The sequence below is a fragment of the Gossypium arboreum genome, chromosome 4 (assembly GCF_025698485.1).
Source record: "Gossypium arboreum isolate Shixiya-1 chromosome 4, ASM2569848v2, whole genome shotgun sequence".
In the NCBI taxonomy this organism is placed as follows: domain Eukaryota; kingdom Viridiplantae; phylum Streptophyta; class Magnoliopsida; order Malvales; family Malvaceae; genus Gossypium; species Gossypium arboreum.
The window spans coordinates 94834325-94906413 of record NC_069073.1 but is presented as its reverse complement, the minus strand read 5'-3'; the positions used below and the strand labels follow the sequence as shown (position 1 = coordinate 94906413).

General features: G+C 36.0%; 1 non-coding gene across 1 annotated transcript; it reads right to left on the bottom strand.

Moving 5' to 3' along the window:
* Positions 1 to 54141: 54141 nt before the first annotated feature.
* On the bottom strand, positions 54142 to 54245 carry LOC128292559 (small nucleolar RNA R71). The gene has a single exon (XR_008282544.1). It is a non-coding gene; the product is annotated as a small nucleolar RNA R71 (small nucleolar RNA).
* Between the last annotated feature and the right edge of the window lie 17844 nt (positions 54246 to 72089).

Sequence of the window (72089 nt, the reverse complement as noted above, 5' to 3'; positions counted from 1 at the left end):
TCACTATTTAATACGATTCCTACAATTTTGGTGATTTTTCACATTCACGTCACTGCAGCTGGCAGCATCTGTTTTAAGGTAGGTCTTATCTATTTTGTAGTCTCCATCAACCAACTAGTCTTGCCATACATAGGTTCACATATGATCATTTTAACCATACCAATGGCTGATCATGTGACCAACACTCCCATTTCAATCCATAATCACATCATGACACCATATATATACATTCAAACCACAAATAGTCTAAGTTCATGCTTCCTTTTACGAGCCATTTTCGCATGGCAGTATACATATACATCGCCACATTTTTAAACCAACAAGGGGTAGTCCTATACATGCCATTTCAAAGTTCAACCAAAATTTATACCAAAATAGAGGCGTTGATAGTGTGGATGACTTGACTTTATTGATCCCGAATCCGATTGCTATCGAGCGAAATCTATAAAACAGAGAGCCAAAGCAACGGGTAAGCATTTTATGCTTAGTAAGTCTCAAGGAATATAATCAGCTTTAATTAAAGCAATACATTCACATAACCAAATGCATCATTTCATTAATGCACATTCACATAATCATACTTACTTCACCATCCCAACTCTTATGTTCATACACAAATAACGGCTTCATTAAGGCCGATAACTCGTTCCATCATAGGAGCGGATATTCATACGCTCTTACTCCTAGCGCAAAAGCACACACCGCACTTACCTTGTCATTGGGAAATTTCACAAGTGCATTAGCTGAAATTTTCCAGCAAGCTTATAATTTTCAAATCACATACCTTCGGAGTTTAACCGGATGTCGCTACTCGTTCAATCGCCTTCGGGACATAGCCCGGTTATGGTAACCCGCACCAAGGCCTACGGGACTTAACTCGGATATCACGATTTGCACAAATGCCTTCGGGTCTTAGCCCGGATTTAACAACTTGCACGAATGCCTTCGGGTCTTAGCCCGGATACAGCTACTAGCACAATTGCCTTCGGGTCTTAACCCGGTTATAATTTCCAGCATAATTGTCTTCGGGGCTTAGCCTGGATATCATTCAATTTCTCATGCACACATACATCAATAATCATTGGACATACATATTTCATTTTCGTTACTAAGGCTCAAACACAATTTTAATCACTAGCATAATCGCCTTCGGGACTTAGCCCGGGTATTATTCGAATACTCATACACACATAAATCAATAATCAATACATCCATATTTCATTCCACATAATTCAAGTAAGGTCACTTCTTGAGGACTTACCTCGGATGTTGTCGAACGGCTTTTACGGCTATTCGATCACTTTTTCCTTCCTCTTGTCCAATTGTGGCCCTCTTAGCTCTTGAGCTAATTCAAACAAATTCAATTTATTAAAACCTCATTGTGCTAGCTTATGGCGAATATGACAAGGAGTTTAAATGGTCATATGGCCACTCTTTAGCTTGAATACACAATGGTCATGCACATTTTATACTACATCAAGCAATTCAATACAATTTATTCGAGCATCAAGGAAAAGCTAAGGCCTTCAATAGGCTACCCAAGGCGAATATTCATGTACATGTTGAGGCCAATTATGCACTTAATACCTCACAAAACAGCATGCATTTTACTAGTTAATGCTTTGCATATTGTAGCTCAAAACTTATAATATAGCATCAAGCACTCATATGTGTGCTAGGCGAATGTGCTTGCAATTTCACAATCATTCTTCAACATCTTCTTCTTTAAACAACCATATTCATCACTTAGTTCATAACCAAAACATCATGTGCAAACATATATATACATATATGAGCATGGCGAATTTCAAGGTGTCCATTGCCATCCAAAACACAAATTTTAACTAACATGCAAGAAGCATGAACCATGCTCATGAATGCATCATGGCGAATATGACAATCATGCCCTTTTCAACTTCAATCATGATTAAACAAAAAGAAAACTCAAAATCTTACTCAAAAGTAGACAATCCATCATTGCATGCATCATCATCAAGCTTCACACTTAGCATGCAATGGCTTTATCACCATAACAACTTTGGCCAAATACCATTTCCATGGCATAACAAAGATTTGAGCCATGGCTAACATGCACATCAAGTTAGCAACCAAAACATGCATGAAACTCCTAACACAACCTCATACATACCTTAATCTTGATGCCAATTTAGCCAAATCACCTTCTAGATCTCTTCTAAACCAAGCATGAAGCAAAAATCCTCTTTCTTCCTCCTTATGATTTTCGGCCAAAAGATGAGAAAGGATGAACACAACAAATTTTTTCTTCCTTCTTTCTCAACTCACGGCAAGGGGGGATTACCACACTCACACACATTTTTTTTCATTCTTTTCTTACCCATGCCTATTTGTTTATTATTTCTCCCTAATGCCCAACAAAACATGTTTCATGACATGTTTAGCCCATATCTCTTTGTCATGGCCGGCCATCACTTGTACAAAGGGAATTTGACATGCAAGTCCATTATTTTGCATGCATGCTTTAATTAGTCATCACACATTTCCCCATCATACTTTCAAAGTTCACTACTAGGTCCTTTCTAGTGAAATTCACCTTTATAACACTAAATCAATCATCAAAAAATGTCATACATGAATACACACATATTATAGGCATCGAAATAAATTTTAAATTATTTTTATGCCTCGGTTTTGTGGTCCCGAGACCACCTTCCGACTAGGGTCAATTTTGGGCTGTCACAGATATACTTGTATACATTTGGAACACAAGCTTATAACTAGACTTTCATCATACAACCCTTGCCAATTATGATGCCAAATAAGAGAATCATGTGGCTTGTGAATGCTCAAAGGGATTTTTGTGATTCTAGGGACACCGACTGGTGATAAGCTATCTATATTAAGAATATAATTTACTTTTAAATGCTCCATCCTTGATAAAGGCTCATATTTGACATAGAAATTGCTATTATCTGGTAACCATGGGTACCCAGATACTGAAATATCTGCTCCATCTCCCAATATCCATCAAAGATCTGTAGAGAAATAATTCTAGGCTACAAAGATACTTTTCCAAATAAAAGACAAATTGTGTCCTTGTAACACCCCTAACCCGTATCCATCATCGGAATAGGGTTACAAAGCATTACCAAAGTTTACAGAATAATTAAGGATATTTCACATCATTTATTATCCATGCCCTATACTAATCATATTGTCCCTTGAAAGGGCCCTCGAGGCTCAAACTAAACATTAGAATAAAATCGGGACTTAATCAGGATTTTAGAAAAATTTTTCATGAAATTTCAAAATGTTTCCTAGATGTAGGGCTCACACTGTAACATCCCTAACCCATATTCAACGTCGGAATAAGGTTACGATGTATTACTAGAAATCACACACAATTCACATACATTCATATATTCATAACCAAAATCTATTCATATCAATCACATTGTCCCTTGTAAGGTCCTACAAGACCTTAAAACATGCTTAGAAGTGGTTTGGACTAAATCAATAACATTCAAAAACTTTGGGAAACATAGAAAATTTTCAAACATATAAGGGCCACACGCCCGTGTGAACAGGCCATGTGCCTCACACTACTACCAGACACACCCTGTCACAGACCGTGTGAAAACAGGGCATACATACTGACTTGCACCACACAGTCGAGGACACAACACGGCTGAGGACGCGCCCATGTGCCGTGGCCGTGGGAAAATTAGGGAGGTTACTGACTTGGGTCACATGGCTGACCACACGCTCATGTGCCAGCCCATGTACCACACGGCCAATAGACACACCCGTGTGTCTAGGCCGTGCCAAACCTATAGGGTATACTGACTTTAATTCGAAGGGTACCCCAGGGGACACACGACCGTGTAACATGACTGTGTATCACACACGGCTGAGACACACACCCGTGTCTCTACCTGTGTAGACAAAAATAGGCCATTTGCAAAGCCAACTTGCCACCCTAACCACAAGCATACATAGCAACCAAATAGCACCATTTCAATACATCTTTAAGTGACCAAAAACCTACTAATTCATACACATATCATGCCATCTATTCAAAACCATTTCCACTACTCAATTCCACAACCAAAACATACCATTTCACTATACCAAAAACATCAACCATACATAACTACTAAATGCATTTATCCATCAACTTATTACCTATTTCATATTTCAACATATACCATATGGTCATCTCAATCAAACCACAATATGATAGCTTTCAAGCCTAAGCACATCAATTAACATCTAATCAAAATAACCAACACATAATCACACCAAATAAGCCAACATATAAGGTATTATATACATCATATAATTAACTTATCAAACACATAACTTAAGCCAACTTAAATGGCCAAATTCACTCCAACATTTACAAGCCAAATCACATGGTTAAAATCACAGCTCAAAACATATCAAGATGACTCTAGTCTATACATTCCATATACCATATATACAAAACTTCCGAAAATACCAATGAGTTGATCGATAGTGCGATAACTTTTCCCAACGATCCCAGAGTCCGAGCTAGCTTCGATGATCTATAAAAACATGGGAAGAACACACAAAGTAAGCTTTAAAAGCTTAGTAAGCCATACACAAATAAATCATCTTATGAATCAATATCATTACCATCAATTAAGAAGATATGAATAAGCATAATTAAATACACATTCAAGATCACAAACCTTTTTTATTAATTAATTTATACTTCTCAAACATACCAATTCATCAATTACCTTCTCTTCTCAAAGATCATATGAATTTCGTACATACCTGAATCACTTAGCTCATTCAGATATTCTTTCTCGACTTAACTTTGCCCGCTGAACCGTTTGGAATTAATTGGGATACTCGAAAATCACATAAACTCATACAATGCCATATCACAGATATGGTCTTACATGTTATCACATATCGATGCCACTGTCCCAGACAGGGTCTTACACGAAATTGATTAACGATGCTAATATCCCAAACATGGTCTTACATGTAATCTCAATACAATGCCAATGTCCCAGACATGGTCTTACATGTAATCACATATCGATAACCTAATGTCATGACATCTGTATCCTATGCTATTCCTAAGGTTCGTATGGGGACTTTTAGATGTTGGAACTCTGTCAATTCTTTCTCATAAGTGCTCATTCAACATTTATAACAATTCAATGGCAAGTAAACACATATAATTCAATTTAAAAAAGCATTCATTTGTATATGAACTTACCTCGTAGTCGGAATAAATGAACGGGTCGACTATTCAATAACTTTTATTATCCACGATCTAAATCCGATTTCTTTCATTCTTGATTTATATACATTCAAAATTAACCCTTTTATTCGTTAACAGATTCAATTTCATCCTCAAACACATATTTGGGAATTTTTTCACTTTAGCCCCTAAAATTACACATTTATTCAATTTAGTCCCTATTTCATAAATACACCAAATTCACAAAATTTGACAAAACTCATGCTTAGTCGAATTCTCTATAGGTCTCTAGTAGCCCATATTTTTCATTTATTTCCCATATTTTTCATTTATTTCACAATTTAACCCCTCAATTTACACTTTTCACAATTTAATCTTATTTAAGCATTTTCACTAAAAAACACTTTACAAAACATAAATATCTATCTTCAAGCTTTAATAATTCATCATCAAACATTCAAAAACACATGAACTCATTAATAGAAAATTTTAAAATCACTAAAAAATTCAAAAATTAAGGTATGGGCTAGCTTGTACTCAAAGCAACGATAAAAAAAACATAGAAATCATTAAAAATCGAGCTCAAAACATACCTTAATCAAGCTATATGCTAGTCGAACCCTAAAACACCAAAAATGGCTTATTCTTCATCAATAATCGGTGGTGAAAGGTGATAATAAGGCTTGTTTTTGTTTTGTTTTATTAATATTAATCTTATTAACCAATTTTCCTTTTTAACCTTAATTAAAACATTTTAAAAACATTCATTTAATGGTCGTTTATGTCCATTAACATTATCAATGGGTTATTAACATCATAATGACCTCATAAATAATAAACCATAGTAAATAAACACTTTTAACTTATAGCATGCCACTTTTGCATTTTATGCAATTAAGTCCTTTTATCAAATTAAGCTATTAAACGATAAAATTAGCTCACGAAACTTTCACACATACATATTTACATGCTATAATCATAAAAAATAATATTAAAATTTTTACAACCTCGGATTTGTGGTTCTGAAACCACTATTTCAATTTAGCTAAAACCGAGTTGTTACACACACGCTTGTGTGGCCAAGGGACACGCCCATGTGACCCTATGACACGCTCGTACATCAAGCCGTGTCCTGCCCCGTGTAACTCTCTGACTTGCATCACATGGCCAAGTCACACACTCATGTGCTAGGCCGTGTTACCCATACGGTTGAGACACACACCCATGTCTCTGCCCGTGTACTTAATTCTGAGCATTCTGTTTAATATGCATGGGACACATGGCCAGACCACATGCCTATGTGCTAAGCCATGTGTCACACACGGTCAAGACACACGCTCATGTATCTACCCGTGTGGACAAAATAAATCCATTTCCTAGCTTTATTTTTCACCCCTTTTAGCCTTGCACCTATACCAAGACTTATACACAATTTATCACATTCACCAACCATATTTTCATACCAAAATTTGAGCCTTATACATGTCAATTTATACTCATATTTATCTAGATACCATGTTCACATTTGTGCATATTGTGTCAAATATGCTAATTTAATTCTTTCATACATATCTCATTGTGATTTCTATTAATCAATCATTTTCAAACATATACCATGATATAGTCTTTTATACATAAACACAAAAAACATGTTCATAACTAGCCATTCCAATAGCTAGTCATTAACAAATATTTACATGTTATTCCTTGTCCATTTTAACCTATACATGCCATTATACCGCAATTGTTTTACCTTATTTATCAAATTGAGTCAATGGATAGTGTGAATGATCTCCGTCGAGCTTCCAATCCAACGAGCTTATGATTTACTATAGAATAGGGAAAAATAAAACAAAGTAAGCATATAATGCATAGTAAGTTTGTATAACTTGGTAATTAACTTACCAACTATCCATATTAAAGATAAACATGTAAATTACAATCAACCATTCGATCCCAAGCCTAGCACATATTCTTATCACCTTTATTAGTAACTTATTTCACATAAACATCAAGAAACACATATATAAGTTCAACAATATTTGGATTCTCATACACATATGTTTTCCACATCATGTATTCATATAACATATATACAAATTATTTTCATATTTTTTGGGTACATTCTATAATAATTCATCTCAATTTCAAAGATATTTCATGTCGAACTTTGCTCATTATTCAACTAAAATATTGATAATCATACAAATAATACACTCTATTCTCATAGATGAATGTATTCATCAAACAAATTTCCATGTTCATATATCATAATTTCATGCTTCCATATTTCATAAAACATCATTTTCATGTACTTCATGCAGATACATATAAAAACCCATTTCTTTTCATGTCAGGATTTTACCCGCAAAATTATTGAAAATATCGATGGATACTCAAGTAATACACACAAAGTGTACAAATTAGCAAATCCGTCAATTCATATTCAAGAGTACACATTTGGGCACTTAACCAGGAAACACACTCTCGAGCCATATATCATATAACAGGATTACCAGTCCAGGCTAAATCCTTTCTGTAACATATGCTCAGAAGAGCTCAATTAGGATTACCAGTCCAGGCTAAATCCTAATTGTAACATATGCTCGAGAGGGATTATATCAGGATTACCCATCCGGGCTAAATCCTTGTAACAACCCAATTTTGGTGAAATCAGAACAATGGTCTCGGGGCCACAAATCCAAGCTGAAAAATAAAATTTTATTTTTATTTTATTATATGGTCCATATTATGATAGACATGTCATGTGAATATTTTGATAAGAAAATTCTATCAATTAAGTGTTTAATTAGGGAAGGACCAAATCACATAAAATGCAAAAGTTGAATTCTAGTAGCTATAGGGATTAAATAGCTATGGAATTCAAAACTTGAGGTCCCTATATGGTAATTAGACCATTAAAGAAAGTATGTAGATATTTTGGTATGACACATCCAAGAAAAAATAAAAAAGGCTAAGGACTAAATTGGAAAGATGAAAAGTTATTAAATGACAATTTAATTAAATGAAAAAGAAAACAATTTCATATCATCTTCCCTAAATATTTCCATGGAAACCCTAGGAGAGAGGAAGAAGACTTATCAAGCTTATTTGGGTAAGGAATCAAGCCCCATTTTTAGTAATTTTTATATTTTTGGAACCGGGATAGTATAATCTATCTATTTGAGGGATTAATTTGAGAAGTTATCAAAGTATGGAAAATGGGTCATGGATGTATATGCTGAAAATTAGAAATTTATGGTAGAAAATGAAAGGTTGTTGATAGATAAACAACTTTTACAAAGCAAAATTTGATGGAAACTTGATTTAAGGACTAAAATGAAAAAGTGATAAAACCCATAGAAAATTCTAAAATTTGTGAAATGTATGTGTTGTAAATTTTTTAATGGGATTTTGGTTTGGCTTGGAATAGGGAGTAAATTGTACAAATTTTATTTTCCCAGCTTAGGGACAAAATGGGAATTTATGGAAAAGTTAGGGGAAAAATGGTAATTTTTCCTAGAATGAAAATTAAGTCCACTTGAATGTGAAATATGGTAAATTGATGTTAAATTTACTCGTATAGATTCGGATAGACCAAATTTGAAGCTAGAACGAGGAAAGAGGAAAATGTCAGATTAGTAGATTTTACGTATACAAACATTATCGAGGTAAGTTCGTGTAACTAAATTGTGTTTATTCACATGCTTGCATTGATTGTGTTTATGTAAATTGTATAAATGTCATAAATATGTGAAATGATTACATATTCAATCAATCTCGATAAATAAAAATGTTTAAATCCCGGTTGAATAAAATGGAAAATCGATGGATATGTGATTTCCCGAAATTATGAGGTCTTGCGTTTGTTCGGATGGGATTTAGCTCAGACGAGTAATCCTATTGATCTCATGATAGAAAGGATTTAGCTTGGATGAGTATTCCTGATTAAGCTCCATAAAGTATATGTCACAAAAAGGATTTAGCCTAGACTGGTAATCCTGTTGTATATATGTATGGCTCGAGAGTGTACTCTCTGAAATAGTACCTTATGGGTACCATTGGGCATGATTTGATTAATCCTGATTCGTACACCTCGAGTGTATTACCTGCGTTTCCATTGATATTCCGAAGAAATTCAATGGGTGACAATTCTAGACATGAGAAGATATGAATGATAAAATGAGTTATTACACATACCGATCTGAAATACAAGAAAATGATGATACATGACAAATGATGTATGAAAACTTGAGATGACGATATTTGTACATGGAATTTATTTGATGAATATATGTTCATTCTTGATTACGGACTTATACACCTTGAGTGTACTAACCGTGACCTTGATATTCTGAGTAATATGAGTAAAGTTCTGATATGAAATGATCTGAACTCGAAATGAACTAGTATGAAATTATACTTGTAATAATGAGATGAATTATGCATGTTGAATGAATACATATTGTGGAAAACATATGTGCTTGGAAACTTGATTGTTGTTGAACGCATATATGTTTTGATGTCTTTATGGAATATATGACTAACAAGGGCAATAAAGATATGTGTAGGGCTTAAGGTCAAATTGATTGAATATGCCTTACATAGTTACCTCGAAATAGAATGAACGATAAGTTAAGTACCATGTTATATGAACTTACTAAGCATTTTATGCTTAATTAGTTTTATTTCCCTGTTTTAGAGTAAATCAGAAGCTCGTTGGATTGGAAGCTTGGCGGAGATCACTCACACTATCTATCGGCCCATGTTGGTACAATCTGGTAAAGCAATTATGGTTGTAATGGCATGTATAGGATATGTTAGCCATATTGGCATGTAAATGTAAATGATGCTTGTAATCTAGTCATTGGAATGGCTAGTAATGGTTTGTTTTGATATATTTGTAATGTCATACTATGATAGATACATATATGTTGAGTAGTTGATCAAACTATGTCTAACATATGGACTAAACTATGGCAAGATTATGAACACGTATGCATGAAATGGTATGCCATGTTGAATGATAAAATTTGTTTAATTTGAATGCTTTAATTGGTTGGAATGAGTTTGATATGTTTTAGTTCAGGAAAATGGTAAATTTGGGTGACAAATAAGGCCAGGAAATGGCTTTATTTTGATCACATAGGCAAACACACAGGCGTGTGTCTATACCGTGTGTGACACACGATTGAGTACATGGGCGTGTAGTTAGGCTGTGTGTCTCTTGCACCTAAATTTTGAGAAACAGAATGATCAGAATTGAGCACACGACAGAGACGCGGGCGTTTGTCTTAGCTGTGTGTACTACACGACCTAGAACATAGGCATGTGTCTTAGTCGTGTGAAACCTACACCTAATTTTGAACTGAATTAATTTACCACACGGCTTAACATACGGGTGTATGGCATGGTCATGTGTACAAGTTAGAGAGTTACATAGGGTCGAACACAGCCTGTAGCACGAGCGTGTCCCAGGGTCACACAGGCGTGTCCCTTGGACCACACGGACGTGTGAGCCCTGTAACTTGGAAAATTTTCAAAATTTCACAAAAAATTCTTAAAGTTAGCGATTAAGTCTCGACTCAATTCTAATGCTCGTATTAGGCCTCAAGGGTCCAATTAAGGGACGTTTTGAAGATTTCGGTTAATAAATAGTAATTTACATGAAATATCTAAAAGTGTTTCTATAACCCTGTTCTGGAGACAAACATGGGTTAAGAGTGTTACATTTAGTGGTATCAGAGCTACGGTTTAGTCGGTTCTCAAACTGGACGTGGCATAGGTGGAGTCTGGAACTACATGCCATTATATAACATGTGATTGTGTGATATCTCCCGACTCTGATGAAAATTATTTTGCAAATAAATAGAGATGCTTTCCAACCGAGCTAATTCTTATACTGCTTAAAGTGATACACACGCGCTTGAGTAAAAATGTTGCTTATGATTAAAGGGGACTTGTAAAGGTATGAAATAAATTTTTTATAGTGAACATGTTAATGATAAATGTTAAGCGATATGTGTGTATTTATGAAAGTAAATTTTGAGGCTTACGATCTTCACCCTATTACCAGTATAGGGTTATACAATAAAATTTACAAGATTTATATGGATTAAGCTCATGAATGTGGAACTAAAGAGTTCAAAGGCTGAATGATTAATGATGTAGTCAGAATGAGAATGGGTTAGTAAGTAAAGACGATATTAAAAGAGATATAAGATTTTTCTGAAGATTATTCTAAAAATGTGATGTCATTGTTAAGAAAGAAGTTATTCATGAGTAAACGACTTATCCAAATATGATATTTATAGAATGGATTAGCTGAAAATTCTTCCAAATTTACTCTTTCAGTGAACTGAATAATGTAAGATTATTGATGACTTCATTAGTCAGTGGAATGGTGATGAAATTGTAAAGATATTTGAGTCCAACTGTTATAATTGAGTATATTACAACAATCTTTTATGGGTACTTTATAAGTTCTATTATTCTCAGGGGCATATGAAATTGTGAATGTTCAGATGCAATATTTATCATATTGAAAGGTTGGCTAATTATAATAGATGGAATTACTGAAAGCCTGGTTGATTCATGAGCGGTATTGCTCTATTTTTCTTGGGTTTTCTAATTTATCATGATTGATATAAGATTTGATGATAAGGTTCATATGATATCATTTTCTACTTCTACTGATTGAAGCCTTGAATTGCGAATATGCAAATATTGTAAAATCCAGAAATAGAGCCTAGTCAAAATAGTGGTTTTGGGACCAAAAATATGACATCAAAATATTTATTTTATGATTATTATGAGGTCTAGAATATGAAAATATGCATGTGTTAAAGTTTCATGAAGAAATCCTTCGAGTAAAGTGTCCAATTGGAAATTAGGGACTAAATTGAATAAATTGCAAAACTTGGATTGTCAAAGTAATTTGTATGAAATTGCTTTAGATTATTAATTAGAGGTCCTTAGAGAGTAATTTACCCAATTTCTAAGTTTTTGGACAAAAATGGGCTTGTGTGGATGAAATTTTAAAGAGAGGGTTTAAGGGATTTTGTCATTTGTCATTTTAATGAAATAAAATGGGGAAAATAAGCCAAAAATCAGCTCATTTCTTTCATGTTGCTGTCGAAAATTTGGGTTTCTCCATAGCTAGGGTTTTCAAGCTTTTCCAGCTCAATAGTAAATGCTCCCAAGCCTCGTTTTTAATGTTCTTCATATTTTTGAAATTCCGGTAGCTTACTCTTTCTATTTCTACCCATATTTCATGCTACGGTTCATGTTTAGAAATTTACCCATACATGAGTTACTTGTATTTTGATGTTTTATGGAGGAATATGAAAGTTGGATGTGTGTTAAACATCTTTTCCTAGGTGATTTTCATGAAAAACCCCTAAATGGACCTTTTTGCAAAAGGTGTAAAGTATGAGGTAGAAATGTGAAATAATGGAAAAATGTGGGCTTCCATAAGAGGGGAAAGTGTTCGGATAGGCTTGGGTAAGGTAGAAATAGCATGCATTTCATTATACGAGCCTAGGGACTAAAATGTAAAAATGTGAAAGGTTAGAGGTAAAACGGTCATTTGGACCGGGGGTGAAATTTAGACTTGAAAAGGTATAATGTGAGGTGTTAATAATTTAATTTTATTGTTATATACCCCGAGGAACAAATTCTAGAGGTTGACCGAGGAAAATAAAAAGTTTCAGAATAACTGAAACACGATTCCGAGACGAATACCAGGTAAGTTCGGATAACTTAGTGTAAACTCATAGTATGCTTAATTGCATGATTTATGAATGTATGGTAATTGCATTCGATGATGGCATGAAAATCTATGAAATATATCCTTAATAATGACATGTCGTTAAATGTCCCGGTTGAGGTTGAAAAGGGAATCTGATGGATAGACCATGGCTTACATGACTTGAGATCCTGCATATGTTGCAGAAATAATTTAGCCCAGACAAGTAATTTGTTGATCTCAAATATAAAAAGGATCTAGCCCAGATGGGTGTTCCTTGAGTGATCGAGCCTCCCGAAGAATATGTGTGTATTCTAGATTTAGCCCGGACTGGTAATTCGATTAGGATCTGAATTTAGCCTGGACTGGTATTTTAGATCCGAGCTCGTTAAGGGTGTTTGTCGCTAGAAGGGATTTAGCCTAGACTGGTAATCCCGACATCACCTTATGAGTTTAAATACAAGGGATTTAGCCTGGACTAGTAATCCCGCCGTAAGATGTGAGGTTCGCGGGAGTTCGTACATGAGATGATCGCTCTTATGACTTGACGGTAAATGGATAATCCATTGAGATTTCCAAGAAACTTAACGGGATTAACATGAGATATAAAAATGAAAATATTGGATGATGAGCTCATCTAAGATAAATTACATGGTGTATTATTATTGTGACTAACTTGTTGATTGTGTACACTTGATAGGGAAACCATTTCATTCTTGTAAGTATATTTGCTAAATATGGTTGTATTTTATTACTTTGTAAGTTTAGTTTCCAGTTATTCGGGCTTACTAAGATGTAAATGCTTACCCATCTCTTTTCCCTGTCTTACAGAGCTCAAGGACTCGTAAAGATTGGAAGACGATTGGAGAATCAACACACTATCAATTAGTCCAGCTTTGGTATATAGATACTCTTATTTTGTTCAATGGCATGTATAGGGCTTTGGTTCATTTTGTGATATGTGTCATTTGAATTGCCCATATGAAAGCTTGTAAAATTTACATATCTTCTTGTATTTGGCCATGGAAATTGGCTTATTTTGAAGTAGGCTATGACCTACACATCTATGAATGTTTATGTTTACATAGAGTGGCTTGCCCATAATTGGCAATGAGTTACAATAATGAGCCAATCATAAAGGTGTTAATGAGGCGCGGAAAATCCTTAATACAAAAGAATTAACCTACAATGTATAAAACAGATGATATGAGGTTTACCAAGGATATATGTAAGTATATAATCTGGCCTTATTATGTATTAAGGTAACCTATAAGTGTGATGGGTTGATAGAGGGTGACCAAAAGCTTAGAAAATAGCCTAACAAGGTCCACACAGGTAGACACACGGGCATGTGTCTAGGTCGTGTGTGACACACGGATTGCCCCCAGGGGGTGTGGTATGGCCGTGCGTCCCCTGCACCTAAAATTTTAAGTCAGTGTCGAGCACGGGCTAGACACACAGACGCGTGTCTTGGTCGTGTACCCCTAAATGTATGCTGACGTCATAAACAGAGAGTTACAAGGGCTGAGGGCACGAGCGTGTCCCAAGTCATAAGGGCATGTGCGACCACACAGCCCCACCCATACGGCGTGTGACTCATTGAAGTAAGGAAATTTAACAAGTTGCCCAAAGTTTATCGAATGTTCTCGGTTTTGTCCTGAACCACCCCGATGTATGTTTTAGGTCTCGAAGGCCTGTATAAGGGACGATATGCATGTGTTTGAAAAGTTTTAATTTTGGGTGAAATTAGGTAAACTGATTTAGTGTGTTTGTGAATGTGTAAGCCCAGTAACACCTCGAACCCTGTCCCGGCGTCGGGTACGGGTGAGGGGTGTTACAAGTATATTGTCTTTATCACAGTTGTTTCTACTAAGTATGCGTGATATTACTCTTCTGAATTTTCTCTAAGATATCATTAGTCTCTTTATTATGTAAACAAGGGTTATTTGTAAAAGATATTATTTGATCAGAGGTAGTTACATTTATTACTATTATAAATATTGACTTGATCATGAGGTATGGTGATAGAGATCACAGATTATAAGAACTGTACTACTGCATTGGTCATTATTGGGGCCACTTTCGGTTTTCCCTCTTTTAAGTTGAGGTGCACTATTGATGTTGAAATGTTACTTTATCTATATAGTTGAAATGTCAGAAATATAATTGAAATAGCTACATTGATGACCTAGTTATTAAAGAAAAGAGGTAAGATTTGAATGGACCGATAAACATCAATAAATTTTTGACTAGTTAAAAGCTCTATAGATCAAAGTATTAATTTTGGTTCAGCCTAAATCGAGAAAGGAATTCGTTATTATAGTACCGCACTATTGAATAGGATTAGACTGTATTTTGATGTAGTAAGGCAAAGTAATAACCTGTATTTTTAGACAGTTAAAAACCACATGGAAAGAATTACCCAATACATGATCTAGAAGTGACGGCTATTGTTTTTGTGTTGAAATCTGATAACATTACTTGTTTGGTGAAAAATGTCATATATTTACCAATTATAAAAGTTTGAAGTATTTGATGTTGCTAATGTAACACCCCAAACCCGGCCCAGACGTTATGGCCGAATCTGATGTGCCACATTGAAGTTGAAAATCCATGTTTCGTTTTAGTGCTTTAAAAATTGACTTTTGTTAAGCTAACAAAGTGAATGGGAGCTGGGCACGAGGTAGGAATCCGTAACAGATGAGGTAAGCCATGAAGGCTACTTAAGTACCAAGCTCTTCTAATGGATCCAATCCTAGACATGCCCACAACCATTACCACACTTGGTTAAATCGAGTTGTAATTTATTTAAGTTGAAATCTTTGATAAATCGGATAATCGTATGCGTGGTGTTATTTTGAAAACAATTATCATTTTGAAAATACATCCTAAGTCTAGCCCATTTATTAACAAATGATTAAAGTTATTAAAAATAAAATAATCCTAGAAAAATAATTAAAATGGCCTTATTACAACCCAAAACCAAACAATAATATTAATAAGATAAAACTTAAAAGAAATAAATCACTACTTATTGAAATTAAAAGAAAGAAATGAGTGTGGCCATCTCCGAGTCCCTCACAGCTCCAAACCATCTAAGCTTAGGGATTACCTGACTTTGTTAGAAACGGGTGAGTTTACGAAAACTCATGTGTAATCCCAATAACAAACAAACAAAGTGAAAACACAAGATCAAGACAATCGGGCCAAAGCCCTATTCGGTCTCGACATATCTTGGGTCAAGCCTTTCGTTTAACGACTTGGGCAAGCCTTTTCATAAATCAAATCACTGGGCCGAAGCCTTTTCATAAATCATATCACTGGGCCTAAGCCTTTATTGTAAATGGTATGGCCCATAGGCCCATTTCAATAACACATGAAATATCAATGAATGTATGCAAGCCCATTTCAATACTACATGAAATACCAATGAATGTATGCTAGCCCATTTGGGGAGACTACTCAACCCACCATCTGCTACTCTCCACCCGTACCAACCAACACACCATGTGGGGAATAACTCAACCCACCCAACCAACACACCACCGGCAAGATAGTCTTTATCATATATCTGGAGGCCTAGCCTCTTTAATAATCGGGCAAAGCCCTTTTGAAAACCGGGCAAAGCCCTTTTAATAAATCGGGGCATAAGCCCTTTTCAATAAACTAGGGCATAAGCCCTTTTCGGTAAACTGGGGCATAAGCCCTTTTCAATAAACTGGGGCATAAGCCCTTTTGCACTTCCTCCATCCATATAAAAACCCAACCCAATGCATTTATGAATTCATTATGTGCATTTCATACATATCATGTGCATATCATACATATCATGTGCATATCATATCAATCATGTATATCATACCCCACGTATCAAATTTATAATTAAACCCTAGGGGTATAATGGTCATTTTTACCTAGGGGCAAAATAGTCATTTTCACATTATAAGGGTAATTTCGTAATTTTACCAAATATCAGGGTTTTCCATGTTCATCAACAATTATCAATATTTCCGAGTGTTTAAACAATGATCTTTAACCCACTTTATCAAACTCGAGCTTTTGGGCCCAAAACCTCTAATGGGCCCTACGAATGCCGATTTAGCCCATTAAGCCCACATAATCCAAATTTTACAGCAGTACTAACCGTGTTAACATGCAACTTTTCCAGATTCCATTTTCTATCAGTTTTACCCAAATGGGCCCAAAGCCCATTGGGCCCGATTCTAGCCCATTGAGACCCAACTTACCATCGTGCACAAAATTGAGTTATTGCCTATTCCATCAATCCAAACACTGATCATATCGTATTTATCGCATCTATACCCAAACGCAACATTACAAGTTCCTGAAATACCGATATTTTAGCATTTCGGCTTCTCAGCAAATATTAATCTAAGCTATTACGAGGTTAGTACACACATTATGGGTTGAAGTTGAAACGCTTCCATAATCAATCACCTACGATAACCACCACCGCACTCAAACTTAACTAATCCAATATCAATATATGTAAATCCTAAGCACATCAGTCATACGGACATAAGGGCATATTTGTCATTTTACCATACAAGGGTATTACGATCATTTTACCCTACAGGGGCTTTACGGTCTTTTTACCTATTAGGGGTATTGTAGTCACTTCATCCTACAAGGGTGTTTTGGTAAATCTACAAACCAAGGGTATTTCAGTAATTTTGTAAACTAATGGTATTTCTATAATTTTAGAAAGTCAAGGTATTTCTCTAATTTTGTAAATCGGGGTATTTTGGTAATTTTACAAATTGAGGTATTTCGGTAATTTCACAAACCAAAGGGTATTTTGGTAACTTTACAAACTAGGGGTATTTTGGTAATTTTACAAACCAGGGGTATTTTAGCAATTTTACAGACCAGGGTATTTTGGTAATTTTACTGATTGAGGGTATTTTGGTAATTTTGGAAACCAATGGTATTTTAGTAATTTTGTAAATCGAGGGTAAAACAGTAATTCTGCAAATCAAGGGTAAAATGGTAATTCTGTAAATCGAGGGTAAAATGGTAATTCTGTAAATCTAGGGTAAAACGGTAATTCTATAAATTGAGGGTAAAACGGTAATTTTGTAAATCGAGGGTAAAACGGTAATTCTGTAAATCGAGGGTAAAACGGTAATTCTATAAATCAAAGGTAAAACGGTAATTCTATAAATCGAGAGTTAAATGGTAATTCTATAAATCGAGAGTTAAATGGTAATTCTACAAATCGAGGGCATTTCAGTAATTTGGTAAACTAAAGTATTCTAAACAAGGATAACAATACGAATGGGCTTAAAGCCTATTCTCGGCCCAATGGGCCCACATGCTCGTGTGGCCCTTTTAGCCCAAATCTAGCCACAAATATGAGATTCACCTAGCCTAGTCCAATATTTACTACACAATCAAACAACTTATCCAATTGGGCCTGTAGGCTCATTGGGCCCACATGGCGCCTTTCGGCCCATCGCGGCCCGAAATAGCCATCTTATAGCTAGAGTAGTGAGAAATACACACCTGATAGGAGACTGGAGTTAATCCACGCTCTGAGCACTCTTAGCCGACGCCCAACCCAAACGAGCACGCCATATAGCGAAAGGGATCAACCAAGAGAGGTACCTTTACTCTCCTCATGGTTCTCTCTATTTAAAGCCAGCTTCACAACCACTCTTATGTTAGCTTCCCGATGTGGGATCCCTCCAACATCAGAGTTTAAATTCAACACCAACTCTTGCCGCCCCCTGTTAGCAAAATAAATGCTCCTTGCTTGCCATGGGATTCGAACCCATGCCTTCCCTCAGTTGCTCTACACGCTACTTGCCACTAAGCCACAAGGCTTTTTATGTCATATTTTATCCCCAATTAATTATAAGGTCTAAAGGCCAAAGTCAAGGTTCCCTAAAAAAATCAAAATAAATTGCAAGAGCCAAGGCTTGAACCCAGGCTCCCATACAACCTTAATGACGCCACAACCACTAGACTACAAGCTTCCTTGTGTCATTTATTTAACACAATAATTTAAAAGCCCTCATCCAAGCATCCGTGTTTTTTTTCTCTTAATACCAAAATTTTGCTAAAGCCCAAGTTTGAACCCAAGATTTCCCCAACACTTCTCAAAGCCATTAACCACTAAAGCAAACATTTAATTGTGTCATTTCATTGCACAATTAAATACCTATATAAAACCTCCTTACGGACCCGCACTCAAGGCCCAATACTTCTAGGCCCAAATTCGGGGTGTTACAGCTAAAAGATTTGAATCTGAGATATCGTATATGGTTTGAAATGTTGAAAGATTATGATTTGATAATTATATATCACTTGGAATGTAACACTCCTAACCCGTATCCATCGCCGGAGTAGGGTTACGAGGTATTACAGATCAATGCACATCATTTAGCATACATTTATCAAACACATAGCATTCATACTCAAATACCATTTAATCACAAACACATTGTCCCTTATAAGGGCCTACGAGGCCTTAAACATGCTTTAAAAGTGGTTCGGGACTAAACCGATAATATATGAAAATTTTGGAAACTTAGAAAAATTTCAACCATACAGGAGTCACACGCCCGTGTGAACTGGCCGTGAGCCTCACACGGCTCTAGACACGCTCCTGTCTTAGGCTGTGTGGAAACTGATTGCTTGATTTCGTGATAGGTTTTAAATATTTATAATTAATCATTCTTGAAACTAACTATTATCGCGATGTAGGCAAGTGTACCTATCGAATAGTAGTATAGTTTTATCAAGACCGGATTGTCGAACCCAAAGGAACTAAAAGTACTAGTAATGACTGTCTTTTTATTATCTAGCCTAAGAATAAAGAGGTTTTGTTTTAATTAATTAATTATCTAAACTAATAATTCACAAATAATGGAATTGGCGAATTACTTTTGGGAAAATCGATTGAATTGAGACAATACCTAAGGAAAAATCGATCTAGACTGTACTTGTTATTCTGGCTCCGAATCGAACGATTTATTCATTTAACTTGTTCCATAGAGATCCCTAAGTTATGTTATTATCCCTATTCAAGACTAATAACGTCTAATCCCTAGATAGAATAATTGAGACCTTTCTCTAATTAACACTCTAAGGTTGCATTAACTCGATCTATGGATCCCCTTATTAGGTTTCACCCTAATCCGGAAAAATCTTATCACCCTATGTCTAGGCGCGCAATCAACTGCGCTTAATTATGACAAATGTACTCTTAGACAGGGTTTATTCCTCCTCTGAATAAGAGCTTATCTTGAATCAGTATCCTGGGATATCAAAACAAGAATTAAGAACACATAATTAAGAACAAGTTAAATATTTATCATACAATTTAGAAAATAATAACAAGATTCGTCTTAGGTTTCATTCCCCTTAGGTATTTAGGGGATTTAGTTCATATCTAAATAAGAAAACATCTCAAAATAATAAAGAATACAAAACATAAAGAAAACCCAAAACTCCTAAAGGGGAAATTGAAGAGAGATCTTCAGTCTTGATAATGAATCCGGCTTCTGAAATGGATCAATCGGCTTTCTTGGAGTAATTCCTTACCCCCTATTCTCCGTCTCTTATTTCTTCCTCCTCTGCGGTGTATTTATAGGCTTTGGAATGCCTAAGAGCCCTCAAAATTAGCCTTTTCTGAATTGGACTCAACTTGGGCTCGACAGGGATTGTACCAATGCTTGGAAGGAGGGCCAAGGTTTATGAGCATTATACCCAAAAGGGCCATTGGAGAAGTTCTACGATTGCAAGCGGTAATGACCCACAGTCCCAAAGGACTATTACTTCAGTAATGACACCATTGTACAGTTTCCTAATAGCTCAACAGGATATGGTAAATTACTTGTTAGCCCAGGGTACTCGGTTACCAAATTTCACATATTACTTCGAAATCGTCAATGGGGAAAGACGTTTGAGTGATTCCAGCAAGTGTATCATAATACCCCTCTACCTGTTAGAGGCTAGCTTCCACCTTCCACTACACCCTTTCTTTTGCATTATATATATAGGCAAATTCTAATTGGCGGATACTTCATCAATAGCTTGCGTTGGTAAATTTTCCCTCTTTTTCAGAATACCCAAGGGTTTAAGAAAAACCCTTCCCTAGATCAACAGGTGTCGGATGCATATTTCAGGACCTGAACAGTTTATTGCATTTTGAAACCAAAACTTCTCTTAGACGTTTTGCTATTTAAATCGAGACATAAAGAAATGAATTCCTTTCATTAGAAATCAAATTTCCCAAAATTCCTTATCGCTTAAGTTTCTTTCTAAACCTTAAGTCTTCTTTCTCCCATTCCTTTCATCTTCCTCTAATTCCTTCACCGTCGTAATTCTTCCTTTGTGAGTATTTCCTTGGTTTTAGGTAATTCTTCTTTCTTCTTTACCTACATCTTACTTCCATTTCAGCATGTTCGAAATCATACCAATGTCTGAAGAGAGGGTCAAAGGTTACGGGCACTGTAGCCAAAGGGATGATAGGAGAAGTTCTACGATTGCAAGCGGTAATGACCAATAGTCCCAAGGGACTAGTACTTCAGTCATGACGCCACTGAATAGTTTCCTAACAAATCAGGAGGAAATGGTAATTACTTGGTAGCCCGGGGTATCCGATTACCAAATTTCATATTCAAAATCGTATGAGTGGTTCCAATGAGGGTCTCTTACCACCCGCCTACCTGTTAGAGGCTTGCTTCCACATTTGACTGCACCCTTTCTTCTAGTCTTTGAAGAATATATATTTGTGCAAAGGCAATTGATTGGTCTATCCTTGTGGACCATATGGGCATACTTCCTAGATTGTAGCATTCGAAATGATCCACCTATGTATGGCATCTTCCAACGCTTCTATCATTTGACGGTCAAAACTCATGGGCCCTTAATTAGGATGGTTTATTTCGACATTCACCAAGGTCGTTAACTTATACAAAAGATTTAGGCTTCCATCCTTTGCCTGAATCGCAACAAATTCATCTTGGTGAGGAGTAAGCTCCCCAATGGGTTCAATTTCCCCACTAAGTGGTTGATTTGAAAAGAATCCATCTATCTATAGTCCGAACCTTTGGATATAGAGATTACAGTGAAAGAAGTCCAAAGGTTGATTCCTTAACATAACCTAGAATTGAAGAAGCTCTTCACTGTCCAAAATATCTTTCATTACTGCTTAGAGAGAATCAGCCAAAATGGTTGGTGGGCAACTGATCTTTATCTTTGAATAAGTTCCAAGATGGTGAAGTTCACTAAAGAGGTGTAGCCATTTGGGGCCAACAACGAGTTAGCTTTGGCCCTTGTTGAAAAAAGGAGGAAGTCCCCGAATTTCTTTTATACAGTCTGCAATATACTTTCCCGCAGCTGGTCCACCTTCTCACTAAGATTCATAGGTGAGTCATTAGGTACAAATCTAGCTGAGAATGTCACAGATCCCTTTGTTGATACTGTAGGTCCTATTCATCCCTTACTCCCATCACCACTCTCCCAACTCAGAGTTATAGATGTAAAAGGGTTAATAGAATGTGGACAACAAGCCATGAAAGTTGTTCACTCTAGAGCATGTGTTGACAGTAGTATCCGCAAGAGGTTGAAACTTAAAAGAGGGTCATCTTACACCGGAGAGAGCAATATGACCATGTAACACCCCGTACCCGAGTCCGTTACCGGAATCGGACACAAGGTGCACACAGACTTAACTATTTTCACAGTCCATTTAGAAATTTCCAGACTAGCTGGTCATCACACACTGTCAGCCTTACAAATCATATCTTGAGTTTCAAAGCTCGAAAATTTGTTTTGTAATTTTTCCTGAAACTAGACTCATATGTCCATCTACATATTTTTTTCTAGAATTTTTGGTCAAGCAAATTAGTACAGTTTATTAGTTAAAGTCTCCCCTATTCCAGGGTTCAACTACACTGAACTTCGTGCGTTACGAATTGAATATCTCCTTGTACAGGGCTTTAATACTGATTCTGTTTGTTTCTATAGAAACTAGACTCATAGAGGAATCTATACATATATGGCATGACTCCTAATTATCTCTGGGTAATTTACAATGAATTTCCAAAGTTGGAATAGGGGATCCAGAAACCGTTCTGGCCCTGTTTCACGAGAACTTTAATATCTCTTAATATATAACTCATATGACCGTTTCGTTTCTTCCATATGAAAGTAGATTCATCAAAGTTCATTTACATAATTTATTCACTATTTAATACCATTCCTACTATTTTTAGTGATTTTCACATCCACATCACTGCTGCTGTCAGCATCGCCTTTAAGGTAGGCTTTACCTATTTCATGATTTCCATGATTCAATTGGCCCTTTTGCATACATAGCACAAAGTGTGATCATGATTAACCATTCCAATGGATAATCGTTTCAAAACAATTCCATACCTCATAATGATCAACATACAAATGATTATGGTACTATGCTAAAACGATATAAGCCATTTTCGCATGGCTATCCAAGTTTACACAAACGGAAAGGTACATGACCTTCAACAAAAGGGTAGTCCTATACATGCCATTTCAAAGTTCAACCAAAGTTGTACCAAAATGGGGGCTTTGATAGTGTGGAGACTTCGACTTCCAAAAATCCCGAGTCCGATAGTGACGAGCCAAAATCTATAAACAAAGAAACAGAAAACGGAATAAGCAATTTATGCTTAGTAAGTTTGAGCAAGAAATTCCAGCACAACAAAAGCATAGCATTCATAAAGCTAACGGATAATTTCATATGCACAAATTCTCAATATCCTACTCATTTCACATTCCAACCCCTATGTTCATACATAAGGGATCATCTTAGCCAAATACCGAAACTCATTACTCGATTGAGCGAATATTATTCAAGGAATCAACTAATTCAAGCACATACGAACATACCTCATTGCTGGAATTTTTCAAGCGTATTAACTGAAAATTTTACAGCAAGATCGCTCATTCTCGAATCACGTACCTTCGGAATTTAACCGGATATAACGACTCGCTCAAATGCCTTCGGGACGAAGCCCGATTATAGTGACTCACACGAATGCCTTCGGGACTTAACCTGGGTTTAGTAACTTGCACAAATGCCTTCGGGCTTAGCCCGGATTTATTAACTCGCACGAATGCCTTCGGATCCTAGTCCGGATATAGTCACTTAGCACAAAGCCTTCGGGACTTAGCCGGACATCATTCAATAACCGAGCACAATTATCAATAAATTATGACACATTCAGTATTTCATTTTCATTAGCAAAACTCAAACACAAGGCACTTTTCACACTTGCAATTTCGGCTCAATAGCCACACACAAAGAGCATGATTTTAATTTGCTTTAAACATGATCTAATCAATTCGAATTTAAGCTCTATTACTCAAGAACTTACCTAGGATGTCGTCGAACGATTTCAATGGCTATTCGACCACTTTTTCCTTCCCTTTGTCGGATCTAGTTCCCCTTTGCTCTTGAGCTTAATTTAACAAATAAATCGATTTAATCATTTGAGCATCGAAAGAGGAATACAAGGTACTTAGCCAATATATATACTCATTAGGCATCAAAGTCGCATGTGTACGAAATCATGAATCGAACTCAACACATTAGTTAATATTCCTCTTAGCCAATTTTCTAAGCCAAGAATAGGCATCAATATGCTTGCCTCTAACCGAATGCATGCACACCAATTTCCCCTCATGTGGCGAATATGCATGTCCATGTTGAGGCCAATTATACACTTAATACCACACAAAAACAGATACATTTTACTAACTAACGATTACATATTGTAGCTCAATACACATCTCTCGCCATACTTCATAACCAAACATCATCACAAGCAAATATACACCTTGAAATAGTATATATGTCATACCAATACATCATGTACAAACATATATACATATATATATGCTAGAGCCGAATCTCAAGTTGATTGTAACTAAACATGAACATAATTTCAAAACACAAATCTTACTTTCCATGCAATGAGCATAAATCACACTTTTGGATGTACCATGGCCAATACATCACAACACCATAATTTTGGTCATGATTAAACAAAGAACTTAATGTCTTACTCAAAATACTAAAAAGAAAGTCCAAGAGCCATCAATCCACCATCACATATATCATTAGCAAGCTTCATATTTAACATGCAATGGCATTAACACAAAATCCACCTTGGCCAAATACCATCCCCATGATATAACAAAGGTTTGAACCATGGGCTAACAAGAGCATCAAGCTATCAACTAAAACATGCATGAATCTCATGGCACAACCTCAAACATACCTTAATCTTGATGCAAGTATAGCCAAACCTCTTCCTAATCCTCTTCCAAACCAAGCATGAAGCAAAATTCCTCCTTCCCTCTAGTATTTTCGGTCAAGAGAGAATGAAAATGGATGAACAAATTTTTTCTTTTCTCTTCCTCAATACATGGCAATGGGGCATGCATGAGACCATTTTTTCTTTTTCCATTTCTTTATTACCCATGCTCATTAATTTATTTTTTCACCCATGATTCACCAACAAAACATGTCTATGACATGTTTTGCCCATATATCTTTGTCATGGCCGGCCATTACTTGTAAAAAGAGGGGTATTTGACATGCAAGGCCATTGTTTTGCATGCATGCTTTAATTAGTCATCACACATTCCCCATCATACTTTCAAAGTTTTCTACTAGGTCCTTTCTAGTGAAATTCACATTTATAACTCTAAATTAAAGCATCAAAAATGTCACACATGAGTTAACATATATTATAGGCATCAAAATAAATATCAAATTATTTTTATGCCTCGATTTTTATGGTCCTGAAACCACATTCCGACTAGGGTCGTTTTAAGGCTGTCACAACTCTCCCCCACTTAAGAAATTTTCGTCCCCGAAAATCTTACCGATAAATAGATTTGGGTATCGCTCTTTCATAGAGTTCTCGGGTTCCCAAGTAGCTTCTTCTATTCCGTGTTTGAGCCATAATACTTTCACTAGCGAAACCCTTTTGTTTCGCAACTCTTTTACTTCACGAGCTAGGGTACGAATCGGTTCTTCTTCATAACTCATATCGGCTTGAATTTCAACCTCTGATGGACTAATTACGTGCGATGGATCAGATCTATAGCGTCGAAGCATTGAAACATGGAAGACGTTGTGAATCTTTTCGAGTTCAGGGGGCAAAATCAAACGATACGCAACTGGGCCAACTCGTTCAGAGATTTCGTACGGCCCAATGAATCTTGGGCTCAACTTGCCCTTACGGCCGAATCTGAGTATCTTTTTCCAAGGCGAAACTTTAAGAAACACTTTATCTCCCACCTGATACTCAATGTCCTTTCGTTTCAAATCCACGCACGATTTCTGACGATCTGTGGCCGCCTTCAGACTTTCAGCATCTTTAATCAAATCCACTCCGAAAATTTTGTTTTCATCGAGCTCGGTCCAAAACAATGGTGTACGGCATTTACGCCCGTACAGAGCCTCGTAAGGCGCCATCTTAATACTTGATTGAAAACTATTGTTGTGCGAATTCAATCAAAGGTAGATACCGTTCCCATGAACCACTCGAATTCGAGGATGCAACATCTCAACATATCCTCAAGTATCTGAATTATCCGCCGGATTGACCATCGGTTTGAGGGTGAAAGGCGGTCTTGAAATGCAACTTGGTACCCAAAGCTTCTTGTAATTTCTTCCAAAATCGCGAGGTGAACCTCGGATCTCTATCCGACACAATGTAAATCGGTACCCGTGTAATCTCACAATCGAGAAACGTACAATTCAGCTAGTTTATCCAATGAAAATTAAATGCGCACAGGATAAAGTGAGCCGACTTAGTCGGTCTATCAACAACAACCCAAATCGCATCCTTCTTACTTGCGACAATGGCGGTCCGGACACAAAGTCCATTGTGACTCGATCCCATTTCCACTCGGGTATCGTAATCGGTGAAGTAATCTCAAGGCACTTGATGTTCCGCTTTCACTTGTTGACATATTAAACATCTCAAACAAAGTCGGAGATGTCTCGTTTCATACCACGCCACCAAAATCGACGTTTCAAATCGTTGTACATCTTCGTACTCCCCGGGTGGATTGCCATTCGGCTACAATGGACTTCGTTCAGAATTATCGAAATAAGTTCCGAATTCTTTGGAACACACAGACGGCTTCTGAACCTCAAACAATCGTCATCATCAATTTGAAACTCTGATTCCTTGTTCGGAACACACTCAGCCTGTTTTGCAACCAACTCATCGTCGACTTTCTGAGCTTCATGAATTTGATGAGTCAATAATGGTTTGGCCTTTAATTCGGCTACTAACACATTGCCGGGTAGAATAGACAAGTTTACATTCATTGCTTGTAAAGCAAACAGTGATTTTCGACTCAAGGCGTCCGCAACCACATTAGCCTTTCCCGGGTGATAATCAATGACAAGCTCATAATCTTTTAACAACTCGAGCCAACGTCTTTGTTGCAGATTTAAGTCTCTTTGAGTCATCAAATATTTGAGACTTTTGTGATCCGAATACACATGGCACTTCTCACCAAATAAGTAATGTCGCCATATCTTTAAAGGCGAATACGATGGCGACCAATTCGAGATCATGGGTCGGATAATTTTTCTCATGTGGCTTTAATTGTCTCGACGCATAGGCCACAACTCGACCTTCTTGCATCAAGATGCAACCTAACCCAAGTAGGGAGGCGTCACTATAGATGACAAACTCTTTGCCGATTCGGTTGTACTAGTAATCGAGCTTCCGTCAAATGAGTTTTCAATTGGTCGAAACTTTTCGACACTTTTCTATCCATTCAAACTTGACATCTTTCTCAAGCGGTTTCGTCATGGGTGTGGCTATCATCGAGAATCCTTTTACAAACCGTCGGTAGTAACCGCAAGTCCCAAAAAGCTCGAACCTCGATAATATTTCGGGAGGCTTCCAGTTAAGTATGGCTGAAATTTTACTCGTCGACTCGAATACCCGATCAGATACCACATGGCCCAAGAAGCTAACCTCGCTAACCGTAACTCACACTTGCTTGAACTTAGCATATAGTCGCTTATCCCGTAAAATTTGCAACACTAATCTCGGTGCTCGCATGTTCGGTCTCATCTCTTGAATAGACCAAGATGTCGTCAATGAACACAACTACGAACCGATCCAAATACGGTCTCAAGATCCGATTCATCAAATCCATAAATCTGCGGGGCATTAGTGAGCCCAAACGGCATCACTAAGAACTCGTAGTGACCATATCTTGTTACAAAGGCGCTTTTGGGTATATCCGATCTCGATTCATGAATCGATAATAGCCCGATCTCAAATCTATTTTTGAGAACACCGAGGCTCCTTCAGTTGATCGAACAAATCATCAATACGCATAACGGATATTTGTTCTTTATTGTAACCTTATTAAGCTGACGATAGTCGATGCACAACCTCATGGTTCCGTCTTTCTTTTTCACAAACAACACTGGTACACCCCAAGGTGAAAAACTCGGGCGAGCAAAACCTCTATCCACCAACTCTTGCAACTGAGCTTTCAACTCCTTTAATTCCGTTGGTGCCATATGATACGGAGCTATCGAAATCGGTGTGGTCCCAGGTACAACTCAATACCAAACCCCCGGTAATTCTTCGGGAAAAACATCCGGGTAATCACAAACCACCGGCACAGATTCGAGTTTTATTTCTAACTCCTTATCATCAAGTACATACGCAAGGTATGCTTCGCACCCCTTTCTTACATATTTTTGGGCCAACATTGATGATATTACAACTGGCAACCCCTTTAAGTCCATAGACTCAACTCAGATCATCTCGTTATTTGCGCACCTCAAATCAATAGTCTTGCTTTTGCAATTCACAATCGCATCATGCACGGTCAACCAATCCAACCCAAGAATAACATCAAATTCATCGAACGGAAAAAGCATCAAGTCCGCCGGAAAATAGGAACCTCGAATTACTAGGGGACATTTCTTACACACTTTGTCGACCAGCACGTAACGACCCAAGGGATTTGACACCCGAATTACGAACTTAGTAGACTCAATAGGTAAAGTCTTACTAGATGCTAAGGTTTCGCATATATAAGAATGAGTAGAACCAGGGTCAATCAAAGCAATCACATTAGTATCAAAGAGAGTGAAAGTACCGGTAATAACATCTGGAGAGGAAGCATCCTCGCGTGTGCGTATAGCATAAGCCCTAGCAGGAGCGCGAGCCTCGGATCTGGTCGTAACATCTCTAGATCCTCTCTGACCACCACTAGCATTACCCGTATTTCTAGACGGTCTACCTCGGCGATGGTAGCACCGGTTTCCCACTCGATCTACATTCTGCTCGCACAACCTCGGGCAATCTTTAATGAAGTGGTCAACTAATCCGCACTTGTAACAGAGCGGTCACGGAATCTACAACTTCCGAATGCCATTTGCCACAATACGGCACTCGTTCTCTCTCGACGATCATTTCCACCATCGGCGATCAAGTGACTCGTGTGGTCACAGGGGTCGATCGCGATCTCGTCTAGAAAAGCCTGAAGTGTCTCTAGACCGCCTAAGCCATCTCTAAATTTCTTTGATGATGTGGAAGGGCTTCCCAAGACCTCTTCTGAAACTCCCTTGCTCCCACTTCACTTTTCTTTTCTCCATATCGAGCTCCTCGGCTTTGCACGCCGCTCGACAAGAGCCACAAACTCTCGGATTTCCAAAATGCCAACATACAACTTTATATCATCATTCAGTCCATCTTGAGCGTTTACATCACACTTCAAGAAATGCATTCCGCTGCATCTGCATTGAGCCTCACAAATTTCGTTCATAGTCGGTGAACCGACATGGAACCTTGTTTAAGTTCGAGAAATTCCTTCCGTTTTTGATCCATAAATCTCTGACTGATATACTTTTTCCGAAACTCAGTTTGGAAAAACTCCCAAGTTACTTGCTCTTGGGGCACAACAGAAGTCAGAGTACACCACCAATAGTAGGCAGAATCATGTAGCAAGGAGATAGTACACTTTAGGCATTCATCGGGTGTACAAGATAGCTCATCGAGTACCCGGATAGTGTTGTCCAACCAAAATTCAGCTTGCTCGGCATCGTCGCTATCCGTAGCTTTAAATTCAGAGCCCCATGTTTTCGGATTCATCAACTGGGGCTTATTCGACCTTATTTGGTCGATTCATCGGAGGCATTATAGGTGCGGGGTCGTATGAGTCGGGAATGGAGGTTGTGGAACAGTAGTGTTAGTTCGAATGTATTGGTTGAACCAATCATTCATCACGCTATAAAAGCTTGCCTAGCCTCATCATTCGGATTGCTAGCAACAGGTTGAGAGTCCGCCGGCCGTCCCTTGTGCGGAGCAGCGCCACACTCTCCACATCATCAGCTATCGCTCGGTTGGGATCGGGATCCATTACTATAATTAAACACAAATTCAAACGTCAGAAATCACCACACTATCAATTAATCACATAATGGCATGTATAGCTAGAACCAAACGTATTACGGTAGTCCTAAAATCGACTAAACCGTAGCTCTGATACCAATAAAATTGTAACACCCCGTACCCGAGTCCGTTACCGGAATCGGACACAAGGTGCACATACAGACTTAACTGCTTTCACAATCCATTTAGAAATTTCAGACTAGTGGTCATGCGTCACTGCCGCCTTAAAAATCATATCTTGAGTTTCAAAGCTCGAAAATTTGTTTCGTAATTTTTCCTGAAACTCGACTCATATGTCCATCTACAGATTTTTTTCTAGATTTTTTGGTCAATCCAATTAGTACAGTTTATTAGTTAAAGTCTCCCCTATTCCAGGGTTTGACTACACTGACCTTCGTGCGTTATGAATTGAATATCTCCTTGTACAGGGCTTTAATACTGATGCCGTTTGTTTCTATAGAAACTAGACTCATGGAGGAATCTATACATATATGGCATGACTCCTAATTATCTCTGGTAATTTACAATGAATTTCCAAAGTCGGAATAGGGGATCCAGAAACCGTTCTGGCCCTGTTTCACGAGAACTTTATTATCTCTTAATATATAACTCATATGACCGTTTCGTTTCTTCCATATGAAAGTAGATTTATAAAAGTTCATTTACATAATTTATTCACTATTTAATACCATTCCTACTATTTTTAGTGATTTTTCACATCCACATCACTGCTGCTGTCAAGATCGCCTTTAAGGTAGGCTTTACCTATTTCATGATTTCCATGATTCAATTGGCCCTTTTGCATACATAGCACAAAGTGTGATCATGATTAACCATTCCAATGGCTAATCGTTTCAAAACAATTCCATACCTCATAATGATCAACATACAAACGATTATGGTACTATGCTAAAACGATATAAGCCATTTTCGCATGGCTATCCAAGTTTACACAAACCGAAAGGTACATGACCTTCAACAAAAGGGTAGTCCTATACATGCCATTTCAAAGTTCAACCAAAATTGTACCAAAATGGGGGCTTTGATAGTGTGGGAGACTTCGACTTCCAAAAATCCCGAGTCCGATAGCTAACGAGCCAAAATCTATAAACAAAGAAACAGAGAAAGCGGAATAAGCAATTTATGCTTAGTAAGTTTGAGCAAGAAATTCCAAGACAACAAAAGCATAGCATTCATAAAGCTAACGGATAATTTCATATGCACAAATTCTAAATATCCTACTCATTTCACATTCCAACCCCTATGTTCATACATAAGGGATCATCTTAGCCAAATACCGAAACTCATTACTCGATCGAGCGAATATTATTCAAGGAATCAACTAATTCAAGCACATACGAACATACCTCATTGCTGGAATTTTTCAAGCGTATTAACTGAAAATTTTACAGCAAGATCGCTCATTCTCGAATCACGTACCTTGAATTTAACCAGATATAACGACTCGCTCAAATGCCTTCGGACGAAGCTTCGGTTATAGTGACTCGCACGAATGCCTTCGGACTTAACCCGGGTTTAGTAACTTGCACAAATGCCTTGAGCTTAGCCCGGATTTATTAACTCGCATACGAATGCCTTGGATCCTAGTCCGGATATAGTCACTTAGCACAAAGCCTTCGGGACTTAGCCCGGACATCATTCGAATAACCGAGCACAATTATCAATAAATTATGACACATTCGTATTTCATTTTCATTAGCAAAACTCAAACACAAGGCACTTTTCACACTTGCAATTTCGGCTCAATAGCCACACACAAAGAGCATGATTTTAATTTGCTTTAAACATGATCTAATCAATTCAGAATTTAAGCTCTATTACTCAAGAACTTACCTAGGATGTCGTCGAACGATTTCAATGGCTATTCAACCACTTTTTCCTTCCCTTTGTCGGATCTAGTTCCCCTTTGCTCTTGAGCTTAATTTAACAAATAAATCGATTTAATCATTTGAGCATCAAAAGAGGAATACAAGGTACTTAGCCAATATATATACTCATTAGGCATCAAAGTCGCATGTGTACGAAATCATGAATCGAACTCAACACATTAGTTAATATTCCTCTTAGCGAATTTTCTAAGCCAAGAATAGGCATCAATATGCTTGCCTCTAACCGAATGCATGCACACCAATTTCCCCTCATGTGGCGAATATGCATGTCCATGTTGAGGCCAATTATACACTTAATACCACACAAAACAGCATACATTTTACTAACTAACGCATTACATATCGTAGCTCAATACACATCTCTCGCCACTTCATAACCAAACATCATCACAAGCAAATATACACCTTGAAATAGTATATATGTCATACCAATACATCATGTACAAACATATATACATATATATATGCTAGAGCGAATCTCAAGTTGATTGTAACTAAACATGAACATAATTTCAAAACACAAATCTTACTTTCCATGCAATGAGCATAAATCACACTTTTGGATGTACCATGGCCGAATACATCACAACACCATAATTTTGGTCATGATTAAACAAAGAACTTAATGTCTTACTCAAAAATACTAAAAAGAAAGTCCAAGAGCCATCAATCCACCATCACATATATCATTAGCAAGCTTCATATTTAACATGCAATGGCATTAACACAAAATCCACCTTGGCCAAATACCATCCCCATTATATAACAAAGGTTTGAACCATGGGCTAATAAGAGCATCAAGCTATCAACTAAAAACATGCATGAATCTCATGGCACAACCTCAAACATACCTTAATCTTGATGCAAGTATAGCCAAACCTCTTCCTAATCCTCTTCCAAACCAAGCATGAAGCAAAATTCCTCCTTCCCTCTAGTATTTTCGGTCAAGAGAGAATGAAAATGGATGAACAATTTTTTCTTTTCTCTTCCTCAATACACTGCAATGGGGCATGCATGAGACCATTTTTTCTTTTTCCATTTCTTTATTACCCATGCTCATTAATTTATTTTTTCACCCATGATTCACCAACAAAACATGTCTATGACATGTTTTGCCCATATTTCTTTGTCATGGCCGGCCATCACTTGTAAAAGAGGGTATTTGACATGCAAGGCCATTGTTTTGCATGCATGCTTTAATTAGTCATCACACATTCCCCATCATACTTTCAAAGTTTTCTACTAGGTCCTTTCTAGTGAAATTCACATTTATAACTCTAAATTAAAGCATCAAAAATGTCACACATGAGTTAACACATATTATAGGCATCAAAATAAATATCAAATTATTTTTATGCCTCGGTTTTTGTGGTCTCGAAACCACATTCCGACTAGGGTCGTTTTAAGGTTGTCACAGACCACCTATAAACGAGTTATTGTTTATATTAAAATATAATACCAAAAAAATATAATAATCTAGAATGGGGATGTTCACAAGTGCACGGGTCAACTTGTAATATAGTTAGTACAATGAAACACTTGGAAATATTCCAAGGATCGTACCTAAGGGAATGGAATAAATCTATGAAAACCTTTTTATAATAATAAGTCAAAATAGTACTAATTAATTCATATACTATGACAAACCATAAAATAGATTGAAAAGAGAATTTAAATAACTAAAATAATTAAATGAAAAAAATAACAAACGATTAATTTCAACAAACCATTCAGGAAGATTAACTCACTTCAGAGTTTGTAATTAACTTCGGATTTGGGTGGATTAGTTACCAATTAAAAAATTATTACCTCCCGGCCTCTAACTAATTAATAGATTGGTTGATAACCATTAATCTCCTGACCTCACTTTCTCAGTTAGGATAAATTAGGATTTACTGGATTCGACTTATCTCTCAACCTAGTCTAGCCTATGATAACTTCCTACTGTTGTCAATTTTAGTGATTTAAGAAAATGTAATCTATACCAATTAACCCTATTGAGAAAATCCTAAATACTTCATTAATCATATCCTCATCCACTCGTTAATTTCCCCTAAGGGATTTAACAACTCATGTTATTCATAATCTCAATCTCAATTGAATAAATCATGTGAATAACATGATTAAATCTGAAGAGAAATGAGATTAGAATAATCGTGGATTTGATATCGAATGGAGAATGGAGTAGCAAGTCATTTCATTAGAATAATGAAATATATTAAATGCTGATAAACACTAAATTATTCATATCTATACCCCAAATACTTAGAATATTTATGGATGTTTATTACTAGATTTGTGGATTTTGGTGCTCTTAATCCGGTTATTTCATGTTTTGTACTCAGGAGAGCACCAAGAGTCGAAAAGAGCTAAAAACGAGGTAAAAAGGGACAAAACGAACCAAAGCGAGAAGATGACACGGGCTAAGCCTTGCCACATGGGCATCTCACACGCCCGTGGCCTTCGGGGGTGTTTGCCATGGTTTTCACGATTCACACGGCTTGGCCATTGAGCCCACAATTCAACGGATCGAACATGGCCTGGTAATCACGTCACATGGCCGTGGCACACGGGTGTGCCCATTTTTCAAAGAGTTGTATTTTACACGGAAAAGGGTACTTAGGGAGGAAGAAAGCCAATCCAAAGCCTATATAAACACCCTAAGTGTGACCCAAAAGGAGGCCGCTCTTTCCAGAACTTTTATGGAATACAGAACCACACGTCGGGAATTACTTGAAGGAAGGTAGACGATCCATCTCAAAAGCCAGAGCTACTCTAAGACTGAAGATCTCTCTCAGAATTCCTCAAGGGGTTTTAGAGTTTTCTTTATGTTTTGTTATTTTCACACTTTTGAGATGTACTCTTATTTTATTATGAAGTAAACCCCTTAGATACCTAAGGGGGATAAAACCTATGATGGATGTTGTTATTATTATCTGAACTGTATGATAAATACTTGATTTGTTCTTAATTATGTGTTCTTAATGCTTAAGTTAATATTCTGGGTATTAATTCATGATTTGATGTGCTTATGCAAAGGAGGAATAGACCTTGCCTAAGAGTAGATTTGACATAAGTAAGCGGAGTTGATCGAACGCCTAGAAATAGGGTTACGAGATTTTGCCGGATTAGGGTGAAACCTAATATGGGAATCCATAGAGTGATTTACTGCTTCCCTAGGGGTTTTAATTAAGAAAGAAATTTTGATTAATTCAAATGAGGGTTAGACGCCATTAGTCTTGAAAGGGATAATAACATAGGTTAGGGAGTCGCACGGATCAAGTCAAGTGAATAAATTGTCCGGTTCAGAGTTAGATAACAAGTGAAATCTAGGTGGATTCCTCCTTGGGTGTCCTTTTTATCAATTGCTTCTCTTCAAGTCTTTTTCCAAATTTTCTCTTTGCTTTAATTAAATTAGTTAATTAGTTTAGATAATTAGTTTAATAAACAAACCCTTTTATTTCTAGGTTAGATAATAAAAAGATAGTTATTACTAGTACTTTTGGTTTCCTTGGGTACGATATCCCGGTCTTGCCATTACTATACTATTGTTCGTTAGGTGTGCTTGCCTTTTCGTCGTGATAATAGTTAGTCTAGGTTTGATCTTCATTATAAATATTTATTACTTGTTACGAATACGCGATCAAATGCAAACAAAAGATAAACTAAAATACTTCGACAAAATAATAAACTCTTGGATGAAACTGATTCCAAGAGGAAAAAAATAAGTTTATGAAAAGTTGAAAGGAAACTAATCTAATCTGACTCATAACCTACTAGGGTTTTTGAGTGCGTCTAGGATGACTTAGTTACATCAAACTCCTAATGTCTTATTTATAGAAGTGTTGGTAGCCCAAATTAGGTTTTCGACATGTCTTAAGTCTTCGTATAAGGTTAATTGTGCAGACGAAAATAGCATTGCAATAGACCTTGCATGGTGCGACACGACATGCATTTTATGCGTTGTATTGTTCGTTCCAAGTTTTGACGGATCGGGAAACTTGTACATCATTCGTCCCTTGCTTACACGTCAATTGGGACTATAATAGTTTTGGTATTATTACAAATTTATTCCATACATGATCAAAGATTAAACTATACAAGTATTGTGTCAATTAATTAAAATCTTGTTTAGATTAATTAATTAACTCATATATTCCTTCACATAAATCACGCAACAGAAACTTAATCATGATTTTACTTGTTTGAATAAACAAATCAAAAAGCACAGAATATCTTTTAACAAAATTAAATGAAACAAACCATGGAAATTAGATCATTCGAACACTAATGAATTTAAGATAACGTGATATTATTGAAAATCAAATGGTTAATTGAAATCATGTTTATGAATTGAATAAAACAAAATATTAGAAAGGGAAGAGAAAACACTAGCGAAATCTGGACGTTTTCAAGGCAAGATTTGATTGCTCCTTTCTTCGTTCTTTTAGATTCCTAACACAACCAAGAAATTTTCTCTAAAAATGCCAACTAGGGTTGCTCCTAAGGTTATGCAAATGCTCTTTTTCAAGAGAGCAAATGGAAAAAGAAAACAAAAAGCTAGTGGGAAGGGAACAGAGTATATGAGAATACTAGTTGATGAGTGGATGAGTGAATGAGTGGCACTTGAGGGGTGGTATTTATACTTGAAGAGGGCATATTGTATTGGCTAAAAATAGTAGTCAATCCCTCTTTCCATAGTCGACCCTTGATAGTAGGGAGAGGGGTTAAGATGGTTTTGCTAAATTTAGCTTAATGCCATAAGTGAAAATGAATAAAAAGAGGAGGGGTTGGAATGGGTTTGAGAGAAAGTTAAGTGTTATTTTGTAAATATTATAGTAAGCTTTGGGAGATGGTTTGGATGTGGGTTGGACGGATTGTGGGATGCCCCATAAGTTCATGCTTCATCTTCCTTCAATTGGACAGTCTAGTTGTTTCTTTTATATCAAACTGAAAATTAATTTGACAAAATTTTTGTCAGCTTAATTACATTTTTTAATGGGTACAAGAAGCTTATTTGGGGAATCTATGGTTGTAAAAACTAGTTTTTAGTGTGTTTGGAAATAGTTGTTTCAACACCATAATTTCGATAACTAAATTAATATTTTATTATTTATTTAGTGTCTACGGGATATTATTAAGGTCGTATTAAAATTTCGTTAAGAAATTTTGAAGTTTACATAGTTAATTAAGTGAAAAGGACTAAATCATAAAAAGTGTAAAGGTTGAGTTCTATTAGTTAAAAGGGCTAAATTTCTATGGAAAAGAATGTAAATGGACGTGAATGGTAAATATACCATTTAATGAGTTGTGGATAATTATGGACTAGGTTTTATTGAAATTTTGATAGTTTTTAAAGGGTAAAATGGTAAATTGAATCTAAAATAAACTAAGAAAAAGATATCATCTTTTTCATTTTCTTCTTGCTTGGCCGAAATCACCATTAAGGGGGGCAGAAGTTTTGGTTTTCATTTCCTTCATGCATGGTACATAGTTTTGTTCTGATTTTAATGATTTTTATGTTTTTATGATCATTTTAGCTTAATCTAGCTAGCCTGGGGATCAATTTGCAAAATTTTTAAAGGTTGAGGGACTTTTCATGAATTTTTTGGATGAATTTTGATGTTAGTTGATAGGCTATGAATCTTTGTTGAAAAATAAACATATTTTGTTAAATGATTTTTGATGAAAATGACAATTAAGAATTGATTTGTTAAAAATGTGAAACTATGGGTTTTATCATGAAATGTTGATAAATATAAGTTATTTCAAGGTCCGTTGTAAATATGGTTAAGTGGGATTTAAGTTAAAATGGTTAAATTGCAAGATATGAACTTAAGGACTAAATTATGAAAAGTTAAAATGTTAGAGGCAAATTAATAATTTTGCATAAATATGAAATATGGATTAAATTGAATACTAGAAGTATTTAATTGGTTAAAATTATCTATTTAGATCAAGATAAACATGTTTAGACTTAGATCGAGGAAAAGTTAAAGATTCAGATTAGTTCAATCTAACTACTACACCCTTAACTATCGAGGTAAGTTTGTATGAACGGTAATCGTTTTAATGTTATTTAAATGTTTACTATGCTATTTTTAATTTAAATGGATCAATATATAAATGTGTCAATGCTATGATGAATTAACGGATATCGAGTCCCGGTTGAACCTTAAGAATTCTTAGGATACAAATTACATGTCATTAGGGATTTCATGTTTCGGGTGCTGGTCTTGAATGTCCTATCGATGGCTAAGGTCCTGCAATTGTTGTAGATTCTCCATAGCTCTTTTGAGCAGCATTATGTAGCTTACATTCCAACCCACAGCTCATATGAGCATTGCCGTAAAAGAAAGGTTACGATTATATGTAAAGGCATACTTCGTGTAAGCTTTCCCAAGTATCCGATGTAATTCTAGATGGTTCAATGGGTAAGAAAAGGAAAAGGAAATGGAAAGTATGCAAATGCAATGAATCATGACATTATGGTAACATTGATTATGTAAAATGTTATGTTTATACATGTTAGATCTGAGGCATGGGTACCAGCTAGGGCTACTATTCGGGCTCAAGAGGAAGCTTCAGCACCTGATGTGATCACTAGTACATTTTCTATCTTTGATACTAATGTTAATTCTTTGATTGATCCGGGGTCAATACACTCATATGTATGCACAACTTTAGTGTCGGATAAGAAAATACCTTTTGAGTCTATTGAATTTGTGGTTAAAGTAACGAATCCTTTAGGTTAATATGTGTTAGTTGATAAAGCCTGTAAAAACTATCCTCCATGATTCAAGATTGCAACTTTTTAGCTCATTTGATGTTGTTGCCATTTGATGATTTTGACGTGATTCTAGGTATGGACTGGTTAACTTCGCATGATACTGTTGTGAATTATAGACGAAAGCATATTGTGTTGAAATGTCAGAACGATGAAAGGATTCGAATTGAATTAGTAGATTGGATGGTACATCTAATGTTATCTCAGCTATGACGGCACATAAATATGTTAGAAAGTGTTGTGAGGCATATCTAGCTTACATATTTGATTCCAAGGTTTCATGATTGAAATTAGAGTCGGTTTAGACTGTTTGTGAGTTCACAAATGTATTTCCAAAAGAGTTACCAGGGTTACTGCTTATCAGAGAGGTTGAGTTTGCTATTAAGTTAGTGCCAGGAACTTCTGAGATATCAATAGCTCAGTATAGAATGGCACCCACAGAGTTGAAAGAGTTAAAAGCTCAATTACAAGAGTTGAAAGATAGAGGTTTGTTTGGCCTAGTTTTTCTCCCTGGGGTGCTCATGTATTATTTGTTAAGAAAAAGGATGGGTCGATGCAGTTATGTATTGACTACCGGCAGCTCAATAAAGTCACGATCAAGAACAAATATCATTTTCCACGTATTCATGATTTGTTTGATCAGCTAAAATGTGTGATAGTATTTTCAAATATTGATATTCTTTTTGGATATTATCAGTTACGGGTTAAAGATTCGGATGTGTCGAAAACTGCTTTTAGAACCAGGTATGGACATTATGAATTTCTTGCTTTTCCTTTTAGGTTGACCAATGCACCTACTGTATTTATGGATTTGATGAACAAAATATTCAGGCCGTATTTAGACAGACTTGTGGTTGTATTCTTCAACAACCCGTTTTCAGTGAAACCAGAATAGTGGTTTTAGGACCACAAATCTGAAGTCAAAATATTTATTTTATTATTATTTTATTACCGATAGCATGATAGTAATACCATATAAAAGTTTCGTTAAAAAAATTTACTGTTTATATACTTAATTTGATAAAAAGGACTAAATCATGTAAAGTGCAAAAGTTGAGTTCTAGCAGCTAAAGGTATTAAATAGCTATAGAACTTTAAAGTTGGAGTCCTTATATGGTATTTAGACAAAAAATGTGCTAGTGGATGAGCATGGTTTGGCATTATTGGAATTTTGATTAATTTTTAAGGTTAATTAAGAAATTAGTAAATAAAGTTAATATTAAATAAAACAAAAGCTAAAGTTATCATCTTTAACATATGTTCAACCGAAATTTCAAAGAGAAAAAGAACCATGGAAGCTTAACATTCAGCCAACCCTATTTTGCCTATAGGTAAGTGATTTTTGTCCCGTTTTTAATGATTTCTATTTTTCCGAGATCGTTGTAGCTTAATCTAGCTAGCCCAGAGACTAATTTGTAAAACTGTTAAACTATTAAGGTTTTACCATTAATGAATATACATGAGTTTTGATGTTTGATGATAGAAAATGGATAGTTGTTGTTAGATAAACAACTTTGTTTAAGTGATTTTTGGTGAAATTGTCAAATAGGGATTAAATTGAAAAATAAAAAATTTTACATGGTAAAATTGTGAAATAAATGAAATAGAGGGCTTGCTGGGGAGTAAATTGATATTCGGCTATGATGGGTTGTGGTGGAATTGCATGAATTTCAATTTTTATGAATTGGGGACTAAATTACTAAGAAATAAAAAGTACAAAGGTAAATTGGCAATTTTGTCCAAATATGATTTTGGGTTAAATTGAATAAAATACATATTGAATTGAGCAAATTTATCCATATAGATCAAGATAGACCTCGTACGGCTTTAGATCGGGGAAAAGAGAAAGTATCGGATTAGTTGCCTCCGTATCTACTTATACTCGTCGAGGTAAGTTCATGTAATTAAATTGTGTATATATGTTTTTAATTGAATTACACTTGTATTGTAAATTGCTATATGTACATACCGGTTGCATATCCAACAACGTACGATGATTGTCGAGCCCGTTTGAACCTTAAGATTCATAGGATACAAATGACATGTCATTAGGGTTTACATGATTTGGGTGCAAGTCCTAAACGTCCTACTGATGGTTGAGCTCCGGCATGTGTTGTGGAGTCTTGTGTAAGTAGCATCGTGTAGATACGTTCCGACCCATAACTCGTGTGAGTAGGCCTATTTTCACAGCTTGTGTGAGCATATCGATTCACAACTCATGTAAGCATACGTGTATATGATTTGACAAATTACAGTTATATGAGTTAGCACACTATGTATGTGTAACACCTCGAAATTGGGCCTAGAAGTATTGGGCCTTGAGCATGGGAGCGGTTAGGAGACTGCTCATAGATATTTTATTTAAGCAAGAAATGACACAATTGAATGTCTGACTTAGTGGTTATGTGTTCTGGGAAGTGTTGGAGAAGTCCTGGGTTCAAATCTAGGCTCTAGCAAAATTTTAGTTTTTCCTCTTAAGTGAATCTGGACTCTAGCACATAGGTCTTATAGTTAATTATGGACGATTTTGATCATAAAAGGAGCTCGTGGTGTGGTGGCAAGGTGGCGTGTAAAGTAACCTTGAGGTCTGAGGTTCGAGTGTTGGCGCAACGTAAGAGAATTATTTATTTTGCTACATGGGACGGCTAGTATTTGAGTTAGATGGGGACTCTAATTTTGAATGGGAGGTTGGAGTGTTTTGTGGAGGGATAAGGGGAGAGATTTTTGGAGAAAATCAAGGGATGTAATAATGGTAGGAGGTTATGGCCGAATGGAACACTAAGGCTCCCTTGGTTTCAGTTTGGGAAAGGGGTTTGGACGTTTTGTGTGGTGTGTAGGTGGCCGAATTCTCCTAATTCAATTTCGGTACTCTGTTATTTCGAGGTTGCGTTCGCTTGTATTATTATTTCTCTTTTGGTTGTTTGTTTTTCTTTTTTTTGTTTTTTTCCGATCAAGTATTCTTTTTCATTTGGTCTTATTCCTTTCTACTGTGACTGTTTCTCTCTTTTCCCTATACTCTCTTCTCATCCTTCCTCACCTTTTGCCGATTTGATCTATTTTCTCTCGCTATTCCCTCTTTCGGTTTCCCTTAGCCAAACCTCTCTTGTTCTCTTCTCTATCTTTTCTTTCTGTCTTCTTGCTTTTCTCCTCCTAGGCCGATTATTGTGCTCCTTGTCTCTGCATTTTTTGATTCTTTTAGACATCTAGTTTCTGACGATCGTCCATTGCTCCAACATCCTTTCTTGTCTATCATTTGATTTTGGGTAAGTGTTCTTTGTTTTATTGGTTTTGTTTCTTATTCTTTTGTTTTCTTCTTAAGCCGAATCCTCGATTTTTGGGTGCTAATTCTCTATCCCTTTTCGTATGTATGGGATCTCTGGCTTCTAAACTCTAGAAGAGAAAAAGGGATCCTCCAGTGCTCGGAGGCATTCAAAATCCTTCTTCGGTATTCGATCAAATATCTAGGGCTAAGTAGACTTGTTTTTGTCAGTAGTGGTCGAATACCAAATCTTTCTAACTCTAGTTTTGGGACTTATTTAGACTATGGGTTTTAATTCAAGCATTGGATTATACATTTAGTGCTAATGAGATCTGTTATTAATGTAGTAAATCGACAAGAAGTGTGCGATCATTTTCAACCAGTGATCTAAGTGAAATGGATCGCATATCTTTCGGTCAAGGTTGGATGTCTGAGAAACTTAGAGCGGTTTCGTAAACAGGTGTGTATTCCACACTGATTGGATTATGGATCGGCAAAAGTCGAAAAGTCAAAATATGGCGTTTGATGCCACATGAGCGTGCGATCGCGCGTGTAGTGATCCGAGCTCACGTAACGTGGGCGTACGACGAGGAAGGACACCATGAGCGAATTCGTGGGCTTAGGCCGTAGTGGGCCACTTGGGCCACGAAATGGTCCAAATAGGCCCAATGGGCCAGTGGGCCTGCTTTGTGTCAAATCAGCTACTAGGTGGAATATGGTTGGGCTTGTCATGTCACGTACATGGCATAGGCTGTTTTGGGCCACGTTGGGCTAGACTAGGCCGTGTAGGCCCAATGGGCTTATGGGCTCACACGGATAAAATGTATGCTATGTGGTAAGTTTTGGACTGGGCTACGTCATTCGTATAGCTGTGAATAGTTCTAGGTTAAATGGGCCGTATACATCCAATGGGCCCGTGAGCCCGCGTGAGTAAACTTTGCTGTTAAGATGAAAGTAGATGGACTTGTCATGTCGCGCACATGACTTAGGTTGTTTTGGGCTTAGATGGGCCGAAATAGGCCGTGAGGACCCAATAGGCTCGTGGGCCTATACGGTTAAAATTTGCGATAAGTGACTATTAATGAACCGGGCTATTGTGTACAAATAGTTGTATCTAAATTTGGGCTAGATGGGCCACAGAAGCTTGTGAGCCCACTTGGGTTGAGCATTGGGCCTTAGGCCACTTGCACCGTTATGTTTGTTTAGGTTATTTAGGTTACTCGAGGCGACCATGGACCCTCGGTTGGGTCGTTAAGACCCCCAATTTGTGAAATTACTGAAATACCCCCGAGTTGTAAAATTACCGAGATACCCCTAATTTCTGAAATAACCGAATACCCCTGAGGGGTAAAATTACTATTTTACCCCTGACCGACGAAATGACCATTATAACCCTAGTGCTAGATTAATTGATGTGTGTATGACATTTATATCACTGGTTTGAGTATGACATAATGCATACATGTAATGTTTATGACACGACATATTCATGGGGTTGGGTTTCTGATTTGGAGGAAGTACTGTATTAGTGGCTTTGCCATGTAATTACTGCTCTGGTGGCTTTGCCACATTTACTGTTATTACTAGCATTGCTGCATTTCTGTTAGCAGCTTCACTGCGATATTGGTGTGTTGGCTGGGTGGGTCGATTTAATCCCCACATGGTGTGTTGGTTGGTACGGGTGGTGTGTTGGTTGGATTGGGGTGGGTTACATGACTGTACTGTACAGATACTGAATTGGTCTTAGGCCCACAGTGTTATTGTATAGGGCTAAGGCCCGCATCTGCATCGATCTTGAATAGGGCTCGAGCCCGCATCGCTCTCGCATGCATTGTTTACTGCTTGACTGATAAGGGATTACACACTGAGTTTTCGTAAACTCGTCCTTTCTTTTCTATTGAACATGTAATCCCTAACTTTAGATGATTTGGTCTGCAAAGGACTCTGAGGTGGCCACATGATTGTTGATGTTCTACTTTTGACTTTATTTATTGAAATTTCATATTGGGTTTTTGGTCATGTAATGAGGCCATTTGTGGTTTTAACTTTTATTTGGGCTTTGATTTCTTACCTTAAACTGCTAGACTAGGAAAACACGAGTTTCCAAAATATTTTCAATTTTCTAAAGAACACGAGCTTTCAACAAAAAAGTTTTCAAAATGCTTCCATGATTTAAATTGAATTAATATACCAAAGGCAAATAATTTGGTAAACATTTTGACGAGAACTTTTTTTAAATAATAATAAAAGGATTTAGGTTCAGTAACGGATTTTATCAGAAAGATCAATTTTCGAAAAAACACTTCAATGTAACACACCAAATTTGACCATAACGTCTAGGCCGGGTTTGGGGTGTTACAGTATGAGCTATCCCGGTATCCAATGGTATTCTAATGGTTCAGCGGGAAATATTCTGATACGAAATGGTAAGAGTTCAATACGGACTATTACATGGATACAAATGAATTATATGGAAATGTTGTTACATGGTATATGGAAAATTGAATTGGATGATACATGTATATGAAACTTAATCAATTGTTGTGCTTTTCCATGATTATTGGTTTATATATGTATTTACTTGGCTAACATGGTTAGTGTATATGTGCTTAGGCATTTGGCCAAATTATTTTGGGATATGCTATGTTTACTTACCTATTATATGACTAATTGGTAACTTATATTCTATGCTATACGAACTTACTAAACTTAAATGCTTACTCGATGTTATTTTTAGTGTTTTATAGTGAATCGAAAGCTCGTTCAAGTTGGAAGCTTGTCGGAGCTATATCACACTATCCATCGGTTCTTTTGGTACTTTTGGTTGTTTAATTCTGGTTATAATGGCATGTATAGGTATTTTGGCTAATGATAGCCATGTGTTTGAGTGTTGAAATGGCCATTTGGTTTGGCTTGAGTTATGGTATTTTAGAGTTCAAATGAACTTAGTTTTGGCATGTAAATATTAGCCTTAAAATGGTTGATGATTTGCTTGGTGCATTTGAAGGATGGAAGATGATAATGATAGTTGAATATGCATATTGTATAAGTCTTGTAACTTGTTGTGAATTGGTACTTTTTTATGAAAGGCATATATGTCTATTGATGTTAGTGATTGAATGGCATATGTGGTACCATTTGATAAGTTTTGGGTAAGTTTTGGTAAGTAAATTAAATGGTATGTATTGATGCAATTATGCTTATAAGTTAGTTGATTATTTTGGACAAATTGTGTACATGGTTATACATGTTTTTATGTTGTCATTTTAGGTGCCTAAGGTCATATTGGTTGTAAGTTGTTATACCTTATGTGTATAGCTTGATTATGCTTGATTTTGGTGCCTTGTTATGGCTTGTATATATGTGAAATTTTTGTTGTAGGTTCATGACATGTTGGGTGAGAAAAATGGCTTGTAAAATTGCTTATTTTCGTCCACACAGAGATGTTTTTCAATCGTGTCTGACACACGGCCAGGTGACACGGTCATGTATCCCTTATAGCTTTTTAAGGGTTGCAAGTTAGGTTGTTACACGGCCTGGCACATGGGCATGTGGGGTTACTTCGTAGGGTACATGGCCTAGCACACGGGCATGTGGCTTGGCCGTGTGACCCAAGTTAGTGAGTTACATGAGCACAGACATGGGCTAGGACACGGCCATGTGTCCCTACTTTGAATGCCTACACAGCCGTGTAACCCTTACAGTTTTGAAAATTTCCCTTGTTTCTTGAAAAATTCTCTAAGTTTTTAATTTAGTCCTGACTTGTTTCTAACGTATATTTAAAGCCTTGAGGGCTCGTATAAGGGACAATATCTGTGTTTTGAATTGGTTTTAATATGTTTATTGATATGATTTGAAAATTTTGAAATTTAAGTCCGTTTGATTTGAAAACTTTAGTAATGCTCTATAACCTTATTTCGGCAATGGATACGGGTTAGGGATGTTACATGTTCATTGATGACATACTGATTTATTCTCTAGATGAAACAGAACATGCCCATCAATAGTTTTATAGACTTTGCATGAGAAACAGTTGTTTTCTAAGTTTAGCAAATGTGAGTTCTGGCTTCAAGAAGTTGGATTTCTGGGACACATTGTATTGGCATATGGTATTAGGGTTGATTCGAGTAAAATATCGGCTGTAGTGGCCTGGAAGCCTCTGAGAAATGTTTTAGAAGTCAGAAGTTTTCTGGGTTTAGCCAAATATTATCAGAGATTTGTTAGAGGATTTTCGATGATTGCTACACCGTTGACGAAGTTACTTCAAAAATATGTCAAATTCGAATGGTCTGAAAACTGTCAACAAAGCTTTAATCAGTTGAAAGTGTTGTTGACCGAAGCCCTTGTTTTAGTTTAGCTAGAGTCCGACAAAGAATTTTTGATTTATAGAGATGCTTCATTGAATGGTTTAGGTTGTGTTTTAATGCAAAAAGGAAAAGTGGTAGCTTTTGCTTCAAGATAATTGAAACCGCACGAGAAGAATTACCCGACTTATGATTTAGAGCTTGTAGCTATTGTATTTGCTTTAAAGATTTGGCGACACTATTTTTACGGAGAAAAATGTCATATCTTCACGGATCACAAAAGCTTGAAATATTTGATTTCATAGAAAGATTTGAACTTGAGACAACCTAGGTGGCTTGAATTGTTGAAAGATTATAATTTTATCATTGACTAGCACCCGAGAAAAGGTAATGTTGTTGCTAATGCTCTAAGTAAAAAATCTTTGTTTGTTTTGCGAGCTTTGAACACACGATTAACGTTGATTGAAGATGGTTCTATATTAGCTGAATTAAAAGCTAGACCGACATTCCTGCAATAGATTTACGAAGAACAAAAAAGTGACTCAGAGTTAATTGCTAAACGGGACCAATTTGTATCGACACCTAATTCAGACTTTCATGTTAGTTTAGACGGTAGTTTGTACTTTAGAAACAGAATTTGTGTTCCGAGAAATTCTAATGTCATCTAGAAGATGTTACAGAAAGCTCACATAGTAGCTTATCAATACATCCTGGTAGCAATAAAATGTACGGTGATTTGAAACAAATGTACTAGTGGCTAGGTATGAAACGGAAGATTTCAGAGTTCATATCAAAATGTTTGATCTGTGAGTGAGTTATAGCCAAGCATTAGGTACCTTCTAGTTTATTATAGCCTGTGATGATTCTAGAGTGGAAACGGGAACAAGTTACGACGAATTTTGTATCAGCATTGCCACTATCTCCGTGAAAGAAAGATGTTGTATGGGTTATTGTAGATCATTTGATGAAATTCATGCATTTTATTCCAGTACATATGGATTATTCACTTGAAAAGCTGGCAGAATTGTATGTTTCTGAGATTGTTAGATTGCACGGTGTGCTGATATCTATAATCTCTACTAGAGATCCACAGTTTACTTCTCGATTCGTGAGTAAATTACATAAAGCTCTAGGTACTCGACTGCATTTCAGTATAATGTTTCATCCACAAACTGATGGTCAATCTAAGTAAGTGATCCAGATACTCGAAGTATGCTTCGATGTTGAGTTTTAGAGTTTAAATGTAAATGGGAGAAATATCTTTCATTTTTTGAACTTGCCTATAATAACAGTTAAAAAAAGTATTAAAATGGCATCATATGAAGCTTTGTATGGTTGGAAATGTCAAACTCCATTGTACTGGACTGAGTTGAGCGAGAAAAAGCTATTCGGTGTTGATTTGATTAAAAAAACTGAAGAAAAGGTCAAAGTAATACGTGACTGTTTGAGAGCTGCTTCTAATTGTCAAAAATCTTATGCAGATTTGTAAAGAAAATATATAGAATTTCAAGTTGGTGACAAAGTATTTCTAAAAGTATCACTTTAGAGAAAAGTTCTCCGTTTTTTTAAAAGGGAAGTTTAGTTCGCGATTCATCGGATTGTATGAGATCATCGAGAGGATTGGACCAATGGCTTATTGATTGGAATTATCATCAGAGTTAGAGAAAATTCATAACATGTTCCATGTGCCAATGTTACTATGGTACCAATCAGACCCTTCACATGTGATTTCACTTGTAGATGTTGATATTCAGCCGGATATGTTGTACAGTGAAGAACCAATCAGAATATTAGCTCGGGAAGTTAAAGAGCAGAGAAATAAAAGAATATCTTTAGTTAAAGTTCTCTAGCAATTTCATGAAATTAAAGAAGCTACCTGGGAACCAAAAGAGGCTATGAAATTGCAATACCCGAACCTATTTTCTAGTAAGATTTTTGGGGACAAAAGTTCTTTTAGGGGGAGAGTTGTAACGACCCGTTTTTAGTATTGTCAGAAATAGTGGTTTTGAGACCACAATTCTGATGAGTAAATTATTATTTTATTATTTATTCAGTGTCTATGGGATATTATTAAGGTCGTATTAAAATTTCGTTATGAAATTTTGAAGTTTACATAGTTAATTAAGTGAAAAAGACTAAATCGTAAAAGGTGTAAAAGTTGAGTTCTATTAGTTAAAAGGCTAAATGGCTATGGTGTAACACCCCAAACCCGTATCTGTCGCCGGAACAGGGTTATGGAGCATTACCGAAACTTTCAAAATATTTTCAGATAATTCAAACATTTACTATTCATTCATTGAAATTTATTCATAACGTCCCTTAAATGGACCCTAGAGGCCCAAAACGATCATTAGAATCGAGTCAGAACTTAATCAGAAACTCTAAGAATTTTTCGATAAATTTTAAAAATTTTCCAAGTTATAGGGCACACATGCCCGTGTGGTCCAAAGGACATGCCCGTGTGACCCTAGGACATGCCCGTGCTACAGGTCGTGTCTTACCCCGTGTAACTCTTTGACTTGTGCACACGGTCATGCCACACGCCCGTGTCTTTGTCCGCGTGCTCAATTCTGAGCATTCTTTTTCTCAAATTTAAGGTGTAGGGGACACACAGCCTAACCACACACCTATGTACCAGGCCATGTGTCACACACGGTCTAGACACATGCCCGTGTGTCTGCCCGTGTAGACAAAATAAAGCCATTACTAGCTTTATTTCTCACCTATAATCATACCAAATTCCTACACCAAACTTACATCCAAATATCAACTAGCCCAAGCATTGAATTCTGGCAATTTATAACATCTAACATGATATATTATTACATGTATCCATGCTTAAATCTTACCTTTCTCAATCAATCTATAAGAAACACTTATGTTATCTCCATAAAGTAAACTTAAATACATATATATACATGTACCAAAACATAATCATCACTAGTCATGCCAATGCCTAGATTACAATAATCATTTACATTTACATGCCAATATGACCAATATAACCTATACATGCCATTGTAACCATAATTGCTTTACCATATTGTACCAACACTGGCCAATGGATAGTGTGAGTGATCACCGCCAAGCTTCCAATCCAACGAGCTTTCGATTTACTCTAAAACAGGGAAATAAAACTAAGTAAGCATAAAATGCTTAGTCAGTTCGTATAACATGGTACTTAACTTACATTTCATTCTATTTTGAGGTAACTATGTAAGGCATATTCAATCAATTTGACCTCAAGTCCTACACACATCCCCATTGCCCTTGTTAGTCATATATTCCATAATAACATCAAAAAATATGTGGGCTTAACAGCATTCAAGTGCCCATGCACATTTGCATTCCACAACATGTATTCATTTAAAATGTATGAATCATCTCTTTATATTAGAAGTATAATTTCATAATAGTTTATCTCGAGTTCAGATTATTTCATGTCAGAACTTTACTCATATCATTCGAAATATCAAGGTCACACGAGTAGTAGTACAATCAAGGTTTACAAGCCTATAATCAAGGATGAACCTATAATCAAGGATGAACACATATTCATCAAATAAATTCCATGTACAAATACCATCATCTCTTATTTCTATATATCTATTATCATGTATCACCATTTTCATGTATTTTAGACAGATACGTGTAATAACTCATTTTTTATTCATATCTTCTCATGTCAAGATTTTTACACGTTGAATTTATCTGAAATATCGATGGATACACAGGTAGTACATTCGAGGTGTACAAATCAGGATCCATCAATTCATAGTCAATGGTACCCATAAGGTACTATTTCAGAGAGTACACTCTCGAGCCAAATATATATAGACAACAGGATTACCAGTCTAGGCTAAATCCTGTCTACAATATATACTCAATAGAGCTTAGTCAGGATTACCAGTCCAGGCTAAATCCTTTTTATGACATATGCTCTAAAGAGCTTGCTCTGGATTACTTGTCTAGGCTAAATCCAATCCATAACATATGCTCGAGAGGACTTATATCAGGATTACCCGTCTGAGCTAAATCTTTTCATAGATGAGGTCAATAGGATTACTCGTATGAGCTAAATCTCGTTAGCAACAAATGTAGGACCTCATTCATTTCAGGAAATCACATATCCATCGATTTTCCATTTATTCAACTGGGAATTTAACATTTTTCAAGCATTATCAGGCATGTGATTATTTCATACATCCATAACATTCATATAATTCAAATAAACACATTTCACATTCATTTCAAGGATAAAAGTAACATTTTTATCATTTATCATTTTTAGGACATTATCGTTGATCAGGCTTTGTCAGATACAATTTCAATGTCACATATATATATGATATTTATACAATTCACAATGCAACATTTAATTCAAACATATAAACATGCACAAATTTAGTTACACGAACTTACCTTAACAAATGTTCATGTACATAAAATCTACTAATCCGACATCTTCCTCTTTTCCTCGTTCTAGCTCTGAATTTGGTCTATCCGGATCTATACGAGTAAATTTAACATCAATTTATCATATTTCATATTCAAGGGGACTGAATTTTCATCCTAGGAAAATTACATTTTGCCCCTAACTTTTCCATAAATTCCAATATCGTCCCTAGGCTTGGAAAATAAAATTTGAGCAATTTACTCCCTATTCCAAGCCTAACCAAATTTTCACCAAAAAATTGACAACGCAAATATTCTATAAAATTCATAATTTTTCTTTAATTTTCAAAAATTTACATTTTAGTCCCCAAATTATGTTTTCATCAAAAATCATTTTGTAAAAGTTCTTTATCTATAAACAACCTTTCATTTTATACCATACATTTCAAATTTTCAGCATATTCATCCATGAGCTAATTTCCATACTTTGATAACTCTTCAAATTGATCCCCCAAATAGATAGATTAAGCTATCATGGTTTCAAAAATATCAAAATTACTAAAAACAGGACAAGAAAACTTACCCTATTTGGCCAAGAAACTTTATTCTCTCTCTCCTAGGGTTTCCATGGAATATTTTTGGGAAGAAGATGATAAAAATGATTTTTATTTCTATTTAATTAGTTTATCATCTTTAATAATTTTGATTTCTAATTTAGTCCTTAGCTTTTTTCTAATTTTCCATGGATGAATCATCCAAAAATATCAACTAACTTTTTATTAATGGTCTAGTTACCACATAAGGACCACATTTTTTGAATTCCATAGCTATTTAATCCTTCTAGATACTAGAATTCAACTTTTGCATTTAATGCGATTTGGTCCTTCCCGTAATTAAACACATAATCGATAAAATTTTCTTACCAAAATTTTCACATGAAATTTCTATCATATTACAGACAATAAAATAAAGTTAAAAATAAATTTTATTTTTGGCTCAAATTTGTGGTCCCAAAACCACTGTTCCGATTTCACTGAAATTGGGCTGTTACATATGGAAAGGAATGTAAATGGACTTGAATGGTAAATATACCATTTCATGAGTTAGTGGATAATTACAGACTAGGTTTTATTGAAATTTTGATAGTTTTTAAAGGATAAAATGGTAAATTAGTAAATTAAACCTAAAATAAACTAAGAAAAAGTTATCATTTTTGTCATTTTCTTCTTGCTTGGCCGAAATCACCATTAAAGGGGGGAGAAGTTTTGGTTTTGATTTTATTCATGCATGGTATTAGTTTTGTTCTGTTTTTAATGATTTTTATGTTGTGTAAGCATTGATGTAAAGGAAAGGTTATGGTTATATGTAAAAGCACACTTCGTGTAAGTGTTACCGAGTATCCAATGTAATTCTAGATTGTTCAATGGGTAAGAAAAGGAAAAGGAAATGGTAAGTATGCAAATGCAATGAATCATGACATTATGGTAACATTGATGATGTAAAATGTTATGTTTATACATGGTAAACACATATCTTATGGTTGATTTCATATATATATCATGAACAAGTATACTAACTTGTGAGTTTGATGATGTTGCATAGGCTCATACTAAGCTTATGACATTGGTTTTGGTTTATACTTATTCTATGAATTGTGTTATAGAAATGGTAAGTTATGTTTAAGGTTTATACAAGCTTACTAAGCCTTGTTGCTTATGTAGTTTCTTTTCTTTGTTTTATAGATCATCGGAAGGTCAATTTGGTTGGAAGCTCGTGGAGACCTATCACACTATCCAATAGTCAATTCAGTAATTTTTGAGTAATTTTGGCCAAGATTAATAATGGCATGTATAGGGTGATTTTTAATGGTATTTTGATGAATGAGTTAATGGTGCTTTGGCATGTATGAGCTTTTGAAAGTTATGTTGGTTTGATATACTTTGATGCCTTACCAAGTTATGTAATTTTGGTTACTTAAATGTGCTTTTTCATAAGGCTCTTTTGGTAAGTTGATGTTGTTTTCAAAATAGCCTATTGTGACATGTTTTAGTACCTATTTGAATTAGGTTTTTATGCATGAAATGTGGCAATATTGATATGTTTAGGTAAGTGTTGTTTGGATGTAATTAAGGTGCCTTTGAATGATTTATTTGTTAGGTGAATTAGGTTGTTTAAATTGGCATGATTATGTGTATTTGAATGATGCTTTAATCATTTGAAAGTGTGCACAAATGGATTGAATGTTTATGCATGAATTGGTTAGGAAATGACTTGATTTTAGGTAAAATTTTGGGTCCACACGGCCTAAGACAAGGGCTGCCACACGGTTGTGTGAGACACACGGCCTAGCGACACGGAAATGTGTCATTTGTGAGTTTCTTAGTGTATAAGTCAGTGAGTTACACGACCTAACACACGGCTTGGCACACGGGCTTGTAGGGCAACTCAGAGTGTTACACAGTTGGCACATGGGCATGTGACAAATTAGTTCCGAATTGCTTCTAAACTATTTTTAAGGCCTCAAAAGCTTGATTTAGGACAAAATTATTATGAATGAATGGTTTTTAATATGTTTAGCGTATTTAAATGTTATGATTTTGTATGATTTTTGTTTAATTGGTAATACTCTGTAACCCTAATCCGACAACGGATACGGATTAGAGGTGTTACAATGGTTGTAAAATAATCAACCATCCTCATGTGTCAGATGCTCTAAAGAATGCTTCAGCAATCCAATCTCCTCAAGGTGACTATCGCACTGATTTTTCTTTCGTTGTGCATATTTATTATAAAAATTGGCCAAATCATGCATATTTATTATAAAAATAACTAAAATTCAAAATGTTTTATAAATTAAGTTCAATTTAATTAATGTAATAAAAGTATAAAATTTGATGAAATTTACTTAGAAACTACATGAATTAATGCTCAAATGGTGTTGAATAAGTATATATATTTTAATGTTTCCAACAGGCACAAGGATCAATTACCACATGGAACAAGCTTGTAGAGAAGTTTTGGCACAAATTCTTCCCCATCAGCAAAACTGTCCAAATCGAAGAGACATTACCAACTTCAAACAAATGGAAGGAGAAAAATTTTACGAAGCTTGGGAATATTTCAAATTAGCCGTATAGTGATGCCCTCATCATGGTTTACCCGAAAGGTTAAGGTTGCAAATATTTTATAACGGGTTAGATGGAAACTCGAAGTCAAGACTAGATAGAACAATGGAAGGGGCCTTAATGAACTGAACATCTGAGGACACCTATAAACTTTTTAAAAATATGCCCATGAACTCTTGCTAGTGGCCGAACAAAAGATTTACTTACAGTCCAACACCACTCACGGCCAAAGTTGTCCATGAGGAACACAAGTACCAGCAAATGTTAGACAAGCTAGAACAATCGGTCAGTATTTTGAGAACCAACCCGAGGATGTGAGCTACATAGGGAATATGATTCGAAACATTTATTCAAACATTTACAATCCCGAATGGAAGGATCACCCAAATCTGAGATGGGGTGAAAACCAAGGAGGAGGTAATGCTAATCAAAATAGGCAAAATCCTACTTACCAACCTCGTTATTTGTAGAAAGCTCAAAAGAGGACCAACGCGTATTGTATGTGGTCAAAGGCTGGATCGCATCAAAGGGCAAATGCAGTCAATAAAGATGGAAGTGAGACAAGTTCAGTTTGAGTGCACTCAAATAAGAACTATGTTGACTAAGTTAGAAGATCATATGTGCCAATTGATGAGCATGATGAGAGATATAAAAAGGATAATTGGCATATACATTCTAAAAACACTAAGAATAACCCTCGAAGAGATAGGAAGGAGCAAGTAAAATCAACTACGCTCTGTTTAGATAAAGTATTAAGTAAATTGAATGAACTCATTCAAGAGAAGGAAAGAGAAGATACAAAAGATATTTTAGAAAATACCCCTTGTGAAGATGACTCTAATGAAGAACTTGATATGATAGCCGAACCGATAGCTGAGCCAAAAATCAAGAAAGGTACAGAACTTGTCCTTATAATAGTACCATTCCCAACACAATTAGAGGACAAATAGAAAACAGATGAAGTGGAACTTGTAAGTTTCCTAAACTTATTCAAATCTCTTAATTTTAATTTACCCCTTATCGAGCCAATAGAGAATATTCTTAAATAAACAAAATACTTAAAAGAAATAATGGCTAGGTGTAGAAAAATTAAAAAGGGGAGAACCAATTAACATAGACTTATCCTGTAGTGTAATCCTGTAATGCAATAATCACTAGAAGGATACCCCCAAAATTTAAAGATCCGGGTAGTTTCACAATTCTTATAGAGATAGGGGACATACGTTTTAGCAAGGCCCTATATGACCTAGAAGCCAATATTAACTTGATGCCTTTATTGACATATAAGAAACTCAGGTTAGAGGAACTTTAAAATACTAATATCATACTACAGTTAGTTGATAGGTCCTTGGTACAACCAAAAGGTGTGCTTGAAGACATATTGGTTAGATTTTGTAATCTTATATTTTGAAGAAGACCGTGAGATCCCTATTCTACTAGGAAGACCCTCCTTAGCCACATCTAGGTCCATCATTGGCTTAGAAATAATGAATTGATAATGAGAATAAATGGTGAGACTGAAATATTTAAATGTGGTAATTTACAAAATGAGGGATGTGAGGAAATTTTAAGGGGCAATTGTTATGATATATCTATGAGTACCCTTAATAAACTTGATCAAGGGAAGGTATATTTTGTTATCAGTGAAGGTAGATAAAGTAAGCCAATGGAGCAGGACAAACGAAAAGTTGTAGAGTGGCATGATAGAGTTTGGACAAATGAATATAGACATTCAGACAACGCATAACTGAGCTGGTAGATGAATACGACAGCCATACATGAAAACATTGCTGAAATGAAAATTATTCTGTTTTATTAGTGTTAATGTATCTAGGAAAAGGGGCCTAAAAATATCAAACATTTTGAAAAATAAGAAACAAGGACAGAAACAGAGCTAGTGTAGCAACATCAGCAACATGAGCTAAAAATCAAGAATTCCATCTCTGTGTCACAACACCGAAGGTAGTATTACAAAAACTTAAATTTTTAGAGTGGGTCACGATATCAAACCCCGATGTCGTGACAACGGTAACTTGTCAAGGGTGCCGTGACATTACTTTGAAAATTTGTAGGGTTTGACCTGACCCATTACACAACCCATCGATTTAAACTCTTATTTTAACCGATTTTAACGTGAAAAACACCCTTGTATAACCTTACTAAACATCTATACACCAGTACTAAGCCTTCTAAATTCAAAAACTAAAACCCTCTTTAAACCATCTTACTTTTAAACCCTTGTTTTATTTATTCTCTCTTCCCTTGTTGCAATTTTTTTCTTTTGTTCTTTTATGCAAGTAATAAACTATACATCCACGAAGCAATTGCAACAAGAATTAAATGAAATAAGAAGCAACCATTGTAACAAGTTTAAGGGTTCCTTCTTCACTACTATTACATTGATTAGTTCAAAATACATTGTTTGCTTATTGTTGTTAGTCTAGTAAAACAATAGCAACATGCCACTTAGGAAAGCTAGACGAACTTATGTACACAAGGCATGAGCGAATGTAAATCCCTCTAAATTTCCCAACCCAAACATTAAAATTTTTTTCCTAGAATTGCAAGGAAAAACCTTTATTCAAGATAGGGGATCTGATTTATTGATGCATCTCTGCAATGAGATATGGACATTAGCTCAAAACTACATGTGGGAACAATTTTCCATAACCCCAAAAGAACCTGACGTAATCCCTACTATTCAAGAATTTTATGCATCATTTACTGAGTGATTTTTGGAGTCATGTTGAAGCTCGAGGAATAGAAAAGCATGTCACCCCTGGAACAATCTGTGAATACTATAATGCACCATATTATGCTTCTGATTTTATCAAAAAAAACTGATTTAACATATTTTAAGAACATAGATATAGACAATATAGTAATTACTTAATCGAAGGTAAGTGTAACATCTCGATTTTAGGTCTAGTTAGAATAGTGGTTTAGGGACCACAAATCTGACGTAGTAAAATTTATTTTTATTATATTTTTGTGAAAATCTTGTCCAAAAATTTTGATATTTGGGCACTCAATTTAGTTTTAAGGACTAAATTATAAAAAGTGCAAAACTTGAATTCTAGATGTTAAAGGTGTTCAATTGCTATGAGATCTTAAATTAGAGGTCCTTATATGATAATTAGACCATTTGTTAAGTTAGTGGACAAAAATGGACATGTTTAGGAAAACTTTTAAAGAAAGGCTTCTAGGGCATTTTGGTCATTTGGTACATAAAAGAATAAAAGGGAAAATCAAGTCAAAATTGGTGTCCATCTTCTTCACCATAGCCGAAATTTTCAAGCTCTCCATAGCTAGGGTTTGTTCAACTTTAAAGCTTGATTGTAAGTACATCCTAGCTCGTTTTTAATGCTCTTTACATTTTTGAAGTCGTATTCACCCGATCTTTTCATTACTACCACTATTTTGAAGTAGGGTTCATGTTTAAAATTTTACCCATGAATGACATGCATGTTTTTTGATGTTTTATGGTAGAAAATGAAAGTTTGATGTATAATAAACAAGTTTTACTAGGTGATTTTTATGGAAATACATAAAAAGGACTTATTTGTAAAAAGTTGTAAAATAGGTAGTAAAAATCTTATTTAATCGAAAATGTGGGCTGATATGAGCATGTATATGGTTCGGCTAGGCTTGGGTTACCAAGAAATTGAACACACTTCATTTTACGAGCTAAGGGACTAAAATGTAAAATGTCAAAAAGTTAGGGACAAAATGGTAATTTTGTCTAGGATGCAAATTAATGTAAATGTATGTGTAAAATGAGGAATTGATAGTCGAATTTGCTTATATAGACCCGGAACAACCAATTACGGAACTAGATCGAGGAAAACGAAAGGTCTCGGAATAGTTGAGTTCGAATACAAACCATTCTCAAGGTAAGTTCGTGTAATTTAGTTTGGTATGTTATTATGTTTTAATTGAATTGTGTGATTGGGATAATATATACAAAATGATATACACTATGAAATAATCATAAAATGGAAAACCTGAATAAAATGTCAGTGTCCTGGTTAAGCATTGTATTTCGATGGATTATAATAATTTCCTTGAATTGAATAAAAATAATATTGAAAAGGTTTTAGCCCGGACGGGTAATCCATAGTAGGCTCATTAGAGCTAATGTTATTAAAGGAATTTAGCCTGGACTGGTAATCTTGAATAAGCTCTTAAGAGCGAATGCTAAAGACGAGATTTAGCCTGTACCGATAATCCTATTTTATAAATGTGGCTTGAGTGTGTGCTCTATGAATATGTACTCAAGGAGCACACTGAATGTAAATTGACAGACGATTGACATGTATACCTCGAGTATACTACCCAAGTCTCTAACTACATTTACAATAGTTTAACGAAGGGAAATCTTGAAAAAAAAATGGAAATTGTGAAATGATATGAAAGTTTATATTATGGTGAGCTCATCTATGTTGGTTTGAATACTTTATGATGTGTATGACTAATTTGTTTATTGAGCAAATTTATTTAGGTAACTTGCCAAAACTATTGATGGAATGAATGCGTATGTATGCTTATTGAATAATTATGACCGTTAAGTTTTCTTTCTATTACGCGAACTTAGTAAGCATGAAAATGCTTACCCCGTTTTACTTTTCCTTGTTTTGTAATACTCGTAAGGCTCGCGAAGGTTGGAGGATTCGATCGGAGCAAGATCATACTATCCACAAAACTCCTTTTGGTATAGCGAAATGATTCATTTTGGTATAATGGCATGTATAAGCTACTCGATATAGATGAAGTCTTGTAAGTAATATTTTGTGACTTAGCCATTGGAATGGCTAAGAATATTTAAGTGGTGCATGTATGATGTTAATGTATGTCCAAATTATTAAGTGTCAAGTATGATTGATGATACATTTTGTAAATGGCCATTGAAATTGGCTAACATCGGTTTAAGTTTATATCCATGGTTTGAGTTAATAAGTATGTAAATGATACGTGGATCCCTTGGTTGTGGCTGAATTGGTTGTATGTTTATACTTTGAATGGTATTACATGTTGTTGTACAGGTTGTGCTTGGAAGGGTGGCAAAAAGGGCTTGGTAAATAGCTTTACTTTTGTCCACACGGGTAGACACAGGGGCGTGTGTCTAGGCCGTGTGTAACACACAGCTTGCCCTTTGGGCGTGTGTTCCGGCCGTATGCCCCCTGCACCTTAATTGTTGCAAAACAGAATGCTCAGTATCAAGCATACGGTCAGAGACACGGGCGTGTGTCTCAGTTGTGTGGATCGCATGGCCTTGAACACGACCGTGTGCCCTGGTCGTGTGAAGTCTACACCTATTTTATGAAAATTTACGAAAATTTATTCGATCATACGGCCTAAGCACACGGGCGTGTGCCTTGGCCGTGTGACTTTAATTTGTTGATGACGTCATAAATAGAGAATTACACGGGTTAAGGACACGGGTGTGTGTGACCACACTGCCTACCCATATGGGTGTGTCTCAAGCCACACGGGTGTATGACCCCTATTTTGGTGAAAAATTTTCTAAGTGTTGTAAAACTTTTTAAAGTTTTTAGTTTTGTCTCGAACTACTTTCAGTGTATGTTTTGGGCCTCATTGGCTTGTTTTAGGGACGAAATGAATGTTTATGAAAAGTTTTAAATTTGAGTGGAAATTCGTGTCTCGGTAATACCTCGTACCCTATTCCAGCATCAAATATGGGTAAAGGGTGTTTCATTTAGTGGTATCAGAGCTACGGTTTAGTTGATTCTCGGACTAACGTAGCCAGTATGAGTTTAGCTATACATGCCATTATATAAACTATGATAGTACGATAACTTCTAACCACTTTTAAATGTATTTTCATATAGTAAATGTCTTCCAACCAAGCTCGAGATGAGTCTGAAGAAGCTAAGGGCACTGCTCAAGCTTCTGTACAATGAGCCGCAACTAGTAGTAGTAGGAGGAGACCCGTGTTAGAGGGTCTCGAAGAGGTGGAAGTAGCCTTCTTCGAAATAAAGGATGAATAGTTTAGTGAATACATGAGAACAAACCCCACTATTCCACGACCTCCCCCACCTGTCCTGCAGCCTGATTATGAGATGCCATAGGGTGTTGAGCCCAAAAGGATTAGAAAGGCTTCGGTTGATAAAATAAGAAAATATGGATTAGAAGAGTTCAGAGCTACTACCGATGATGATTCAGAAAAAGCTAAGTTTTTTTTAGAGAATACCATTTTGGTTTTCGAGGAACTATCATGTACTCTCGTAGAATGTTTGAAATGTGCGATATCTTCACTGAAAGACACAACATACTATTGGTGGAAAACTATATCTTCAGTTGTACCAAGGGAAAATGTCATGTGGGAATTCTTTCAAGAGGAGTTTCGAAAGAAGTATATCAGCTAAAGGTTCTTAGATCACAAAAGAAAAGAATTTTTAAAGCTTAAACAGGGAGAAAGGATCGTGTCAGAATATGAATGAGAGTTTGTTCGTTTGAGCTAGTATGCCAGGGAATGGGTTTAAACCTAAGTTGAGATGTGCAAACGCTTTGAAGAAGGAGTAAACGAAGGCATTAAACTACTGATTGGGATTCTTCAAATAAGAGAGTTTTCTGTGCTAGTCGATCAGGCCAAGAACGCTGAGGGTTTAAGTATAGAAAAGAAGCAGGTCAAAAGGGAAACCCAAGTTTCGAGTAAAAGATTCATGAGTAAGTCGCAACCTTCTTCTTCAAAGAAATCAAGAAGTTATCATGAGCATTTTACCTCATCAATGGGACATAAAGGAAAGGAAACAAGTTCCAAACACTCTAAATTGAGGGCTTCATCTCCCTCGGCAGCTAGTGTAGGGAGTTTTGGAAACCCAAAGCCACGGTGTAATGTTTGTAATAAATTACATTATGGTGAATGTTGGATAAAAAGTGGGGCATGCTTTAGGTATGGTTCACTTGATCACTTTCTTAAAGAATGCCCAGAAAGAACTGAGAAGGATACTAAATAGACTCCTATATCAAGTAACCTTACCTTGAGGGGTAGACCTCCACGACACCCTAGGAATGTCAGTGGTAGTCGTGGTATTGCAAAGGATTCAGCAGCCAAACCTAAGGCACGAGCTCCAAGAAGGACATATGCCATATGTGCAAGGGAAGAGGCTTCTGCACTTGATGTTATCACCTGTACTTTTTCTCTCTATGATACTAATGTAGTTGCATTGATTGATCCTAGATAAACCCATTCTTATATTTGCATGAAGTTAGTATCTAGTAAGGATTTACCTGTTTAGTCTACTAAATATGTGATTAAAGTGTCATACCCTTTAGGCAAATATGTTCTGGTTGATAAAGTTTGCAAGAATTATCCTTTGATAATTCGAGGTCACTGTTTTCCGGCTAACTTAATGTTTGTTCCATTTGATGAGTTTGATGTTATATTGGGTATGGATTGGTTGACACTACATGATGCTATAGTAAATTGTAGACAGACAATTATTGAATTGAAATGCAAAAATGGTGAAATTCTTCGGGTTGAATCAGATGAGTTAGATACACTACCTGTTGTGATTTCTTCTATGTCGGCTCAGAAATGCATGAGAAAAGGGTGTAAAGCTTATCTTGCTTATGTGTTGAACACTAAGAAATCTGAATTAAAAATTGAATCAGTGCTAGTAGTATGCGAATATTCAGATGTATTTCTAGAGGAATTGCCAAGATTACCTCCAATTAGAGAAATTGAGTTTGGTATTGAATTAGTCCCTAGTGCCTCGCTGATATCAATTGCTCCGTATAGGATGGCCCCGATCGAATAGAAAGAATTGAAAGTTCAGTTGCAAGAATTGACAGATAAAGATTTTGCTAGACTAGGTTATTCTCCCTAGGGTGCATCGGTATTATTTGTAAAGAAGAAAGACGACTCTATGAGACTGTGCATCGATTACCAACAGCTCAACAAAGTGACCATAAAGAACAAGTATCTGTTACCGAGAATTGATGACTTGTTTGATCATTTGAAAGGGGCAACATTGTTTTCAAAGATAGATTTGAGATCAAGCTATTATCAGTTGAGAGTTAAGGAGACGAATGTACCAAATATCACTTTCAGAACAAGGTACGAGCATTATGAATTCCTTGTTATGCCTTTCGGACTGACGAATGCTCCTGCAGTCTTTATGGACTTGATGAACCAAATTTTCAGACCATACCTAGGTAATTTTGTGGTCGTCTTCATTAATGATATCCTAATTTATTCTCGAGATGAATCTGAGCATGCTGAGCATTTGAGAACTGTTCTACAGATTTTGAGAGAAAAATAATTATATGCTAAGTTCAATAAAAGTGAGTTTTGGCTCAGAGAAGTTGGATTTTCGGGACATACTGTTTCAGGCGATGGTATTCGGGTCGATCCCAATAAGATTTCAGTAATAGTTGAATGGAAACCACTGAAGAATGTGTCAGAGGTTAGAAGCTTTTTGGGCTTAGTCGCCAGTTTGTTAAAGGGTTTTCGATGATTGCGACTCCTATGACGAGATTGTTGCAAAAAGATGTCAGGTTTAAGTGGTCCGAAAAATGTCAGCAAAGTTTTGAGAAATTGAAAGCCTTATTGACTGAAGCGTCGATTTTAGTGCAACCCGAGCTGGGAAAGGAATTCGTGATTTATAGTGATGCATCATTGATTGGTCTTGGATATGTGTTAATACAAGAGGGCAAAGTGATAGCTTATTCCTTGAGACAGGTGAAGCCATATGAGAAGAATTACCCAAGACATGATTTAGAACTGGCCGTCATAGTTTTTGCCTTGAAAATTTGGAGACATCATTTGTATGGTGAGAAATGCCATGTTTTCACTGATCACAAGAGTTTGAAATATTTGATGACTCAGAAAGATTTAAATTTGCGGCAATGAAAATGGCTTGAGTTACTGAAGGACTATGAGTTGGTGATTGATTATCACCCGGGTAAGGCGAATGTAGTCACAGATGGCCTAAGTAGGAAATCCTTGTTTGCCTTGAGAGCCATGAACACGAGGATGACCTTATCGAATGATGGTTCAATTCTAGCTGAGTTGAGAGCTAGACCGACGTTTCTTCAACAGAATTGCGAAGATCAAAAATGTGACAGTAAATTTCAAGCTAAGATAGCTCTGTGTGAATCGAGCAATGACTCAGGTTTTCATATCAGTTTTGATGGCTGTTTGATGTTTCGGGATAGGATTTGTGTACCGAATGGTGACGAACTGATTCAGAAAATTCTTCAAGAGGTATACAGTGGTTGTTTATGCGTTCATCCGGGTACTACAAAAATGTATAATGACTTGAAGAAAATGTATTGATGGTCGAGTATGAAAAGAGATATCTCCGAGTTTGTTTCAAAATGTTTGTTTGCCAACAAGTGAAAGCCGAACACCAAGTACCTTCAGATCGGCTTCAGCCAGTGATGGTTCCCGAGTGGAAATAGGATACAACTACAATGGACTTTGTAACGAGTTTGCCTTTGTCCTCGAAAAAGAAAGATGCCATATGGGTCGTTGTTGATAAATTGACGAAGTCGGCTCATTTTATACCGGTACGTACTAACTACTCGCTTCAGAAGTTAGCTGAATTGTACATTGCTGAGATTGTGAGATTGCACGGGGTGCCTATATCGGTTATTTTGGATAGAGATTTGAGATTCACTTTGTAGTTTTGGAAGAAGTTGCAAGAAGACTTAAGTATGAAATTAAATTTTAGTACCGCTTTCCATCCACAAACCGACGGTCAATCTGAAAGGTAATTCAGATTCTTGAGGACATGCTCTGATGTTGTGTTCTAGAGTTTCAAGGTAGTTGGGAGAAATATCTACCATTGGTTGAATTTACCTACAATAATAGTTTTCAGTCAAGCATAAAGATGGCACCGTATAAAGTGTAATATGGCCGTAAATGCTGAACTCCTTTGTATTGGATAGAGCTCAGCGAGAAATGAATTCACGGGGTTGACTTAGTTAGAGAAACTGAAGAAAAGGTGAAAATAATTCGTGATTGTTTGAAGGCAGCTTCGGATAGACAAAAGTAATACGCGGATTTGAAAAGGAAAGAAATTTAGTTTCAAATTGGGGATAAAGTGTTCTTGAAAATATCTCTATGGAAGAAAGTTCTCAGATTTGGCTGGAAAGGCAAGTTGAGTCCACGCTTTATTGGGCCGTATGAGGTGATTAAAAGAATCAGGCTAGTGGCATATCGGTTGGCTTTACTGACAGAGTTGGAAAAGATTCATGATTTGTTTCATGTGTCTATGTTGCAGCGGTATCAATCTAACTTTTCACATGTTATTTCTCTTACAGAGGTTTAGATTCGACAGGATATGACGTATGGTGAAGAATCGATCAAAATTTTATCTCAGGAAGTGAAACAGTTGAGAAATAAAAGTGTAGCCCTAGTGAAAGTCTTGTGGAAAAGACACGGAGTCGAGGAAGCAACATGGGAACTTGAGGAGGCTATGATAAAACACTACCCAAACCTTTTTTCCAGTAAGATTTTCGAGGACGAAAATACCTAAGGGGTGAGAGATGTAACATCTTGATTTTAGGTCTTGTCAGAACAGTGGTTTTGGGACCGCAAATTTGACGTAGTAAAATTTATTTTTATTATATTTTTATTGTCTATAGTTTTATGGAACTATTCTGTGAAAATCTTGTTCGAAAATTTCGACGTTTGGGCACTCAATTTAGTTTTAAGGACTAAATTATAAAAAGTGCAAAACTTGAATTCTGGATGTTAAAGGTGTCCAATTGCTATGAGATTTTAAATTATAGGTCCTTATATTATAATTAAACCATTTGTTAAGTTAGTGGACAAAAATGGACATGTTTAGGAAAAGTTTTAAAGAAAGGCTTCAAGGGCATTTTGGTTATTTAGTAAATAAAAGAATAAAAAGGAAAATCAAGTCAAAATTGGTGTCCATCTTCTTCACCATAGCCGAAATTTTTAAGCTTTCCATAGCTAGGGTTTATTCAACTTTCAAGCTTGATTGTAAGTACATCCTAGACCCATTTTTAATGCTCTTTACATTTTTGAAGTTGTATTCACCCGATCTTTCCATTTTGAAGTAGGGTTCATGTTTAAAATTTTACCCATGCATGACATGCATGTGTTTTGATGTTTTATGGTAGAAAATGAAAGTTTGATGTATAATAAACAAGTTTTACTAGGTGATTTTTGATGGAAATACATAAAAGGACCTATTTGTAAAAAGTTGTAAAATGGGTAATAAAAATGTAATTTAATGGAAAATTTGGGCTGATATGAGCACGTATATGGTTCGGCTAGGCTTGGGTTACCAAGAAATTGAACACATTTCATTTTACGAGCCTAGGGACTAAAATGTAAAATGTCAAAAAGTTAAAGACAAAATGGTAATTTTGTTTTAGATGCAAAGTAATGTAAACGTATGTGTAAAACAATGAATTGATAGTCAAATTTGCTTATATAGAATCGGAACAACCAATTACAAAACTAGATCAAGGAAAAAGAATGGTTTCCAAATAGTTGAGTTCGAATACGAACCATTCTCAAGGTAGGTTCTTGTAATTTAATTTGGTATGTTATTATGTTTTAATTTAATTGTGTGATTGTAATATATACAAAATGATATACACTATGAAATAACCATAAGATGGAAAACCTGAATAAAATGTAATTGTCCCGATTGAGCATTGTATTTCGATGGGTTATAATAATTTCCTTGAATTGAATAAAAATAATATAGAAAGGATTTAGCCCGGACGGGTAATCCTGAGCTACACTCTCTTGAGAAAATGTCATGAAATGGATTTAGCCCGAATGGGTAATCCATAGTAGGCTCATTAGAGCTAACGTTATCGAAAGGATTTGATTTGGACTGGTAATCCTGAATAAGCTCTTAAGAGCGAATGCTAAAGACGATATTTAGCCTGGACTGGTAATCCTTTTTTATAAATATGGCTTGAGTGTGTGCTCTATGAATATGTGCTCAAGGAGCACTCTGAATGTAAATTGATAGACGATTGACATGTATACCTCGAGTATACTACCAGAGTCTCCATCGAGATTTACAATAGTTCAAAGAAGGGAAATCTTGAAAAAAATGGAAATTGTGAAATGATATGAAAGTTTATATTATGATGAGCTCATCTATGTTGGTTTGGATACTTTATGATGTGTATGACTAACTTGTTTAATGAGAAAATGTATTTAGGTAACTTGCCAAAATTATTGATGGAATGAATACGTATGTATGCTTATTGAATAATTATGACCGGTAAGTTTTCTTTCTATTACGCGAACTTAGTAAGCATGAAAATGCTTACCCCGTTTTACTTTTCGTTGTTTTATAGTGCTTAAAAGGCTTACGAAGATTGTAGGATTCGGTCGGAGCAAGATTACACTATCCAAAAGTCTCCTTTTGGTATAGCTAAATGATTCATTTTGGTATAATGGCATGTATAAACTACTCAGTATAGATGAAGGCTTGTAAGTAATATTTTGTGATTTAGCCATTGGAATGGCTAAGGATATTTAAGTGGTGCATGTATGATGTTAATGTATGTCCAAATTCTTAAGTGTCAAGTATGGTTGATGATACTTTTTTTAAATGGCCATTGAAATTGGCTAACATTAGTTTAAGTTTATATGCATATGATGATGTCTTCCATGGATGTGGAAATTGCATGGTTTGAGTTAATAAGTATGTAAATGATATGTGGATCCCTTGGTTGTGGCTGAATTGGTTGTATGACTATATTTGGAATGGTATTAAATGTTGTTGTGTAGGTTGTGCTTGGAAGGGTGGCAAAAAGGCTTGGTAAATAGCCTTATTTTTGTCCACACGTGTAGACACAGGGGCGTGTGTCTAGGCCGTGTATGACACACGGCTTGCCCTTTGGGCGTGTTTTCTAGCCGTGTGTCCTCGGCACCTTAATTGTTGTAAAACAGAATGCTCAGCATCGAGCACACGGGCAGAGACATGGGCATGTATCTCAACCGTGTGGACCACACGACATTGAACACGGGCGTGTACCCTGGCCGTGTGAAGTCTGCACCTATTTTATCCAAAGTTATGAAAAATTATTCGATCACACGGCCTAAGAACACGAGCGTGTGCCTTGGCTGTATGGCTTCAATTTTTTAATGATGTCATAAACAAAGAGTTACACAGGTTAGGGACACGGGCGTGTGTGACCACACTGCCTGCCCACAGGGGTGTGTCCCAAGCCACATAGGCGTGTGACCCCTATTTTGGTGAAAATTTTTCTTAGCATTGTAAAATTTTCTAAAGTTCTCAGTTTAGTCCCGAACTACTTTCAATGTATATTTTAGGCCTCGTAGGCTTGTTTTAGGATCAAAATGAATTTTTATGAAAATTTTTAAATTCAAGTGGAAATTCGTGTCTCTATTTTGAATGTTTGTTGAGTTTAAGTCTGGTAATGCCTCGTACCTTGTTCCGGCATCGAATATGGGTAAGGTGTGTTACAGTAAGGGTGAATGGAAGCATCGACTGAACTTTGATGTTCCGACTTCCTTTAATCAAGCTATCATCTTTCCAATTGGAAAAATTTAGAAGCAATTTTTGTGTACATAAATCACACCTGCTTTAAATGTTTCTAATTTCAATACTTTTTGAATTGTTCTTCCCCCACTTAGTAATAGCGCTATGCAAAATGGCAGGAGTTCCAATGGTAGCAAACAAACAATTTATGAAGATGACAAAAAGTATGATTGGAGACTCAATATATACACAATACATCGAGCTCTAGAGAAAACAAATAAAGATTGGAACTATTGTTGAAAACAGAAAATGGATGTATTGGTATCATTAAAAAGAAAATCAACATCGATGGCAGAGTCCAAGGTAAGTGATATCTAAGACTTAGAGTGAGTGATAAGGTGGATGCAGGAGATGGGGCTAGTCGGACAAGAATTTGCAAGGCAGAATGGTATGCGAGTACCAATTTGACTCCAAATAAATATAGCCTAATGTAGTTTCACAAACAACTTGAAGAGAATAAGAATGAAGAGGAAAAGAATGACGATGAGGACGAATATAAAGAAGGAGAGGAAGATGACATAGAGTAAGACTTCCCAGATAATAACTGTAACACCCCGGTTCTAGTGGGTACAAGGTTCGGCATATAGTCCTAAAGTAGTATGATTGGTAGAGTAGTATTTGCCTAAGTACACCTTTTGGCATATAGAGTGGGTGTATACAATTATGTGTTTAAGTTAACGAAGGTTCTATGTCAAATTTCAAATTTAGTTGGAATAAGATAATGGCCAAGTAAAACGGTATGGAGGGTATGAGTTTGATCTGTCATAATTTGGTGAGTAGATTAAACTACTTTTCACATTCAAGGAGCTTGAATACAAACATTTTCGTTATGTTTTTAATTCAGTTTCTTTAGTTTTGTTTACATTTAATAAAATGTGCACATTGAGTCTTTTATTAACCTTAAGGGCTAAATGAGGCCTAAGGAACGTACTTTGTGAGTGTACAGAAAACCATTAGAGGGTATTTCAGGTTAATATTTGGCGCTATGTCGCAACATGGGGGATCCAATGTCGCAAAAATAGAAAAAGTTAGAAACTGACTTCAATGTCGTGACACCATTGGCTTGTGTCATGACATATAAATATGGCTGCAGAGGAACATGTTGGTTGCTACATCGCGACACAAGTCTTGGTATGCCACAACATCGACTCTGTGATGGGAATACAACAAGAAGCAGGGGCATTTTGGTCTGTACAATCAAACTTTAAGCTCGGGAACGTCAACTAACCTAGGGTTAAGGACAACAACCACTTGAAGGTTATTAATAGGTCCATTTAGCATATGTAAAAGACATCTGAGTTTTAACCTAGTTTTCTTCTATTAAATTTAGTCTTGTTTTCTTTCCTTCTTAGATTTTCCTAGTTTTAGTTATTTGCTTTCATTAAGAGATCTGATTATAAAGGAGATCAACTTCTATGGATTCATGCTTGGTAATATCACAGTCTTTTCTTAAACTCTCTATTCCAATCCTCCCTATGATTGATTCTTCCATTTATTCCATGTTGTTTATCAAAGTCATGAGGAACTAATCCTTTTTTGGGGGATTAGCGAGTAGAAGCATCATCTTTTAATTGTTTTGTAGGGTTATTCAACGAATCAATTGTTTGGGAAAAGAAGAATGTGAAACAAACCCTGGGCCTCACAATTCTAGGAAGTCATCAAGGTGGGAATTAACCCAAAATTTGTATTGCCCATCCGTGAACACCTTGACCCCAAATAAGTTTGGACCGTGAGGTCAGAAGATAAGTAGTTCTTGTTGACTCGTTATGTTAGTAGAAGATCAGAAGATCTTGCTAGGGTAGTGACTAGTTGATTGACGAAGAACCTAAGACGACAGTTGATTGAGATTGCTAAAGCAAGCTAATCACTTATCTTCAAATTTGATTCACTTTATTTCTCTCTATTTCTTGCAACTTTTACTCTTTTTATGTTATTTTATTTTCTTAGTTTATGAAACCCTAAAATTATCTCTTATTTTACTTTCGTACTATAACTGACTTAAAGTATTAATTAGATCTTTAATTGTTTATGTAACACCCCTAACCCGTATCCGTCGCTGGAATAGGGCTACGAGGTATTACCGATCAAATAGAGCATACAACATACATTTCTCATACATGAATCCATTATCACATAAACATTAATCAAACATAATCATATTGTCCCTTAGAAGGCTCTACGAGACCTTAAAACATGCTTAAAAGAGATTCAGGACTAAACCGATAACATTTGAAAACTTTGGGAAACTTATAAATTTTTCATGCATACAGGAATCACACGCCCTAGTGCCTCACACGGCAACCAGACACGCCCGTGTCACAAGCCGTGTGAAAACAGGGCATACATACTGACTTCCAGCACATAGCAGAGACATGCCCATGTGCCATGGCCATGGGAAAACTAAAAGATATACTGACTTGGGTCACATGGCCGGCCACACGCCCATGTGCCAGCTTGAGTGTCACACACGGCCAGTAGACACCCCCGTGTGTCTAAGCTGTGTAACTCATTGACTTATTCAACTAAGTTTTAGGGGTCACACAGTCAAGTCACACGCCTGTGTGCTTAATCATGTGGCACGAAAATAGGCTTGATTTAAGCCATTATTCCCACCTATCATTCAAGTACCTAAAAGCATTCATTTGGAATCATTTTCACATATAATAGGCAACCAAAAATAACCATTTCATGTACAATTCATGCCATCTAAATTCCATCTATTTCACTACTCAAATCCACAACCAAAATCATGCCAAAACAATATGCCATAAAACATACCATTTCATCATCTTTAAAACCAATTTACAACATGCCATTTCTCAACCATGACACATTATTGATAATTAGCCAAATCAATTAACCATCTAGCAAACACATGAATGCATAATAAACTTTCCAAAACATAACACATTATATACATCGCATATCACTTACCAAATTCATAAATCTAGCCAGCTCAAATGGCCAAATACACACCAACATTTACATCATAAACAAGACAAATCTCATGATTATATCATAACTCAAAACATATCATCATATCACTAGCCTATACATGCCATATACCATAATTACAAAGCATCCAAAAATACCAACAAGTAGTCTATAGTGTGATGACAGTTCCTGATGATCCCCGATTTCTGAGCTATAAAACAAGGAAAGAACACACAAAGTAAGCTTTAAAAGCTTAGTAAGCCATATACAAATAAAATTACCAAATGATTCAACACCATTTCTATAAAATAGGTCAACTATGAATAAGCACATATAAGTTCATGAATCTTTCCCAATGTATACATATTCAATATCACATGTGAATTCATCAAATACTTCCCTTTTCAGTACTCGTATGAATCTTGTAGTACCTGAGTCACTTAGCTCATTCACACATTCTTTCTCAACTTGGCTTTGCTCGTTGAACCTTTCGGAATCGTTAAGGATACTCAGAAATCACACATAGCTCGTATAATGCCATATCCCAAATATGGTCTTACATGTTATCACATATCGATGCCAAGGTCCCAAACATGGTCTTACACAAAATCATGTAATGATGCCAATGTCCCAGACATGGTCTTACACGTAATCACAATACAATGCCAATGTCCCAAACATGGTCTTACATGTAATCACATCTTGGTAATTCTAATGTCATGACATTCGTATCCTATACTATTCCTAGGGTTTGTACAGGACTTTCAGTTAACATAACTTCTTCGATACTTGCTCATATTTTCTCGTTCAACATTCATAGAATTTCAATGACTAATGAACATTTATAAATCAATTTAAAGGTATTTATTTGCATATGAACTTACCTCGTAGTCGAAATAGAGGGACTGGATCGACTATTCGATAATCTTTGATTTTCCCCGATCTAAATCTGATTTCTTTCGTTCTTGATCTATATACTTTCAAAATTTACTCATTTATTCATCAAATCATTCAATTTAGTCCAAAAACACATATTTGGGTATTTTTACACTTTAGCCCCTAAAGTTCCACATTTTTACAATTTAGTCCCTATTTCATAAAAACACAAATTACACCAAATTTGACAAAATTCATGCTTGGAAAAATTACCATAGTGCCCCTAAAGCCCATATTTCACATTTATTTCACATTTCAACCCCTCAATTTACACTTTTCACAAATTAATCCCTAATAGGCATTTCTACTCAAAATCACTTAATAAAACTTGTATAACTATCAACAAATATTCATTTTTCATCATCAAAGATTCAAAAGCTCATGGATTCATCAATGGAATTTTACAAAATCACCAAAAAAATCAAAAAATTAGGGCATGGGCTAGCTAATGCTCAAAGCAAGGATACAAAGACA